Below are 65,803 nucleotides of genomic sequence, written 5' to 3' on the forward strand. Positions count from 1 at the left end.
GCCGACCCGACCCGAAGGGAGATTTGGTAGTGTAAACGGCGTCATTTGACACATTAGGCGGTTAATGGGTAATTGCCTGACTAGGTTTGTTTCAAACGGTTAGTAACTGGAATTACCCGATTCCGACCCATATTTGTTTTGGTCCGGTTAATTTGCATCGAATCGGGTCGAAATTTCCGGGTCGGGTCGGGTTGCGGCTTAATTGTTCACCTCTAGCCCCTTAGACCACGCTGACCCTAAACACTTAAAACAAACCTTAGCATCTTATGGTGCCATTAAAAGAGGGCGCGTAGGTCCTCAGACCACGCTGACCCTGAACACTTAAAACAAGCCTTAGCATATTGTGATGCCATTAAAAGAGGGCGCGTAGGTCCTCAGACCACGCTAATCCTAAAACACCAAAGGCAAGCCTCAGAAGCTTGTGGTGCCGTCAAAAGGACAAGAAGTAAAAGAACACAATAGCCAAAGCGTTCAACAGAGCAAACAAAAGTCCAATGTTACAAATGTATAAAATATACCAAGACACAATAGTATTATCCACAGTCAGATACAAAAAAATGGGCTTAACAAAAAAGGAGGGGGGCGTTCAAGGGGCATCTTCGAGCGGGAAGGTTCGAGGCACGTTTGCAAAAATATTGGGCATCTCTTTCCGCCCGAACTCGTCAACCACTCGAAGGAAAGCTTCCTCAGGATAGAATAAATTCTGATCGAGAATCCTGAGGTTGGTGGCAGGATCAGCTAGAAGATGGTCCTTTAGCCTCACAATGCCGTATCCATACCCATAAGCAAATGCATCAACCCTTGTAGAAGGGACATGGGCCAACCGATCGCGAAGCTATGTGACCTCCTCCTGGGCAGCAGTCAGCTCCCCTTCCTTCTCAGATAGACTCTACTGACTGGCTCTAAGGGCCAAGTTTGCCTCTCGAAGACTCTCCTCGAAGGACCTGTAGCTATTTTGAGAACGGACCAGGTCTCCACAAAGAGAGGACAGTGCGTCATTGCGGGCGGCAAGCTCAGAATTTATATGAGAACTCTCAGCCTTAAGACTCTCTTGAGCCTCTGAAAGTTGCCGCCTAGCAGAATCCCTCTCCGAAAGGAGAATTGACGAGGTGAAGTCAACCTTGGCCTTGGCCTTGTTTGCTAGGCGGACTGCTTCACGTAGCGCGAGGAGTTCAGCCTCGTGTATCTCCAGATCACCTTGCAAAGAATGGGAGTAGCCCTCAGATTACTCCAGTAGGATTTTCAGCTCCTCCCTATCCTCGGCCACAACAGCCAATTCAACCCTTTCAGCCCGCCATCTCTCCAAGGCACTTTTGGCTATGTAGCACAACTGGCGACGCTCCTTGACCTCCTCCTCTAGACGGAGACGGTCAGCAACAATCCATGCCGCCAAGTCATTGATCCCCTGCGAAAACCAGACAACCAACATAAAGAGAGGCAAAGATACAAAATAAGTGTATACAAAAAGGGACAAAAAGCATAGTACCTCAGAAAGCCAGTTTTTTAAACGGTTAGCCATCCAGGCAGTGGCCTCTGCCTGGGAGTGGACGACTGTTGAAGAACCGCCACCACTAGCATCCTCCCTCACAATCTCGCCAGGGGCTGGAAAGCTTTCTCCCTCAGGCCTCACAGGCGAAGCCATTGTCCTCCCTGATTGTAGAAGAAAAAATTGGCTAGGATTAGATGACTAAATGATAAGATTTATTTTATCATTATTTGATTATATTTGGATGAATGTAAAATAAGAGATGACTTTATCTTTAATAACATTGAGTTTATCTAGATGTTTATTAGGTTGTTTAGATAAGTCAATTACATGAATTTCGAATCCATAAAAGTCTGAAATTATCAAGACGTGAAACTGAACATAGATAAGAAACTACAGTGAAGAGTTATCGTGAACTGTCAGCAACCCGTTAGGAAGCGTTCTCACGACTGTCTCTACTCGTCAGCAGAATCCTACTGTTACTAGAACTCTTTCCAGACTTTCTATTTGAAGGGATTCGGTTCTGTATCTTTTGAGAGACTTTGAGCCACAAATTTCAGAGAATATATTCTAAGCATTTATGAGAGAAAATTCACTTGAGAATTTTCATTGAGTTTTTCATCTCTTCTTGAGTGTGATCATGCTTTGAGTGTGAAGGAACATCAATTAGATTTCAGCCTCTAGAGTTCTAGAAGGGAAGTCAACATTTGAAGATCATCAGATGTTCTGGCTGCTACTGCGGTAGAAAACAAACAGGTCATTTTTCTAAGCAAGTAAAAGAGTCGAATTGCAAAGGTTTTGTAATTGATTATTGCTTGTAATTGTTCTTCAAATAATAAGATTGACTTTCTTGGATTTGGATACCCCGTAAGGTTTTACCTTTAAAGAGTTCTTTAAAGGGTTTCCCTTCGTAACCAATCATTGTGTTTTACAAAGTTGATTATTTATTTTAAAGTATTTTATTCGTTTTATAATCTTGATAATTGAGATCTAACATTTTTGTTCAGGAAAATTGGTAGACAATTTTGTAGTCCACAGAGGTACGTTGGAAATTTCAATTGGCATCAGAGATAGGTTCATTCATTCGAGTGTGATCTGTGCCCTTATAGATCATTTCAACGTCATTATACGTCCCACCATACTTCAATGGGGAAAACTATGCTTATTGAAAAGTTCGTATTAGGGCTTTTCTAAAGTCTTTGGATGAACGTGTATGGCATTTGGTTGAACGAGGATGGACTAAATCCGAGACATCTATAGATGCTTGGACAAAAGATAAAATCAGCAAGTACAGTTTGAATAGCAAAGGAATTAACGCTATTTTCATGGTGGTATCCCTCGAAGAATTTAAAAGAATATCCATATGTGAGATTGCTAAAGAAGCTTGAGATATTTTGGAGGTTACACATGAAAGCACAAGATTAGTAAAAAATTCGAAATTGCAGACGTTAACCTCAAAATTTGAAGAGATTAAAATGTTGGAAGATGAAAATTTTAATGATTTTTATGCTGAACTAAATCATATTGTGAATTACAAGTTTAATCTCGGCAAGAAGGTGGAGGATTCAAGGATCATGAGGAAGATTCTAAGATATTTACCTGAAATATTTTGACCCAAAGTTACAGCTATTGAAGAAAGTAAAGATCTGGATGTAACAAGGGTAGAAGAACTGGTAGGTTCTTTACAAACGTATGAATCTTCACTTCCTCAAGTAAGAAAAGGTAAGTCCATTGCCTTAAAAACTATAGAAGAAAATCATGAGAATTTTTCTGATGAAGAAAGTCTAAATGATGAGGAGATTACTTTGCTTGCGAGAAAATTCAGAAAATTTATGTTTAATGAAAAGGAGAGTGGTAAACAAAAACGAGGAAAAAATATTTTTGTTAAGAAAAACGAATCTGAAAATTGGAAGAAAGAAAAAACTGAAAAAAGGATAAGGTACAGTGTCATGAATGTTCTGGATATTGTCATATAAGAATTGAGTGTCCAAATTTCAAGAAAATAAAGAAAAAACGTTGAATGTCACACTTAATGATAATTCAGAGTCTGAAAGTTCAAACTCATCTTTTGATGGCGAAAAATCTTTTATGACTTTCTCTACTATTGTGAATGATTTTCTTGAAATTACACTAATAAAATCTGAAAGTAGTTGTGATTATAGTGATTTGGACGTATCACTTGTTGATGCTGATCAAGAACTGAGTTTATAGGAAGCTTAAAATGATGTATGTGAAGAAGTGATCAAATTAAAGAAATTCAATAAGAAGCTGTACAAGAAATTCACTAAAATGGAGAGTGAGAAAAATAACATGTCTGAGGTATTAAAAATTTCTTATATTGAAATAGGAAGATTAAGGGATCAAAAAATTGCACTAGAAAAGGAATTGAAAAAGGTTCAAGAAAAAACAACAACACAGAAATTAGAAGAGATGTTGAGTTTTAAAAAATCTAGTTGTGATTGCACGGGTTTGGGGTATCTGACTTCCCAAGGTATGGAACTTAAAAACTCATCATCCACTGCCACCTCATCAAAAGATATCATTTTTGTTAAAGGAAGTCAAGATGAGAAAGCTCCAAAGAAGACCGCGTCTAAAACTCATGTTCCAAGACCTTCACATGATAGATCAATGACAAAGAAGCCCAATCAAGGTAAGTCCAAAGGTAAGTTTATTCCTCCTACTTGTCATTATTGTGGTGTTGTTGATCATATAAGACCAAATTGCTTTAACTTGAATAAAGTGAAGAAAAATGGAGGTGAAAGAAATCTAAAGAGGAAAAGAAGGAGTCTAGAGAATCAAGTTTGTGATATGAGTCAACAAATCAATTTTTTAAGTCTCAAACTTGGTGAACTAACAGATTTTTGCTTTCAAAATAAAGAAAAGATCATATAAAGTGATGTTGATAAAAAGAATAGGCCAAAATTTAAAGCAAAGTGGGTGGCAAAAGAAGATGCCATGTCACATTAATTAATATGACTACTTGCATATTCTTACATTCTTTATATTATTGCATTAGTCTAGGACATGCATTTTATTTTGCTTTTATGTTTATTTTTTTTCAGTTTTAAATAAGAAAAGTATAATATAATTTTTTTTTTTTTTTGGTTTGGTTCAAAACTTTTCTTTAAAGAAAGTGCATGCTTGATATGTCAAAATTTGAGCATTTGTGTTCTCACTTAATAAATTCCTGAACTTATGCATCTCTCTACTTTGTGCAATTCACTTTGTGCATACTAACCCTATGGATTATCTTGGCAAAAGTTCATTTTCAATGTACAGTGAGGAACTTATGTGTATGTATTTTATAATTAAAGTTCACATTATTTAATGATATGCTCATCAAAGAGGGAGTTCATGCCTTGAATTGACTAATACTAGTTGAACATAGTACATAAATAAAGAGATCTCCTCTTGCCAAACACAAAGAGTTTATCCATATAGAAAAAGTCGATGTTAATTCATTGCGAAAAAAGACAAACACCCTACACGGATCTACCACCTTAAGTTCTTACAGAAAAAAGCCTTGCTCTAATCATTATGGAAAAAGATGAGCAACAAACATGAACACAAAAAGGGGGTGTACAAACTAGTGTTTGGAGGAGATGCTCATATATCTAGGCCCTAGCATAAAGTTTGACTTTTAAGGTAAAACAACAAACTCTTGTGAGCATCTATAAGAAGCAATCATTCATAAGTAAAGGTATCAAAAATATATTGAATAAATGAGTTCATAAAAATGCTATGGTATAAGTATACTCACTCACACACTCACATGAACTTTGACATTGATGATGTTATGAGGAGTGAATATCCATAATGATTGTTGCAAATAAGAGGGTGTACTCTATTGAATTTGTTTTGTGAGTTACACTATGTTTGAACTAAGATGCATTTAGGCATATTACTTGCCCTACTGCTTTTTCATATATTTATATATAAAAAATAATTAAATTTTTTTTGTTATTTTTATTTTTTTCTAATATCTATTTATTTTGGTTTCTATAAAATAAATACAAAAATAAAAATATAAAGTTTTTTTTTGTCAGTTTAAGATATGTGCCTAAGTCTGAGTATTGGACTCTTACGCTATTCTTGTAGTAGTCCCAGTAGGACTCTCTAATTTCTAGCACGTGCATAGACTCACGGCACTTATGTGCCTTAAGTTTTTTTCCCTTGCCTTGTGTCGCATACATGCCCAGCCCTTTCACACCTTTTTTGCACGACATCCATCTCACTCACACATTTCCCCCTCTTTTGAGACCCAACCGAATCCTTCATTCACTTATATCACTAGTTAGACTTTTGAAATTCTATAGATCATCCAGTTCTACTCATCTTTGCATCCTAATCAAGGTAAGACCTTTGTGATTTTTGGACTTCTCAAGTTTCTAGGGTTGGTATATATTTCAGCCGATTTATGAGGGGCTATTCATTATCTGTGATTTATTTGGCTGGGTTGCGTTGAAATCACTATGGTTGCTCAGTTGAGTATTTTGTTTGCATGTATTGAGGATGATTTTTGAGTGGGTCCTTAGCCTTTGTCATTCGGTTTTCATAGAATGCCCACCAAGTGTTTGTTTTTTTGTCTCAACCAAGTTGTCTCAATCATTTGCTCATTATTTAACATCCATTCATACTCATACATCATGTGCATTTAATCCATGAAAACTTGATATACATGGGAGTTGTTCATCATGTCTTTTTTAGTATCTTCATCTTGGCACACATAAGTGATATTTATTCTATTTTGTGTCTTGTCAGATTAGTGACAAAAAGGGGGAGTATTGGAAGAGCAAATTGGAATATTTTGATATTGTGAAATTTAGGGGGAGTTTAATGAATTTGTTGAAAATAAAAAGGGGGAGTAGTAGAATATTGAGGGGGAGAACTAACCTTTAATTATTATTGAGACTAGTTTCAAGGAATGTTCTATGTCATTACTTTTCATTACTGTATTAAGATTTTTTTCACGAGATCTTGGTTTGCTAGTTGTTTTTGTCTTAGGTACACACTACATTCATCAAGTTGGTTTTATGACTGATCCGCCAAATGGAAGATCGTAGATGCAAGACATTCATCAAATTGGTTTTGTCACCAATCCGCCAAAGGAGGAGATTGTAAAAAAAAAAATTGGCTAGGATTAGATGACTAAATGATAAAGTTTATGTTATCATTATTTGATTAAATTTGGATGAATGTAAAATAAGAGATGATTTTATCTTTAACAACATTGAGTTTATCTAGATGTTTATTAGGCTGTTTAGATAAGTCAGTTACATGAATTTTGAATCCATAAGAGTCTGAAATTATCAAGACCCGAAACTGAACACAGATAAGAAACTACAATGAAGAGTTATCGCGAAATGTTAGAAACCTGTCAGGAAGCGTTCTTGCGACTGTCTCTACCCGTCAGCAGAATCCTACTGTGACTAGAACTCTTTCCAGACTTTCTATTTAAAGGGATTCGGTTATGTATTTTTTAAGGGACTTTGAGTCATGAATTTCAGAGAATATATTTTTGAGCATTTATAAGAGAAAATTCACTAGAGAATTTTCATTGAGTTTTTCATCTCTTCTTGAGTGTGATAATGCTTTGAGTGTGAAGGAACATCGATTGGATTTCAGCTTCTGGAGTTACAGAAGGGAAGTCAACATTTGAAGATCATCAGAGGTTTTGGTTGCTACTGCGGTAGAAGACAAACAGGTTGTTTGTCTAGGCAAGTAAAAGAGTTGAATTGCAAAGGTTTTGTAATTGGTTATTATTTGTAATTGTTCTTCAAATAATAAGATTGACTTTCTTGGGTTTGGCTGCCTCGTAGGGTTTTACCTTTAAAAAGTTCTTTAAAAGGTTTCCCTTTGTAACCAATCGTTGTGTCTTACAAAGTTGATTATTTATTTTAAAGTATTTTATTCGTTTTATAATCTTGATAATTGAGATCTAACCTATTTGTTTAAGGAAATTGGTAGACAATTTTATGGTCCACATGGGTACATTGGGAATTTCACCGATGAATCAACCAGTGCAAAGGGGGTAGAGGAGGTGATGGTTGAGCTAAATCAGCATCACGGAGGTGGGCATCCTCCTTCAAAAAATTTGCCCACTCCTCCTCAAGGAAGGATTCATTATCCTTGCCAAAATAGGAGGCGTGGGTAGGAGGAAAAGAGAGCCTAGGCTCGCTACCAACTGTCGAAAGGTACTTTTCCCCAGAGACGGTATCTGGTAAGCTCTCAGTGGAAGTTTGACGTAGATCAACCTCGCCGCCTGTTCCAATCGGGCGTGGAAGGACATCCCTTGTGGCACCTTCTATCCCATCCACAGGTAATGCGCCTGGCATTTCCCTGAGGCCACCTGTGGGCAAAACTATGGTCGCCTTGGTAGGGGCAGCAGTAGAAGAAGGGGGTGAACAAGCTCCCGCTGAAGTGATTGCATTAAGATTAAGGGCCGCAACCACTCTGGCGCTCAGCTTGAACTGACTCACCCGCCCCGCCAACACAGGAAACTCAAACGCAGGGGCAGGTGTTGGGGCAAGCTATTGCCTCTTAAACACGGCCTGGGGGAGGCGGTCAGGCCAAAAAGGGCCAGGTCAACTAAGCTCTCCATGTCCTTCAGTCTCCGAGAACTTGGCGGAGACGGGGACGACAGTGGCAAGGAGGGCTTGGTGGTACTAGGCGTGGTAGAACCCTGGCTATGGCTCTCCCCTGATGATACTATAAGGACCTCCGGTTGGGACAATAGAGACTCAGCGGCGGCCAGCTACGAAGACTCCTGAGAGGGAGTGCCCTCCTGTGGCATCAAGACCTAGGGGTGCTAGAATCTCCTGTAGAGCAAAAGAAGGCGGAGAGGAATTTCCAGAGTGAGCTTTCTTTTGGCGACCGCCTACTTCGTTCTTCTTCTTGGTTCTTTTCTCTCTCTTCTCGGCGGCCACCTCCTTTTCTCCATCATTTTTCTTTTTGCTTCTTTTTGGCGGCCTCTTCCTCCTCCCCCCTTCCGAAAGCTTCTTCCGCTTAGAGGATTTAGACCTCGCAGTTTTCTCAGTGGGTTTTGGCAGGGGAGGAGGAATGGTGTCTGTAATCATGAGTCGCGCCCTTGAACAAAAGACAGGTTGGGAGACTTCAAGAACAGATCAATGTGGTGGTCAGCAACTTGTCAGTCCAGAGCGCCTCTGGATTGGCTTTGGCCCAAGAATCAGCTGTCATGATTCGAGCCAATTCAGGACGCGACAGAGGCGGCATCTTAAGCCATAGATTCTTCTCGTCAGGCAGAGGGTGCCAAATCCTTTTAATTGGAAAATCACGGAAAACTTCTTCCATGCCAGGGTATTTCCAACCTTGGCCGGAGATATAAAAGAACCTAATGGTCCACGCCTTGGCATTGAAGTGGCAAGTCTCAAACCGGGCCAACGTTTACCCATCATCTTTTCTACAGAAGTTGAGAACGTTGCCTTTGAAAGCTTCCCTCAGGTTATAGAACGACAAAAATTCCCGAGCGATCAGATCAGGATACGGGTCCCCAAGAGGTTCCAAAGCCATACGAAACACAATGCAGTCGCAGAGATATGTCCTCAACGCGTAAGGGTGTAATTGAGAGGGAGCAATATTAAAAAGGTCCAAAAGGTCGCGAACAGGGCGGCAGAAGGGGAGCCTCAACCCGTTCTGCAAAAGAGAAATAGTGATAGCCACTCTAGGGGTGAAGCCCTCGCTATCACAAATTCTGTGTTCAGGGAGGCTTAAGACAATAGTCGCAGGAATACAAAAGTCTTCCCCAAATCTTGGGAAAATGTATCTCTCGGAGACCTGAACACCATTGGTGCCCAGCGAAAACTGTGCCCTCAGGGATCGCAAAGGGACTTTCGGAAACCTCGCCTTCAACTTAAGAAGTCATTGAAGTCATTGGGAAAAGGATAGCAAGGAAAGAGCAAGATGAGCAAAGAGCAAAGATAGGAATGAAGAAGCAGAGAGTGTAACAGGGGAAGCAATGAGAGACAGCGAAAAAATGAAGTTTTGAAGGGTAGTGATATGTAAACGTCCAAACGGAAAGAAAAAGTAACTCAACAAGAAGACTAACCGGCGCAAATAAACTGTCTGTCTTATCTGCCACAATAGCGGGAAATGATATCAAATCTGTGGTTCTTCGTAACAAAATCTATATGGGGGGAAGGAAAGAATGTAAAACGGCCAGAGGGCGTGAAGGTCGTGGGTTGTTTGGGCCCATGACCATGTCTACATATTTTCCAAGTACCCAAGCCCATGCAATCACACCCAGTACTTTCACAGCAATAAGATTGGTCGAAAATAAATTCCATCTACCAAAAGGCGAATAGAATTGGCAGGGTAGTTGGAGGGACCATTCCAACCAGAGGGCCCTAGAACATGTAAAAAAGGCCCATAATACATTAAAAATCAAGAAGCCCAGAGTATTGAATAAGAAAGGAATCGTCTATATACTCCGTTTTCTTCTTTCACGTCTTCTGCTATGCCATTTAACTAAGCCTACATTTTTTGAAAAGCCCAATAGGCTTAAATGGAGGTGATCAATGAGTAATGGCCCAAACAAAGAAAATTTAGAGAGAGAGAGCATATTAGGTGATAACACTGAAGGGATTAATAGGAGCTGAATAACCTTAGTATGGAAACATGCTTCATTTATTTATTATCATTAGTTTTTTGTGGGCATTATACACCACATTATGATATTATCTAATGGTCTAAATACATTGTAATAAGAGAGTAAAAGACTATAAAGAATATAACAAACTAGGATCATTGAGAAAAAGTTTCCCAGTTCAAACTTCCAGGATGTTACAACCTCACAACCAGTTTTTTCCCAAATGCTTTCTACCTAGGCTTGATGACTGGCATGACTTCACTAACAAGGTTGCTTCCAGATACATCTGATGACACATAAGGATACTTCACTCTAGAGGATGATGACGACGATGGTGGTGGAGTCACAACTTTTGCCACATTTGTGAACATGTGATCTGCTGTTATGGCATCAGCCTCCGGCATCCTACTGCATATGCTTTCAAGTTCTCGAACCACCTCGGCCATTGAAGGTCGTGCATCTGTCTCTTCTTGGCAACACTTGAGGGCCAAGGTAAAAAACTTCACTACACTTTCAAAAGGATAAGACCCCATCCGCCCATCAATGATCGAAAAGATCATACTAGATTGATATGCAACATTAACCTGAAAAGGATGAAAACTATTTCCATAAAAAATGTACATATAACAGACTATTATATTAGACACTGCAGGGCATCTAAAATGTTATGTTCCATAATAAAATACTGACCACATGCAAGATATTTGACTCTAGCATGCAAGATATTAAGAAGTATAGGGTTTGACAGAGGTCTCACTCAAGGCTGAAGGTAACTATTGTTTAAGAAATTCATGTCTGCTGACTTATTGAAGCTGAAACTGAAACTTGAAAAGGAGGATATCCCTCACAAGTAATTATAACTATATAAAATGAGAGAGAGAGAGAGAGGAGAGAGAGAGAGAGAGAGAGAGAGAGAGAGAGAGAGAGAGAGAGAGAGAGAGAGAGAGAGAGAGAGAGAGAGAGAGAGAGAGAGAGAGAGAGAGAGAGAGAGAGAGAGAGAGAGAGAGAGAGAGAGTAAAAGCTGCTTCATTATTTTTTATGCTGTAAGAATAACATAAATTACAGAACAACAATTTCACCTCTCTAACAATGTTTTTGCCATGTGAGATTGGCTGCATCCCAGTCAGGAGTTCTAGAAAAACAACACCAAGACTATAAACATCACTTTTGTCTGTCAGCTTATGAGTTAAGAAGTACTCTGGATCTAGGTAGCCCTGCAAAGTTATAACAAAGAATGAGAAGATAAAGAAATAGATACAAGTTACTTTCATCTCTTACGGCATACCATTAAGCCTTTCATCTAGTTTAGGCTCCACTTCTTTCATTTTAAAAATAGAGATATTGATGCAAATTGTTGTATAAAACTATAACTTCAACTTATGCAAAAGATCAAATTCTCTTTCCTGAATATCATCTATACAAGTCTTACTGGTGTTCCCCTCACAACTGTGGATACATAAGTAGGAACGGTCCCTTCAACATCTGCAACTGGGGCAAGTCGTGAAAGTCCAAAATCAGCAACTTTTGCTGTGTACTTAGAGTCCAATAAAATATTGCTAGCCTTTATATCTCGGTGAAATATCGGAGGATTAGCATCTGTATGCAGGTAGAGGATGCCCTTAGCTGAACCCAGGGCAATTCTCAATCTCATAGCAAAATTCAGAGGATGTTTAGCCTTGGCTGTGTTGTTTTACACACATAAACAATCAATTAGCCCATTTGTAAACAAAGACTGAGAAAAGAAAAGGCTGTTCTGTTTAGCTTTTAAAGAAAAAGACATAAAAGAGAGAGGTGGGGGGAAGTGTGCTGTTGCAAATCCTATATTGCAGTTTTCACTTGCATTCATATGCAATGAACAGCACTCAATGGTGAAAATCAAGAAAAGTAAAACTTAAGGATTATAAGGATTACCAGAAAGGTTATCCCGTAGAGTACCATTTGACATAAACTCATAGACCAACATCTGCATACACAACAATACTCAGATGAAGCCTTTCCCAAAGGTAGTTACGTAAAATTGAAATTATTTTTTGGTACGATTGCTTTGGTTAATTGTAAAATGAGTTGTAAAGGAGTTGTAGGTGTACCATTATCATTCTAATAAAACCAAATTCTATATTTCTTTAAGTTTCCTAAAAGATAAAAAGATTCTTATATTTTTGGATAGTTTAGGGTTGTCTGAAAATTTTAAATTTGGAAAATAATTTTTATAAACTTTTCAAAGGTATAAAAAAATGACTTTTTTGGGTCAGCGCACCCAGACCCGCCATTGGTTGGAAAGAATTATCTCCTCATTGATTCAGAACAAGATTAATAAATACTCTAAATTATTGATTTTCTTTCGATATCATTCGCAGTTGAGATAAAAAGATAAGAAAAGGCACCTGTTCGCATTCTTCGTCACAATATCCAACTAAAGACACAAGGTTTCGATGATGTAACCGTGACAACAATTCTATCTCTGTCAAGAACTCCTTCTCACCCTGCAAGGATCCCTCTTGTGCACGTTTTATGGCCACTACTGAACCATCAACCAGAATTCCTTTATAAACTTTTCCATACCCTCCTTGGCCAGTCACAGTGGAGCTGTTAAAATTGTTTGTAGCCGTAGCCAATTCTCCATAAGTGAAAGACTTCACACCATCAATTTTCATGGAGGCCTTAGATGCTGCATATTAAATAAAGGTCAAAAGTTGAAAATGAAAGCACGGTGATAGGCACTGCATATAAAGATGTTGTGCCCATTGTTTAAAAATGATCGATACAGTTATGAATCAAACTTTTCATTCATATTTCCAAGATTCAGATAGTTTGAGTACAAGTGCAAATACAGATGTGATAACAATGTACACAAGAAAACTTAAGAGCATGTTACAGGTCCTCAAAACAAGTGAATGTAATCCAATAACCAATTCTTAGGCAAAGTAAAAACCCCATTGATAAGATTACATACTATCCTGAGATATTTCTTACTAGAGCAGAACAGAATGCTGAATTTGAAGCTCATAAACATTGACTCTTTAAAACCCTTTTTAGGATTTGACAAGATTCAATGAGCATACATGTAAAAAATGAACTCATTCATACCAAAGGGCCTCGTTCAGATGGGTCTTTACTACAGTTTTTTTTTTTCCTTCATTTTGTGATTCGACTTCATTCACTGCTCTGATATATGAGGTGTAACCTAATTCCCATATTCAAAAATTCAATAAAATAGGAGGGGAAACACGTATCACATCCCTCTGATAATTCAATGAACAAATGATGACTGGAAAACCAAACAAATCCGCATCCCAAATCAACAAGGATGGGCCATACAATTTCACTCATCAACTTTTGCTAACGAAAGAAACAGTTGGTCAAGCTCTTAATTACTGTATGAATTAACATCAAGCATTAAGACAGCTTTTGTAACATATCAATAACTAACAAGAAAAACAGTAAAATAAATAGTGCTATCATGGGGTTGAGCAGCCTCGAGCCCATTTGGCCAAGCTTATTTTGAGCTGTGCACTGAGCTTGTCAGGGATTTTAGAATGGTTTTAAGTTTAGGCTGAAGTCAGGCCGCTCTGAAGTTAGCAGAATCAATTTATCCTTAGACCAAAATAGGTTTATCGTATATGTATGAATTATCGGAAATTTTATACACACATACACACTGCTAAAGGAAATGGACTCTGCCTTTGATCATATATTTTTCATGTATATAAGAAACTTTAAAGTGATGGCTACAATGAGAGAGGTTTTGTACAGAGAATATTCTAGCCTAGGTAAGGTTTGTTACAAGAGGGGTGACATGCACGCTGCTCATGCAGACAAGGTGAAACCGTCTTCAGTGGGAAAAAGACTGTTTTCATTATGGTGTATCATTCGGGCTTCATGTGCAAGCAGGTGGCTAAGAATTTCATTTGGAGAAATAGGAGTGACGCGGGAAGTAACAGTGGTAACAAGGCCGTCATATTCAGGTCCAAAACCAGCAAGAAGATAAGGAACAAAATCTTCAGGGGGTAAGGGATGTCCTGCGGCAGCCATGGTATCTGCTAAAATCTTATCATTACAAAAGTAAACTGAGATTGTATCGGTTCCTTTCTTGAGGGAGGCTAGTTTGAGTTGGGTCTAGAGAATTCGGGATTGAGAAGCAAAGGCATATGTGGACTCGAGAGAGAGCCATACTTCACGGGCAGAAGTACAGCCCACAACTTCAGCCATGATAGGTTCTGATAAGGAGGAGATGAGCACATGCATCACTAATTGATCCTGCTCAATCCAGTTATCATATTCGGGGTTGGGAGCAACATTGTCAAGTTGGGATTTAGGGGCAGAGCAGGAGCCATCTACGTATTTGTACAAACGTTGTCCACGAAGATAAGGCACAAGCTGTACTTTCTATAGGAGATAATTTTATAGGGTGAGTTCGACATAAATGGTGAGGGAAGGATTAGGATTCGGAGGCTTGGGAGGCGCCATAGACGTTAGTCCTTTAGGCTCTTGATACCATGCTAAAGGAAATGGACTCTGCCTTTGATCATATATTTTTCATGTATATAAGAAACTTTACAGTGATGCCTTTTTATAGGAACGGCTACAATGAGAGAGGTTTTGTACAGACAATATTCTAGCCTAGGTAAGGTTTGTTACAAGAGGGGTGACATGCACGCTGTGTTGTGCCTCCTACCTGTCCGAAAATCACACAAAACAATTTTAAAGTGGTTCAGCAAATTGCCTACGTCCACTGGAACCTCTTTTATAGAATTTGTACAAGATTTACAAAAATCTTCAAATTCTCAATTCTCTCCCTCACGTCCCTCTTTCTTTCTCTTCTCCCACTGCCCTTGATCTCTCACCGCAGTGAGGATGATTTAATCTTCACAAATCGTCTTCTTTTATAAGAGAAATCATGGGGGACAAATAGCCACCCTTCTTGACCAAGTGAGCCTCCAATGGTGAGTGGGTGGGTGAGTGGTTGGTGGCTGCAGTTGGTGCCTTATACAACAAAGAACAAAACGGTGCATGTGCAGCCCTTCATACTTGGGTTGATTCAACAATCACCCCCTTCATCCAAGTATGCCATACTAGGCTGCTTGCAAACTGATTTATTCTTCTAATAAATGCACCTCTTTCTTTGACATGAGAGATTTATGCTATCGAATACGCTCCAATGCATCTGCAGGTACGTCTTCAAATGGATGTCCAAATGCTTCTCCAAATGCATCTTCAAATGCATTAGCATTGTCTACATCCACGGAGCTTGCAAGGGTTTTTCTTCAGAGGAGATTTACAAGTGCTTCACTGCACAATCTCAACTCTCTAGGATTCTTCTTTCACTCGAGTCCATGAGTCCGCACTCATGTACACCTTGAGCAAACTGAGCTTCACTCGAGCCACAACCGAGCGAACAATCTACCTGGTGCCTTTACAGCTTTCAAACCAGGCTCCATAATCCTACAATCACACCAATCTCCAACTTGGAGACTGATTTTCAACATACTAGCCTCTATCTCCAGCATGATCCCTTATCATCTATACAATTTTACAGCTCATGTCTTCAAGTCAGAAGACTAACTAAAGTGATGCATAACTTTAGTTCATCACGTACAGTGCCCTTAATTAACACATACATACAGGGCAACACATCTCCCACTGCACTAGGAATCAATGGTCTCGCACGGACCTTGACACATATCAGAGAACCTATTGCTGAGGTCTTCATCTCCGACTTGACTGACTCATCATCCTGCTGCTGTCTTCAGTCGCATGTGCCCATCTTGTGTGCAGTTTCTGACTTGCATAATCTTCCTTCTTGCAAGATTTCTTCATACCGTAGTTCACTACCTTCATTCAGCAGGATATAGTTTAAGGTAGTAACCACCATGGAAGTCTGATCGTCTTGGCAGCCATGTGATCATCAATTTTAGGTGTAGACATCCATGGAACATCTGACGTTTTGCTCCCATCTCTCACACCTTTGCTTCATGTCGTGGTCTAGGGAGATTTCTTCATGTCCTTATCTAATTCACACGACTATTACCACAAGCCAAGACAAATGAATCATTCGTGACCTTCCATGTCTTTCTGAGAAAATACTACTGAATGACTATTGTCTTCAAGCTGTCTTTAACAGCATTGTGCACTGCAAGAAATGCAACACCATGTATTTCTTCAGTCACCATATTCACAGCATCATTCACAATTTTCTCCTGATTTTAGCAGTCTCTTGTGGCCTGTCTTGCCACAATTTCTAGCGAGTCATCTGTTGTCCAGATCTTGACTTGCCTCTATCCTTACTATCAACATTTAGGACCAACAACTCTAGATCTTGCCAGAATCTCTTCTGCGCACCTCCTCATCTAGGATAAGATCTCTTACATTAAGAAACTTCAACTTTGACTTCTTTTCAGAATTACTCATAGCCATTCTCATGAGCTCCCAACTTTTTGACCGCAACGCCAAATACTATTGGGCAACAATAGTACCTTCTGCCTTTTCTGAAGTTGAACAATTTCTTCATCAGCACTTTGTTATTTGCAACTGGCTTTTTAAAGAAAGCCACAATGAGATCCGATGCGGTTCTCCTCTTAATAACAATATGCTCCATGAGTTGTATGACTGCAAAAAACCTGCTGATATAACAAGTTAATCAGCATCGTCCAATGATCTGAAATTTGCTCCATCAAATTTCACGATCCCAACTGACTTAAATCAAACCCAAACGAACTGAGTCTATCTCGACTCCAACTGACTACGATTAACCCCAAAATAAATGAGTCCATCATGACTCCGACTGGCTACGATCAAGCCCAAAACAAATGAGTCCATCATGACTCCGGCTGGCTACGATCAAGCCCACAACTGATTTGCAACTATGAACTGTTCAAATCGAAAGTACCGATGGTGAATCTCAACATTCCCACCGTACGGATGAGTCCGGAATGATGCAAATAGTTTGACATCACCATTTGATCATTGCAATTGGACTCCAACTGGCGTAGATCTAGCCCAAAATGATCTGCAACACATCGACAGTTCAGATCGACAGTATCGATGGTGAATCTCAACATTCCCACCATACCGATGAGTCCAGAATGATCCAAATAGTTGGAAAGCACTATTTGATCGTTGAAATCGGATTCCAAATGACTTAGATCTAGCCCAACATGATCTACAACTGATGGACGGTTCAGATCAAAAAGTACCGATGATGAATCTCAATATTCTAACCGTACGGATGAGTCCGAAATGATCCAAATAGTTAGAAACTATTATTTGATCGTTGAAATCGGACTCCGAATGACTTAGATCTAGCCCAAAATCGATCTGCAACATTTGGACGGTTCAGATCAGCCTTCTGCTACAGTAGCGCGTGGGAGCGCGTGCCTGAGCGTGGGGGTGCGTGGGAGAGTCTATTCCACGCGTCTTCTTCCTCCAGATGCGAGTGGGGGCGCGTGGGCGCGTGTCTCCCACTCGTCTTCTTCCTCTGACGCGATTTAGGCGCGTTTGTGCACTCTCCAACTTCCAGGAGCGCGTACAGGCTCCTCCGGCATCCGTTTTTGATGCCGTTTGCGGCAACGGATTCGTCTTGATGCGAAGAACATCACTGTGTGGTCAAAAGTTGATTTCGATCAACTTTATTTTTCTAGACAGTACGAAACCAAAGCTCTGATACCATTTGTTGTGCCTCCTACCTGTCCGAAAATCACACAAAACAATTTTAAAGTGGTTCAGCAAATTTCCTACGTCCACTGGAGCCTCTTTTATAGAATTTGTACAAGATTTACAAAAATCTTCAAATTCTCAATTCTCTCCCTCACGTCCCTCTTTCTTTCTCTTCTCCTACTGCCCTTGATCTCTCACCGCAGTGAGGATAATTTAATCTTCACAAATCGTCTCCTTTTATAGAAGAAATCATGGGGGACAAATAGCCACCCTTCTTGACCAAGTGAGCCTCCAATGGTGAGTGGGTGGGTGAGTGGTTGGTGGCTGCAGTTGGTGCCTTATACAACAAAGAACAAAACGGTGCATGTGCAGCCCTTCATACTTGGGTTGATTCAACACGCTGCTCATGCAGACGAGGTGAAACCGTTACATGATTCTACTAAAATCCTTTGGCTGTGATCCTTTTGCTATGGTGACCGTCTGCTCCTTAACACACACACATATTGCAGCTTATAAGTCAACAACTTTGTCACCAAAATTGTTAACATGGTAATAACTAGTTGTTCTTGAACCTAGAGATGGTCTCAGCCAATATAAAACCCAAGTCTTACAGTATGTTTCAGTAGACCTGCTTAATATGTTTCTAATCACAGCCCAGTCCAAACTTGGCGGAAACTTGTACAACAGAATTAGCTGAGGAAAGGTAAGATATTGAGCATTTCAGGCCAGGCTGAGGCCTTCCCACCTCAGGATAAGCTTGGACAAGCATCTCTCTGGCCTGATTAACAGGCCTAATTTGGGTGCAAAATAGAGACAATTGCAGAAACAGTGAGAAATATTACAAATCTACCTAAAAATCTGAACATCAGCTTAAAAAGAAAAAAAAAGAAAAAAAAGAAAAAAAAAAGATACTCACCACGACGTTTTCTTGAAATTGCACTGGTTTTCCTCACATGCCTTCTAAGTATCAGAAGAAAAACAACTGTGGACAATGTTACTGCACCTGCAATGGCCCCCAATACTATGCCAGCCAATGCGCCTTTGCTTAAAGAAGATCTTTGAGGGGTGGGAATTGCTGTGGGATTAGTAAATACTATGAGCATAAATTGACTCCAAACTATCCATCAATATTCACCTCAAATATGATCACATCAAAGGTGATAAGATATGACTGTGGCATAGTTTGCCTTTGAGTGGGGCCCAGTCATTAGTGATATATGGTGTGAATTTGGAGATGCCTTTCTGTTTAATATCAGACCATGTCTTAATCGACCATGCAAACTAAAAATCATCTTAAACAAGATGAAGCATTGCAGCTTTTTGTTTATGTGCTGAATCACAGAAGTGCAACCATATAACTAAGATGAAAGCATTGAACTGGAAAGATGAAGCCCATGTAACTCAGAGTGACAAGAATAGGCAAGCATTCTATGCACACAAAGACCAGTAACAGAGAATAATGCCATATGCTAAAAATATTTTTTAAAGTATAAAGTAATTTGATGGAATTCAGTAAGTGTTCTGGAGAATACATTCTTCAACCTTTTTTTTTTTTAAAGTTAAATAAATTTTATTAAAACAAATTAAATACGCGTAACCCAAGCATACAAGAACATTCTTCAACTTCTAAAACAAGCATCAATTCTAAATTCAGCAAAGATGTCAAAAAGGACTTCGGATAAGGGTTTCGAGACAAACCATCTTTGTAAACGTCCAGCAGAATGAGGTTCAGAAGTTCATAAGGTCCAAAGATGGGTGGTTGAGCAGGTATTTTCCATGATTCAAACAAGGTCACGAGTCGCTGGACCTCACTGTGATTGAAATGATTATCTACTGGAAAAAGCTTCAAGTACATTTTCAGTCGTGGTCCTTCTTCCCATTCAAATGAATCGATGTACAGTTGATGACGGACTAATTCTAGACCAGATGTCAAGGAGTCCTCAAACTCAAATCTGTACGGAAGGAAATCTGAGAATCCAGGACTTTTTAACCGATATCCAACAAGGAGAGGGGCAGCACAGGCACAACCATCAGATATGGGGGAATCTTCATAAGAGGGTGGACAAGAGCAAAGCAAAGTGTTATTTGTTGGACTCTGACTTTTACTTTCACCCTCACTTTTAGATCCACAAAACTGGACTAGGTTTGCATTCGAGCATAAGGGATTCCCTTGAAGCCTGGAAGTCAAGAATCAAAACATATCACATGATCATTATATCAATTGACTATATCTATTCCACCTAACAATACTTATAAAAAGATATCTATTCCCCCTGAAAACACTAAAACAAAAAAGAGCACATCTACACTCTTTTACCAAGTAGTCACCCTAATATGAGCATGGCCTTTATTACACATGAAGATCTACGTGCCATGAATTGGGACATTTAAATTAGGTAGCAAGTCTAGAAGCAAACCAGACAGTGACATTTGGAGGTAGATCAGTACTGCCTGTAATATTTGAAAGCTCATTGTTCTGCAACTCCCTGGAATATGGATGAGGCAGCATAGAAAATCCAGTAGGTTACAACTTTGAATGTCACAAGGGAGCATGTGAAAATCAGAACAAAGAAGCAACTTTATTTAAGAACAAGGCACTTGAGAACATGAATATGCACTTCCAAACAAAGACACTCTCAACCAAGGTAATAGTAACACTGTCATTCAGCTCTTACACGGTAAGGTTTTCCATTTTGTTCAAAGTCCTATTTTGCCAAATGCTGGATGGAATAGAGCCACTTAATGAATTGTTTGCAATTAACCTGCCATGGGGAACAATTCCAGAATTAAAGTCATTTATTCTATTAACACCTTGAATTCATTGACATAAATGGACTAAGTATAACTTAAGGTAAGTGGAAACAAAAGGTTGTATAAATATGAAGTAAATTACAATAACATTGAACACAAAAGGATGAAACAGCAAGTACTACTCACAGCCTCTGGAGACGAGGAAGGCCCGAAAAGTTGATGGGGATTTCTCCAGTAAGATGGTTGTTTGATAAACCACTGAGTATATTGTTTAAATAATAGATTTCAGAAGTCAAGGGAAATCTTAGCGCAAATTATCTTTAAAAACTGAAAGAAAAATCTTTAAAACTATGTGACATCTGAAAAATAAATTTAAACAAACATAAAAAAGCATGCATATTACATCTTATTAGGAAGATGCAGAATCTTACATAGTTGTAATATTCTCAGAAAGCCTATCTGGAGGAATGGGTCCATTTAGCTTGTTTGAACTGAGGTCTCTGAAATTCAAATAAATATGGTATAAACAAAGTAGAAGTAGCTAGCAGAGTTGTCTTTGACAAGTAAAAAGAATTGAGCATGAAGCATTTAGTATTTTTGAGAAGCTCGTCCTTGACCATCTTATAATGATTAAAAATAAAAATAAAATACGGTGACTTACAGATAAAGAAGTTTTGGTACTCTGCTCATATCAGGCATTTCTCCTTGCAAGTTGCAGTTCCTAAGGCTCCTAGTAAACCCAACCAAGACGTAAATCAAAATTTCTCAACATGGACAGGTGAAAACGTGAAAATTTCATGATTCCCTCTTGCATATAAAGCTTCTAAGAACATGAAAGGTTTGTGACAGCTGATGAAAATAGTGTAGCTTCTTTACAACTCAGGTAGATTACGTACAGTCATGTTAGTTATCAAACAGCACAGGATTAGTCATAGGAAAATACTTTTTTTTTTTTAAGTTAGTCATAGGAAAATATTGACACGTTCAGTATACAAGTGAGTGATATTTCAAACGATGCAATGCCTTCTTGCCAACTTAGTTGGCTTAAACAACTCCACATCTTCATTAACATTTCCACTTACATCCCTTTTCAATCGACGTTTGACTAATTAATTTATCATACAAAATATCATTCTAGCTGTACTAAATTATTTATACATAGCCAGTATTTTCCTCTTTATTTTAGTTTTTTATGTTAGTGGAAAAAGAGCTTCTTCTATGATTGGGAAAATAAATAAATTTCCTCTTCGCTTCTGAAACCTAGTTACAAACAGAGGATAATGATATGCACTTACAACTTTAATAACTGAGACATATCGCCGTAAGAAGCTGGAATTGTAGTCCCATTGAAGTTGTTGTTATCAAGTTGACTGCAAAACAAAGACAATGAAACTTTACACCAGAGTACTTAAGTAATATCCAGAGTATTTAAGTAATCTTATCTTGTCGGAGAAGGAAAGCTTAGAAATCATAACCTTGTTCAAGTTGGGAAGCAAAAGAAAAGGACAAAAAATTCATATATTTTGGACATAATAACACTTGAGATTGAAATAAACATACTGACACTCAAGGATAATGGGAACCATAATCAGTAAACTTGCCATTTTGAAGCATATCTGACATAAATATATCGAGGGTAGTAGGAACCATACAGTATTTGTAATTGTGGCATTTTGGAAAGCTCTGGTGGTAGATACCCTGATAAATTGTTACTATCAAGAAGCCTGCATTAGCAGAGCTGAAGATGGTCACTGATCTCATGAATTCTACAGAAAGATGAATCATCATTAAATACGAAAATATGACCAATCACTGGCTTACAAGTGAACAAGACTTGGCAATTTGTATAGCTCTGGCGGGATTTGCCCACTAATTGAATTGTTGTTCAGGTGACTGCTCAGATGGGACAAAGAAAAACAGGACAGAATTTAGAAAAAAAAAAAAAAAAATTGTGAAGTAGGGCTAGTCTTTACAGTACTATTTTGAGACAATATGTGAAAACACTCACAAATGCCCTGTTTTGTTCAAATTTGCAAATGAGACGGGTATTGGTCCTGATATGTTGTTCTCGTCAATTTGTAATATGTTCAAGTTTGGAAGATAACCAAGCTCTTTAGGTAATGGACCCGTTAATTGGTTTCCACTCAGAAGCCTGGACACATGGAGTATTAAATATGGAGTAAGAGAAAAAGCCAATGTATTGCATATTAAAACTTCAGAATCGTGCCAACATATCAAGCAGTGGCGAACCTACCTTATGTCCATTTCCCTCCAAAAAAAAGTTTTAAAAAAATTCAAAATATACTTTATATTTTATTTATAATTTTATAAATATGGCAAATGGCCCCCCAAAAAAATTTACACTCCCCATATATTCTTTAAAATTTTCTAAAATCTCGATATATTTAGAAATGTCTCTATTCAATTTTTTATCTTAGTCTCAAAATTTTGTATAATTTCTATATATTATTTATTTTTAAGGATGTAGCTCACCAAAATTAAATTAAAATTAAGTGTAGAAAAAATAATAAACTTATTAGTATGGATCTCCAAGTTTTTTTTGTCATACAATATTAGACTTCTTAATATGAAATCCAAATTGAAAATATAAGAAACATCATTTAAGCTTGATAATTTATATGAAAAATAGTTGAGAGATTTTATCCTCTAGACTTAATTGAATAAAAAAAAATTATTTAAGGTCTCAATTATAACATTATATGCTTAACATAACACAAAAATATCTAAATTTTGTATAAAACTTGATAAACTAGCTTACAAACTAGAATTAAATATGACCTTTTAAAAGATCACTTGATAATACTTTCTATGAAAAAAATAAATTCTAAGTATTTCATTATAAAAATAATAATGGATTAATATTATTCCATGAAACATTATCGTCATAATATATTAAGTTGTGTTTTTTAGAATTTTATTTCTATGTATATGTAGCAAATTATCAAGATCTAATATTTTATGAATTTTTAGTTTTTTTTTAATTTTATATAAACATGTCACACAAAAGAAAAATTCCCCCCCCCCCCCCCCCCCCCCCAAAAAAAAAATTAAAGTTCCTGGTTCCGCCACTCATATCAAGTAAATTAGTTCACACATGGATTATCTCTAATACTATGTAGAAATCAAAATTTTGGAATACATTAACTAGTATCTTATCTGCTTTTTTTATTGGAATAAGCATGAAATCATGTGATAACGATATTGAGTATCTAACCTCTCACATAGAAAAAAACGATCAACTTACAAGAGTTCCAAAGACTCAAGATTGCCTATCTCAATGGGTATACTCCCACTTATGTTGTTCCACATAAAGTTCCTTTAACATAGCAGATAGAGAAAGTGAGATACATGACTCAAAAGCCACCACAGGGTAGAGAAATTTTTTTCCAGAATATCAACTGACAGACGTATCCATAAACGTTTATCAAGAAAAAGATGTGAAGCACCAAAAGTATATTTCAGAGATGCTTCGCCTTACAATATTGTCAGGTTTGATAAGCGGCCAAGCTTTGACGATAAATTTCCTAACAATTTCAATTTCATAAGTTGCCTGCAAAGAGAGTTTTTGATGATTGAGTCAATGGCCAATCATTATTCATGCTAGTCATGAGTAGTTTTTGAATAAATGAAAGAACACTAAAATTGTCGATATTATGGATGCATTTACCACATCTACACCATACTCCAACGAAGTAGTCGAATTTATAATTAAAGCTCCTTGGAATCGCCTATAAAAGCTAGTTCCATCTAGTGAATATCTTATACTGAATACGATGCTCATGCAATGCCTTTACAATTCTCACACCCAATGTGGCACTAAATGCAATATGGGATGTCACAATCACCCCCACTTCCTACTTAAATCTTTGGCATCCCCGTCAGGCCCCACATCTCATGCAGTGCTAAATTAACTCTACCATTTATCGCAATCAAGGGATTCGCCAACCATATCTGCGTTGTGGTCACCAGCAAAATTTTGAATACCGTACCGATCAAGGCATTTAAATGAAATATTTTAATATCATTATCATTTGGTATACCGTTTCGTGATAGTCGATATATGAATAAATTATACATAAATATATATATATATAAAAATTATAAATAATCTGATATAAATTATGAGTCAAAAAATGAGCTTACAGTTTGAATAAATAAATAAATAAATAAAGTAAAGGCCAAAAGACTGGCCAGTACGGGCTGGTACAGGCCGAAATATCCGACAATATTTGAGAAATACGAAACAGATATAATACTTATACCGGACTAGTATGTACAGGCCGATACGGTACGATATTTGAAACATTGGTCACAAGTCAAAATTATAGTTGAAACTCCCTACAATCCCTTGTAAAGCCCAATTTCACTTGGTAAACCTGTGTGGAATTCGGCTATAATGACGAGGATAAAGTACGGATTCATGAAGACATGTTGGGGATATTTTCTAGCAAAATTGAGAAACATGTGTCCAGTATTAAAATTAAGTAAAGTGAAATAAATATGAAAATTATTGGCGTCAATAGTCCTCCCTGATATAAATAAAAGATGGGAGAAAAGGCTAAAATCATACAATTTCAGAACATGTCGATATCCATCATTTGAAGTCCCATTGGAGCACACAATCCCTGTCCAATTTGACGTGCATGGATCTCCTCGATTCCAATTTCTCAGATTGTTATTTGGATCTATCAAGCTTCTCTTGATTTCCTTCAATGCCTTCACTGCAAATTAATACAAGTGTTAACCATCATTAGCTTGAATAATGCAAAGAAAGCAGACTTATTTAAAAAATATACATCAAAATTGTTAGCAGAGCCAAGTTTGAGCATACACACTTCAAAACTCAACTATATGTAGCACTCTTCGCCACTCACTAGAGGGAAGTGAGTATTTGATATGTGAAGTTACTACAAATCACTTGTTAAAGGATTTGCATAGCTAAGATCACTTGTACTTTATTTCTTTGGGCCATAGCCGTAGATTTTAATGGTCTTGGTTTTCATGACTTTCTTGTTTTCATTTCTTCTTCCTAGATAGGTGTTACCTCTTGGATGCCATCTTGTGTCTTTGGAATATGCCTATTCTTATCAATACAATCGTTTACTTATAAAAAAAACATAGCTAAAACGCCTCGATGTGCAGGGAGAGCCCTTTAAACAAGCACTCTCAAGAGTGTCATTGCCCAAAGAAGCAAAGGAAAATCACCTTCCTCCGGATGAGTGATGGAATTCTGTGCTCCGGTGAGAAGTGAAGACCAACACAACCATGAAGTTAAAAATATTCCATAAGTCCAGGCTGTTGATTGATACATCCCAATAAGACTGCCGGACTCTCAAATTTCTCCTAGTATCTAACTTTGGGAATTGTTCTAGTATGCGAGCAGTTCTCCACCTTATTATTGGAAAAAAGTACAAGAACTTGGTGGATTGAGTTCAAAGCAGCTGAATTTGTCAGAAGCAAAATAAATATTGGCTTTTATAACACTGGGAAACAATGAAATATAAAAAAGAAGGGCAATGATAAAAAAAAAAGGAAAATGATAGATTTACAATTACCGTACTATTTATTTATTATTATTTTTTTTTATATTTGATTTTTTTAATTTTTTATTTTATTTAATGATTAAGAAAGTGATTATTAATAAAATTATATTTTTTTAATATTTTCTTAATAATTAAGAATGTTAAAAAAATATTTAAAAGAAAATGATAAGAAAATAAAAAATTTTAAATATTTTGTAAGTAGTAAATGGGCTTATTTTTTCAACATTTTCAGTTGATGGAGAGCCCACAAACTTAAGTCAACATAATTTAGCGTCTTTCACACGTGCAAAAGGAAGGAAAAATGGAAAAATATTGCGTTTTCAAGACCTGGTCAGGGAGTATGATCCGATCATGGTCAAATACAGTTCCATTTTTGCAGAAGATTCCTTTCACATTACTGGCAAGAGGTTAATTGGCAAGCGGCAGTATATATTTTGTATGGATCATCTTAAGACAAGACTTAACTCGGATTTTTCTATTCTTCTTAAATTGTTGAATGTTCTAGTTTTCCCTGGTATCATCAAACAAAGAATAAGAATTGAGGATTTCGATCTCAATCGAGTTTAAGTTTTTTGGTACTTCTATTTTCCTGATATCAGGTGGAGACCGTGGAGTACACGCATAATGCAACAGTTCTCAGTGTTGAGTACTAATTTTCTGGCGTTCTGTGTCTTATTCATATGCATCAGACAGTAGCTTGAACTTATGAATAATCATCCAAATAATTCTATGAAATTGTCAATGAGATCCAAACATATCCACAACCATTTGATACCTTGTCAAGCACGGAATGCTCACCTTCACGAAATGGAGCAACTCTACATAAAAATCCACAGAAATATCTTTGTGGAGGAAGGATCAGAAACTTCAGTGTAAAGCTGCATATATAGAAAAACATGAAGTTGGAGACAGATACATGCATATGGGGTAGAGGTGATGGAGATGGTTTTGGCTTTACATGGAATGGCTTGGCTTCATTCAAGTCTGTGGTTCGAGCCTGAAAGTTGGTGCCAAACAAGAAAGATTGGCTGGTCCCCTCTGGTCATGATGAGCAGAAATGTTTGGTCCATTTTTTCCAATCCAAAGTTGTGAAATGTATAGGAAAGCATCACCTTTTTTTTATCTTCTTTGTTTTCTATCCAAAACTTATTCCAATCTTAAGCTCATTTTGAAGATGTGGGACGTAGGGTTGAACCATGATTTACATTTTGAAGATGTGGGTGTTGTATCATCAGGCTATAGGCCGTTGGCCATTATGACCGCTTTAATTTATACGTTGGCTCTCAATATTCTATTTCTTATTTCTTTTTCATAGTTCATTGAACTTTGTCTGTCTTTGCTCCTTGGCCAACGCTTTTTTCTTATTTCTGTTTCTATTTATCAAAAAGAATATAAGGTAGAAATATTTGAGGCTTCCTACCTGAAAGTAGTTATAAAAACACTCATATTTGCTTGAATTCCATCTTTTATATTGATTAATTGGCTCAAAATATATTTGCTTAGTCAATGGAAAGCAGAGACCTTATACAATATGGTTCAATCTCTTAAGTTGGTCCATTCATGATATATTTATTTTCATTTTTCCGGGCCAACTATCAAATCCTTCAGTAACCCAATGTTGAGGATTAGGTAAAATGTCATATCCTCTTCTGAATGACTAATAACTTCTAAATACAGATATGAGGGGGGCATGGCGCTGGTTGATTGGCCTATGCATTGGATCTAAAATGAGAAGTTGCTTTTGTCAAGTTTAATCTGCATAAGAAAGCCTGATTTAGGAATTCCGATAATTATTTTTTGAAAAAACAAAAAAACTAAGTCAACACTATCATTATGACCATATTAAAAAAAATTAAGAAAAAAATTAATAAAAGTTGCTATAGAGATATTGAAAACCATAGACAATTAAACACTGGTTTTGATTTCAAGCAACAAGTGGCGAAGGCTGAGGTAATCGAAGACCGATCAAATCTATCATATATGACTTTTATGGTTAATTTTGAAGTCTAATGGAATATATCTAAATTATAATTCATTATTTTTATATTTATTTTTTTTATTTTCATTGTTGTTTCCTTTTGTTTATTAAAAAAAAAAAAGATCATCTCTTGGACATTTGGTCCGTAAAAATTAAATCGGTGGGATATGAGTCTCTATTTTAAGTAGAGTACTGTCACTTAAATGGTTTGTGTGTAGAGAGCTACAGCAGTAGTTAATACCATTCCAGTCACAAAGGAATTTGTGTACTGGTAGAGTTCCAAATGTCGTAGTTGTCTTGTGATTTGGAAATTGTTCTGTATGTATCAGGTTATGGATATAACTTTTCTCTGATGAATGAATGAAGTTAATTTTCCATTAAAAAAAAAAAGAAAAGGAAAAAACAAGTGGGGAAGGGAGCCATTGCGAGTGATTACTTGATTCTGAAACCATATCTCATGTCCTTTATATAGAGAAAGGAGGATGTTCATTTTTATCTTATCTCCTTGTATGCATATGTTCACCATTATTGTTGGAATTTGTGCTAAAAAACCCAGAATCTTTAGAAACAGTATCAATGTGTAAGCTCTAAATTACTACTTTTTGTTCAACAATGACTACATATTACCTCAATCCATGTCTTTATTGGTTAAGATATGATTGGGGCATATTTTGTCCATGAGCGAGGACAAGTCATAAGTGACATATGGCAAAAGCAAGGAGTGGAGCGACAATATGTTGTTGGGAACTGTTCTGACACAGAGATGATTATAAATAAAGGAGAGACGAAATTTAATGTGGTTCGACAATTGCCTACGTCCACAGCTGCTGTAATTTCACTATGAAAATAATTTTTTTTTTTTGACAAAACCTCTCTCTGCTCATCCACTCTCTTTCTCTCTTCTTTCTCTCCCACACTCTGTTTGCACACACATGCAGCACACTCTCTGTTTACTCTCTGCTGCACACTGTCCGCACACACACCCTCATCTCATCACAACACTTCTATTTATAATACTGATGGGGAGTTGTTGATGAGAAAGTGCAATTGAGAGAAGGTGCAGCCGCACCTTTTGAATTCGGTGCATTCGGTGCCTTATGGTGCATTAAACAAGCACATGCCACCCACCACTTTTGTCTCCATCCGCAACAATCTCCCACTTGGAGACAAATGAGTCTACATATCTTTATAGCAACCATCACAGCAACTTCAAGTCATGCCTTTAAGTACGAAGTCCAACTGAAGCTATACACAGCTTCAGTTTGTCAGTAGTAACTACTTTTGTGAACATGTTTGCTGGGTTCTCTGTTCCTCGAATTTTCTCAAGTATCAGTTGTCCACTATTAAGAAGAGATCGGATAAAATGGTATCGCAACTGTATGTGTTTTGTTTTGGAATGAAAGGCTGAATTCTTTGCAAGAAAAATAGCACTCTGACTATCACTGTGCAGAATACCTTTTTCATTCTTCTTTCCCAATTCTTCCAAGAATGACTGCAACCAAACCATTTCCTTCTCTGCTTCAGTTATAGCAACGTATTCCGCTTCTGTAGTTGAGAGAGCAACAATCTTCTGTAACTTAGAAGCCCACGATACAGTTGTACCACCCAGCGCATATACAAATCCAGTAGTACTTTTTCTGCTGTCAACGTCACCTGCTAAATCAGCATCTACATATCCCTGTAGTTTTAAACCTGCTTTTGTAAAGCATAGTAACGTATTTGAAGAGCCTTGTAGATATCTTAAAATCCACTTGACTGCTTCCCAATGCTGCTTTCCTGGATTACTCATGTACCTACTCACAGCTCCCACTGCTTGTACAATATCTGGCCTTGTACAAACCATGGCGTACATAAGACTACCAATAGCAGATGCATAGGGTATTCTGTTCATGCATTCTTGCTCTTCCTCCGTCTTTGGCCACTGATCCTTAGTTAGTCGAAACTGACTAGCTAAGGGTGTGCTCACTGGTTTCGCCTTGTCCATGTTAAACCTTCTGAGCACCTTCTTCACATACTCCTCCTGCGAGAGTTTGAGAGTATCATTAGACCTGTCTCTAATAATTCTCATACCAAGGATTTGTTTTGCAGTACCCAAATCCTTAATCTCAAACCGCTTTGGCAACTGCTTCTTCAGTTCATTGATCTCCTCGATGCTTGACCCTGCAACGAGCATATCATCCACATACAACAGTAGGATAATATAAGACTTGTCAAAGTTTTTCATATAGCAACAATGGTCAGCCTGCAGTCTTGTAAATCCATTACTGCACATGAAATTGTCAAACTTCCGGTACCATTGTCGTGGAGCTTGTTTTAGGCCATACAAGCTCTTATTCAGTTTGCAAACTAGATTCTCTTTTCCCTTCACTGAGAATCCTTGTGGCTGGTGCATATAGATGTCTTCCTCCAAATCACCATGAAGGAATGCAGTCTTCACATCTAACTGCTCAATATGTAGACTCTCTGCAACCACAATTGCCAACACTAGCCTGATCGTTGTCAATTTTACAACTGGAGAGAAAATGTCTGTGTAGTCGACATCTTCCTTTTGTTGAAACCCCTTCACGACCATTCTGGCTTTGTAGCACTTGCTACCATTGTGCTCTTCCTTAATTCTGTACACCCATTTATTGTGCAAAGCTTTCTTGTCTTTTGGAAGCTTAGTTAGCTCCCATGTTTGATTTGACATCAGTGACTCCATCTCATCTTGCATAGCTTTTTCCCACTTGATCGAATCTTCTATTCGTAGAGCTTCATCATAACTTTCTGGTTCACCACTATCTGTTAGCAAGATGTAGTGTAGAGATGGTGAGAACCGCTGTGGTGGCCTGATTGTCCTTGAAGATCTTCGAATAACAGTGAGTGGTGTACGTTGTTCGATCTGTGTATCATCATTCTCTTGATCCCCGTTCTGATCAGTGTTGACTCGAGTAACATCAAAGTCAACGACCTTAGGTTTCTTTGGCTGCTCTTCAGATTCAGCTTGTGACTTAGCTTTGTACAGAATCTGCTCATTAAATATCACATTTTTACTTATGATGATTTTGCAATTTTTATCATTCCAAAATCGATAGCCAAATTCTTCATCACCATAACCGATGAAAAAATATTTTCTAGATTTGGCTTCTAACTTGTTACGATCAGTAGAATTTATGTGAACATATGATAAACAGCCAAAAACTTTCAAATGGGAAAGATTTACCTTCTTTTCGCTCCAGACTTCCTCTGGTAGATCGAAGTTTAAGGGAACTGAAGGTCCCCGATTAATCAAATAGGCTGCAGTGTTAACTGCATCAGCCCAAAAACATTCAGGCAATCCTGAATTCAGCCTCATGCTTCTGGCACGTTCGTTGAGAGTTCTGTTCATGCGTTCAGCTACACCATTCTGCTGCGGTGTCCCGAGAATAGTCTTCTGAAATCTAATCTCATTTGCAGCACAGAATTCTTTGAACCCTCCGTCGATGTACTCTCCTTCATTGTCTGACCTCAGACATTTTAACTTCAAGCATGTTTCATTTTCAACCATGGCTCTCCACTTCTTGAAAGTATCAAATGTGTCAGATTTATTTTTCAAAAAATAAACCCATACTTTCCTGCTTGAGTCATCAATAAATGAAACATAGTACCGCAATCCTCCAAGAGAAGCGACTGGGGATGGCCCCCACAAATCTGTGTGCACCAACTCCAACTTTGTAGATTTTGGAGTTCTACCATTTTTCAGGAAACTAACCTTTTTCTGCTTCCTAAAAATGCAACATTCACACATTTCCAACTTTGGTAACTTCCCATTGGATAATAGTACCTTCATTCCTTTCTCACTCATGTGACCAAGCCTTTGATGCCATAGGTTGGCATTTGCGTCAGCAATTGGAACAGTATCTCTAATGCTTGAAGTCATGTATAGAGTACCTGTTTTTGTGCCTCGAGCTACTACCATAGTTCCTCTTGTTATCTTCCACGTGCTACCGGTAAATAGTACCGAATGCCCATCAGTATCAAGTTGTCCTACAGAAATTAGGTTTCTCATGAGCTTAGGAACATGTCGCACCTTCTGTAGCAACCATGCACTTCCATTGGGTAGATTGATTGGTACATCTCTCATGCCTTCGATTTCCAACGCTTCACCATCTGCTAAGTACACCTTTCCGAAATCACCAGTGACATAATTTTGTATGATTTCTCGGTGTGCTGTAGTGTGGAACGAGATTCCTGAATCTAACACCCAAGATTCAATTTGGTTGTCGACTGAAAGGAGTAAGACATCTTGGAGATCTTCTGTTATGGCATTAGCAGAGTCATGCTCATTCTTCTTCTTTGCTTCCTTGCAATTATTTTTGAAGTGGCCAATCTTGCCACAATTCTAGCACTGTACTTGTTTTCCGGATCTAGATTTACTTCTGCCTCTTCGGGACTTTGACCTGTCCCGATTTGAACTTCTACTAGCTCATCTACCTCTCGTCTCGAGGTTTAAGGCAGAATTGGAAGTTGATGTTTCTCCTGTATCTCTTCTGCGAACTTCCTCGCTAAGAATATGGTCCCAGATATCTTGATACTTCATCTTTGTTTTGCCATAAGAATTGCTAACATCTGTTCTCATGGCCTCACAGCTTTTTGGCAATTGAGCTAGAGCAATCAGTGCACGTACTTTATCATCAAATTCAATCCCCACTGAAGCTAATTGATTGATGATAGTGTTGAACTCATTCAGATGCTGAATAACTGGAGTTCCTTCTGCCATTCTCAAGTAAAATAGCTTGTACATCAAATGCACTTTGTTATTGGCTGATGGCTGCTCGTACATGTCTGATAGAGCTTTCATCAAATCCGCGTGGTCTTTTCCTTTCCCACATTGTGTGCAACTGATCTTGACAGTGTTAGTCGAATGACTCCCAACACTTGTCTATCAAGGAAACTCCAATCTTCATTGCTCATGTCATCTGGCTTTCTTCCTAGGAGTGGAAGATGCAGTTTCTTCCTATAGAGATAATCCTCTATCTGCATTCTCTAGTAGGCAAAGTCTGTACCGTCAAATTTCTCGATACCAACACCTTTAGCTTCTTCTCCAGCCATAACTTTACAAATGAGTTCAAATTCAAACAAACAAAGATCACCGTTGCGTCTGAAACACTCGAATTAGCTGGAAACGAGTCCAGAATGATCCAAATAGTTTCTCAGCACTATTTGATCGTCGCGATGGAACTCCAACTGGCGTGATCTATCCCAAAATGATCTGCAACACGTGGATGGTTCAGATCTAATGTATTGATGCTGAATCTCAAAATTTCGACCGTACGGATGAGTCCGGAATGATCCAAATAGTTGGAAAGCACTATTTGATCGTTGAAATCGGACTTCGAATGGCTTAGATCTAGCCGAAAACAGATCTAAAAAATGGACGGTTCTGATCTGTCTGGTGCGTGGGATACACGCACTGCACAGTGCGCGTGGGCGGGTGTATTACACGCGCTACAGCACTATATGCGCGTGGGAGAGAGTGAGGCGCGTGTGACACACGAGCCGAACCTCTGTAGGGCTCGTGGGGGCGCGTTGGCGCGTGTCCTTCACGCGTCTTCAACCTCTAGAGCGTGTGAGGGAGCGTGGGTGCGTGTGGAGCACGCGTCTTCAACCTCCAGAGCGCGTGGATTGCAGTAGATGCACGGGCCGATTATCTAGGGGCGCATGTAGGCTCGTCCGACCTCCGTTTTTTATTCCGTTTGCGGCAACGGATTCATCTCGACGCGAGGAACACCGTGGAGTTGTCAAAAATTGATTTTGAACAACTTGAATTTTCAGACAGCTCGAACCAGTGCTCTGATACCAGTTGTTGGGAGCTGTTCTGACACAGAGATGATTATAAATAAAGGAGAGACGAAATTTAACGTGGTTCGGCAATTGCCTACGTCCACAGCTGCTGTAATTTCACTATGAAAATAATTTTTTTTTTTTACAAAAACTCTCTCTGCTCACCCACTCTCTTTCTCTTTTCTTTCTCTCCCACACTCTGTCTGCACACACATGCAGCACACTCTCTGTTTACTCTCTACTGCACACTGCCCGCACACACACCCTCACCTCATCACAACACTTCTATTTATAATACTGATGGGGAGTCGTTGATGAGAAAGTGCAATTGAGAGAAGGTGCAGCCGCACCTTTTGCATTCGGTGCATTCGGTGCATTAAACAAGCACATGCCACCCACCACTTTTGTCTCCATCCGCAACATATGTAACATCGCCAGTGAATTTGTGGCTGCCTTTCTGGTCAATATAGAACATTTCATAATTTTCCAGCAAATTAAAATCATCTTGAACTAGATTAAGTAGAGTTTTAAAAACCGTCCCGTTTCGGCCAGAACGGCTTGAATTTGTCGTTCCGGAACAGTGTCTAGCATGGTGTGTCTCGCTATTTCTTACCGGGTATAATCCCGATCATTTTCTTATTTCCTTTGATTTCTTTTCTAATTTCTACCCCTCCCCTTTCAAACCCAAGACTCAGAAAGTAGAAAGCCCTAGGTTTTATGATTTACCCCCCTTCACCTATCTCCAGTGACCAACGACACCACAACGTCTCAGCTCCTCGTGTTGCTCGTTACACGGTTGTGAATCGTGAGTCACAGGCTTGCAGTTGCGTTGAAATATTAAAAACTTTATAGATCAACGTCTTGATAATATTATATATATATATATATATATATATGTATTATATCCATACTAACTAATGAATTAACAGCATGAGCTGTCATAAAAAAAAAAAAAAAAAAAACAGCATGAGCTTAAAATGTATGTTCCACCTCTTTAGAGTCATCTCTGGCAGTTCTTTATCTACAAAAGCACATTCTAAAGACAAAAGAGATTATTTCTTTTAACAATTGGATCGAGAACTTGTAATATTTTATTAAGTTTTATAAATATGTATTTCTAAGACATGTATTGATTTTATTTTAGAATATAATTATATATATAATTTACCTATATAATGTCTATTCCAAAATAGTATATCAAAATGTACAGTATCGAAATATTGCGTTTCATAGCTTCAATTGAAATGGTCACAGAGACGGAATTCAAAATTTTATTATTTATTCATTGAAGCATTGCAGCTTTTCACTTATGTACTGGTTCACAAAAGTGCAACTGTAATTGTTATACTACTTAAGGGAGCATATGATGGAAGCCCTGAACTGTGAAGATCAAGCCCATCTTCAACAAGATTTGGCAGCAAAAGGAAAGGCCATCTCCACTTAAATATGAAACTTACATGCACACACCACATGTCATTCAGAGTGACAAGAATACACAAGCATCAAACACCAGTAAAAGAGAATAATTCCACATGCCAAAAATATATTTTTTTAGGTATAAAGGAATTGTTCCAGAGAATACATTCTTCAACTTCTAAAACAAGTATCAGTTCTAACTTCTATAAAGATGTCACAAACTACTTCAGATAAGGGTTTCGAGACAAAACATCTCTATAAACGTCCAATAAAGTGAAGTTCAGAAGTTCATAAGGTCCAAAGATGTGTTTATTATGGATTTCCCATGATCCAAACATGTTCATGATTCGCAGATACTCAGTGTCATTGAAAAGATTATCTACTGGAAATAGCTTCAAGTACAGTTTCAGTCGTGGTCCTTCTTCCCATTCAAACGAATCGATGTGCAGTCGATGACGGACTAACAAACTCAAATCTGTTCGGAAGGAAATCTGAGAATCCATGACTTTTTAACCGATATCCAACACGCAGAGGGGCAGCACAAGCACAATCATAAGATGCAGGGGGAATCTTCATAAGAGGGTGGACAAGAGCAAAGCAAATTGTTATTTGTTGGACCCTGACTTTTACTTTCGTCCTCACTTTCAGATCCACAAAACTGGATTGGGTTTGGGTTCGAGCATAACGGATTCCCTTGAAACCTGGAAGTCAAGAATCAAAATGCATCACGTAATCATTATATCAATGTGTCTTTTCCACATTACAATACTAACAAAAAATATCTATTCCACCTCAAAACACTACAACAAAAAAGAGCACACTCTTTTACCAGGTAGAGACCCCAGTATGAAGATGGGTTTTATCACACATGAAGATCTACATGAAATAAATTGGGACATTGACATTAGGAAGCAAGTATAGAAGCAAACCAGACAGTGACATTTGAAGGTAGATTGGTAATGCCTGTAATATCTGAAAGCTTGTTGTTCTGCAACTCCCTGGAATATGGAAGAGCCGTGAGCAATAGCATAGAAAATCTAGTACGAGATCCTTTGAAACTTATCGAAGTCAGCCCAGGAGGTTACAACTTTGAATGTGATAAAATAGCATGCAAAAATCAGGACAAAGAAGCAACTTTATCTTCTATCAATAAAAGCTCAAGGTACTTGAAAGCGTGAATGCCCATAGACTGCCGTATAAATACACTTTCAACCAAGGGAAACAGTAACATTGCCGTTAAGCTCTTACAGTACTATAAGGCTTGCCATTTTTTCCAAAGTCCTATTTTGCCAAATGATGGATGGAATAGAGCCACTCAATGAATTGTTCACAATCAGTGACGCTAATTAAACTATCTCATTGTGCACGTTGTGGCACTCATCGAATCCAAGTTGCACCGGTTATGATTTATCTAACCCAAATTGTATCTGTAATGGTAATATTAATTTAAGATTGTGATATAGATATTACTAAATAAATATGTAATTATTTAAGAACTCTTGCACTTTCTTGACTCCTGGTCATTATTTCTTGGAGCTGAGTTCCACTAATGTCAAATGTTGGATTGTCTGGAATAGGCTGGTGATAAATTTAATCTCGTTAGAAAATAACTAAATATTGTGATTCAAGTATAAATGTTAATATACTTGCATGCCACTAATATTGGTCATATCTATCTCTGAAGTGGCAAATAAATTCCTAGAAGTATTCACAACTGGTTTATCTCCTCCATCTCGCTAATAATTAAATAACAAATAACAAAACACATTTGTCAATCCCGGTAAAACTAAATTATAAATAAACACATAAAGTAAAAAAAAAAAGTGAACCTATTTGCATTTCCCCTTCACTGGTACTTTCTTCGTCTTCGCTTTAACTTTTTGCATGCTTTTCTCCATCCCCGATGCTCTCCTCAGCAATGGGGTCTGCCTTTCCCTCTCACAATTAGTGGACTAAGTACTTTATTTGAACTACCATAAGCATTTGTGCCCTTTGTCACACAACTAACATTGAAACCTGTGAGGGTCATCGATGGGGGTTCTTGGTCGTCACCATATAAGTCCATCATTGCAAATAACTTTTTTGTTGCATCCTCAGTATGCTTTTCTGAACTTGTAGCAAGAGTAATCATCTTATAACAGATATTCAATAAACTTGAATATCGGTTATCATCTACCCGCTGATCCCCTGCGATATAGCTGCTGTGAATTAACGTATATCTCCTCTTGATGTCCTTGTTCCATCGATTTAAAATATACTTCTTTGGCAAAAATTTTATATTGTTACATTTGAATACTACGAAAATATGCCTGCACAATATACTCATCATCTGAAATAACCCACATGAATACTTTGCAGGAGCATCATCCTCACTAAAGTCCACTGAATGTGTAACCAACTTAGTGAAGTCTTCCACACAAACTTCATCCTTTACCATATAGGTCTTTACAGCACCATCTCTCTTAAGTAACTCTGGATCCAGATCGATAATACAGGTAAGTTGCTATTGAACTTCCCTCAATTTTACATTCGTGTACAAATCTTGAAACCTCTTTTCAATCGGAGATCTAGATATGTAAGGAATAGTGACGCTAAATGAGTGGAAGTCTGCACTGTTTTCATTCTCAATTTTCTTTTTTAATGCATTGTCAAATTGGTCGATGAACTCTTTCAAGTTTGTCTTTGCATGAACATAACCATAAAAAAAAGCATTCATACTCTCGCTCCATTGCGTTATAATCATTCTTGCCCAAAAAAACTATTTCAAGAACGCTAGTACCCAATGCTCACGCTCAATTTATAAACTTTGCAGCCATGCATTCTCTTGCAAGTTGTAAGTGGTGATTAACTGATCCCAACATTTTTCAAACTCTTCAACATTTTGGGTGTTATACACACATTTTATCAATGCATTTTTCATCCCACTTTTGTAGGAAGAATAAGAGGTAAGATTTTCAGAGACTTTCTTCAATATATGCCACAAACAAAATCGATGTCGACTTTCTAGAAAGGCAATAGCTATACCATTCTTCATTGCTCTATCTTGATATGTGATAATAGCTTTTGAAGCTATACCATCCATACACTGCAACCAGATCTAGAATAACCAGAAAAACGTCTCCGTATCCTTACTGGATATCAATCCTGCACCCAGTATAATTGACTGGCCATTGTGGTTTACACCAACAAATGGTGCAAACGGCATTCCATATCTATTCGTCAGATATGTGGTGTCGAATGTGACCACATCACCGAAATACTGATATGCTGCCCTGCCATGGGGGTCTACCCAAAAGATATTTTTTAACCTCCCGTCATCATCTAAATCCATCAATGAAAAGAACCCAGGACTTTTGTACTACATCCTTAAAAAATACTCTCAAAGCTCTCCAACGCCACATTTCCCATGTCGCAGATGTCTTGCCTTATCAATATAATTTCGACAATTTTTTTTCAAAAATGGGGAGGTTCTTGAATCCACCCACGCCAATAACACGAGATCTAAAGCTCTTATTCATTCGGATGCCAGCCAAATTGTTTGTATCTATGACTCTTTTTATAGACTCACTCACTTCTTTATTATATCGGAAGAAGCGAGATTTAGTTGGACTGAGGCTGTGGTTATGAATATTATGAACTATTGTCAACCTAAACTTTCCATCAACTTTTAAGGCATTGATCTTTGCCTTACATTCTGTCTTTCCTATCGGTCGCGGTCTGGTGACATTCGACGTCCTATTACGGGCCTTCCCATCACAGACACAACCAAGGGTGGCATATCTAACATTGTCATCCTCTCCCTTCTCAGTCCTTCTTGTCATCACTTCAAACCTGCATTTCTTAGCATACTGCTTATAATAACTCATTACTTCTTCAAAAGAATTAAACTCCATCCCAACTTTGGCTCCTCAATCATACTACCAGCAACTTCGTCCTCTAACTGAGGTGTCCCGATAGTGCCATCCTCGGTTTCTCGTGATTTTGGTCTATATTTGTTGCTTTCTTCAACTCTAGAGGAGGTACGTGGAATATTAGTTTCCCTACACTTGAGTGTTTCCTCTACATCAACTCTTTTGCTCGTAGTGGAGCTTGTAGTATGAGAGGAGTTGGGTAACCAACATTCTGCAAAAAGAACAAAAAATCTATGTAATAAGCTTTTTTTTTAAAAAAGGCCAACTTATAAAAATTTAAAAAACAATACAAAAACACAGTTGCATCATCACTTGAATGTTGCTTGGATATTGGTAGCCATCTGAATATGGCAAAAAAGCCAGTGACCACGCAGGAATTGGTCCATAATAACTGTGCATGTAGTTTGGACTTGTTGATGGTATGTCCTAACATGTTATTTGACAAGTTATTCATGTGTTTTGAAAATAAATATAAACTCAACACAGTCCTAAAAGTTTATAAAAAATATAACACACCGCGGTTGGGGATTTGAGCTAAATGGTGTTAGCGGAGATGAGTGTTCTCCCTCTTTTTCCATGCTAAGAGGAGATGAACTACATATGCAATAATGCGTCAAAAAAAAAAAATTGTAAAAGTACAACCAATAACTAGAAAACGTCATTTTGAGATAAGAAAAGCAAAAATGCATTGACAATTACCGTGGTAGAATATGTTGCTTCTTCTCTCATCTTCTAAAGAAAAATTATATATAAATATCAAAACCAATAAATAAGCATGAGCAAAGATTTTGTTGAAAAACTGGGAATACATATCTTAAAACACCAATGATTAATGTTAAATGAAAACAATCCATAACATTCGCCACCATCTATTCTTTATCCTCAAAGCTCCCAGCGTCCCTCTCTCCAAATGAACAAGTAACTCGCAATCATCATATACAAAGCTTCAGCTTCTCCCTGAGAACAGCCAAACATTTCTAACAAGCCAACATTTAAAACTATTCTGGGAGGAATGTCCCAATATAGGCCGTACAAGCCAGATATGGCATTCTGAAGACATAAATGTGCAAGCATGGAGTTGAAAGTTAGATCTAAATTATCTTTTTGTCCTGTTATGTTTACAATCTGTTCTGTAAGTTGTTTTTCATTTGACTTGGTCGTTTGAATGGAATGGACGATCGGTTGAGAAGGGATATAATAAGAAAAAGAAAAATTATTTTGTGTGCTCAATCGATCATTATCAAACAATTTATTCACTACAGAATTAAAGAAATTAGAGATTACAATCAATTTAGACTACACTTGCAAAACCATTTTTAAAATATAAGTTTGACTTGGGATCATCCCCAAGAGTAGCATATCTGCAAGTTGATTTCTACTCTACATTAACTCTAGAACTCCACATTACCTCATGAACAAACTTATCTGGATGAGTTCTAAATTTGATGTACTGTTTTTTTCTCACAATGGCATTTTATTACATTCATGATCTGGACGAGCTTGTTCCCACTACCCTATTCACTTTTAAGAAAAGAAAATAGACCCAGATTATTAATAACTTTCTAAGACCTCACAAAACTAATATAGTATTTTGGGATAATTCTCATGTTTTTCTTTATTTTGTTTTATTTTTTTATTTTTTTTTCAGTTCTCTACTTTATTACTGAAATAAGCTTAAAAAGCTATCCCTTTTCCTTTATAAATGGAATTCGATGGACATTGCAAGAGGGAGAGGTAGTGGAGACTAAGTTCCATAAATTATCAATTGCTCGAGGTGTCGCACAAGGCTTGGAATATCTGCACCTCAACAACAGGCCCCAAAGCATTGTTCCCCAAGAGTCGTCCAAAAAAGTAGCAAAGAGAGAAAATAATGCAAAGAAATGTGAAAATCTAAACAACTTAAACACGACGACAACCACACAAGCGCAGCTTTGGCTACCCACAACGACGACCATCGGCTTAGATTTAGTGGCTTTCTTTGGCTGGGTTTGAATCTTGTTCCGAGCGACTAAGGAAATCCTCTACTTTCGTAGTTTCATTTCCCACTTTCCCTCCCATTCTGTGCTTTTCATTCGCATTTTTTTAACAAATTTATCGACTGACGTTGCAGCTGATTTTCCCCCGTGTACCTGTAGAATAACTCATTATTAAAAAATGAGATTTTTTTATATGAATTTTAAATTTATTTATTTTTAAAGCAAATATACGAAACTTACCTATTTTAAAATTATATAAATAAAAAATAATAATAGATTTTTTAATTTACGAGTGAGACTTTCAAATCATGATGTTGTTATATCTAAAAAAACTTATACACAGATTTATTGGAAAACAGAATTGGGTTAGTATGATGGGTTGTACCATTGTTATTTAGGCCTAACTGAAGGAAAGCCCAACGAATTGGATTTAGGATGCTAGGCCTCATTTAATGATGCAGGACGTAGATGCAACCAACGTGGCAACTACCCGCTATGATTATGGAAGATCCAATTAAGCGGTGGGAAAAAGCAGAGTTCCAGCCATGCACCATGACAACATCAGTGCCTGAAGTTGCGACGTCAACTTGCCTTTTCACATATTTTTGTTTTCACCGATGATCTACTTTGATTTGCCTCTTAATTTATTGTTTCCTTTCCCAAGTATTTCCTTTATCAATTGTCTACTTTCCTATGTGATCTCCTTATATATTTGGTTATCATTGTAAGAGAGGGATTATTATGAAAAGATTGAATAAGACAGGAAGTGTTTTATCTTCTTTTTTTATCTTTTTTTTATCTTTTTTTTTTTTTCCCCACTTGTGATATTTTCGGAAGACACAGTTCTTCAATATACTCGTTTTTCTTCTTTCATGTCTTCCACTACACCAACTTTGGCATTTGAGCAAGGTTTTATCTGGTTTAATGGCAAGAGATAATTCCCAAGATGAAGATTGTGGCATACAGGCCATTTGGGCAGTCGTTAATTCTCAAGAAGCAATGTTTTGAAGGGATTGAACGCATGTTACTAGAGATTCAAATAGCCATCACAGGCATTCATGTTGGTGGTGACAAGAATCAAGATAATGAGGGTGCAAACCATCCAAGGGGAGGTCGTAGTTTTATGCATCGGCAGAGGGATCAAGCAGACAATTCTTCTAGCAATGAAGAACTGGAAGGTTTTGTCCGTGGGAACCAAGATGGCAAGAGAGCTTCATGCAACAACCACAATTTTAGAATTAAATTTGACTTACCATGCTTCAATGGCCACCTTCATGGTGAGATCTTTCTTGATTGGATGCTTGAGGTGGAGAAGTTTTTTTACTACATGCAAATTCCTCAAGCACAACAAGTAAAATTGGTTGCTTATAAATTGAGTGGTGGTGCCTCGGTCTGGTGGGAACAAATGCAAAACAATAGGAGGAGACAAGGCAAACAACCAGTGTGCATATGGCCAAAGATGAAAAGACTGATGAGGTAAGAATTTGGTGATCATTCATCTGCGTAAGAGACTTTTTCCCACAGGTACTTGCAGCAAATTACAGCACAAGAAGTATGGTCCTTGCTGCATTCTAAAGAAAATTAATGATAACGCCTACGTGGTTGAGCTCCCAAGGGACGTGTGCATTTCCCCCACTTTTAATGTAGCTGATTTGTCGAATATCATTGCCCTAATGTTGCCTCTGACCCAAGCTCTAAGGCCATTTTTTTTCTAAGTAGAGGGGAATTGATGCAGGGCGTAGATGCAACCAACGTGTCAGCTACATGCTATGATTCTAGAAGATCCAATTAAGCGGTGGGGAAAGCAGAGTTCCAGCCATGCACCATGACAACATCAGTGCCTGAAGTTGCAGCATCAACTTGCCTTTTTAGATATTCCTGTTCTCACTGATGATCTACTTTGATTTGCCCCTTAATTTATTGTTTCCTTTCCTAAGTATTTCCTTTATCAATTGTCTACTTTCCTTTTGTAATCTCCTTATATATTTGGTTATCATTGTAAGAGAGGGATTATTATGAAAAGATGGAATAAGAAAGGAAGTGTTTTATCTTTTTGTTTTTTTTTTTCCTGCCACTTGTGATATTTTCGGAAGACACAATTCATCTATATACTCTGTTTTCTTCTTTCACGTCTTCTGCTATGCCATTTAACTAAGCCTACAATTTTTGAAAAGCCCAATAGGCTTAAATGGAGGTGATTAATGAGTAATGGCCCAAACAAAGAAAATTGAGAGAGAGAGAGAAAGAGCGAGAGCATATTAGGTGATAACACTGAAGGGATTAACAGGAGAGAGCATATTATGTCTAGGAAAAGAAAAAGTAGAATGAGGTTGGCCTAGCAACAACTAGAGTCAGGAACACACCAAAAATGAAATTCTAATGGAACAAATATGTGGAAAAACCAACTGTAAGATTGTGAATCAAGACACCCATGCACATTCTCAAACTAACCTGAGAAAATAGGTTGCTTTATAGATTGTAGTGTATCTCAAGAGAGATCTTTAGGCATGTTTAAAGCTGTAGTGTTGCCTTTAAAATCTGGTTGGTGAGGCGACTTTTCATGACTTCCCTTCCAATTGGGGGTCTTAGGCATGGACGGGTTCGTACATTATTCGTACGTGTAGATTTATCCTATTTCCGCATATTATGTTTCATGAGTTGAATCTGTTCATCTTCACTTAATTGGGGCTTTGATTGCATGGAAAGAACCTGTGCAAAGGTATAGAAAAAACTGTAAGAAATGATGGTAGGCTTTATCGAGTTTTCTTTAATAAATCATATGCGTTTGTAGATCAAGAGGAGTGGTTTGAATATTTTTTAACCTTGGCTTCAATTATCCACACCACAAGTCCTTTGGCATCTGGAGGCAGTGCATCGAGCCTGTAATCAACTTCCGGTGGGAAATACCACCTCGCAATGGGCTGTTTCCCTAAATGTGCCTGCATTTCAACAGAGCAAAAGTTGAACTAAGGATCAAGCAGATATGCAGAACCATGGTGCTGAGAGTATAGGGGCACGTAGTTAACAACTCAAAGGGCAAACAGGGGTGAATCTTGGTGATTGGGGTGGTCTGAGGGTCTACTCCAAGGCCTCTAGCAGTGAGGTCGAGGAAATAGTATCCCTGGTATCGGAGTCATGTAAAGTATCTACCCTCGTAGCCTCCCTCATGCGGGGTGTAAATGGCGAGGGCTTTGTGCTCTTCCACATCCGACAGCCATTGACCCAGATCAAAATTCACCAAATCCCCCCCTATGAAGTCCTCTATTCCTATCCCACTGCACCTCACCGTCCCTACCCTTTTGTTCGCCTTACAATGTCCCCCTCTCAGCCCCATCATCATCAGGCTTCTTTTTCCCACCATCGTTATGTCAAACATGCAGTTGTTTCCTGTTTTGAGCTGCTTCTGATGTAGCTTTGAGTGAGGTTGGTGTACCATAATTCAAGCAGGCTGCAGCTGCCATTTTTCGTGCTTCTGAGGTCGATTTCAAATCCACAGAAGAATACTGAGAATAGGACACAGAAGGTCGGCCTGAAACGAAATGGGAATGCTATAAAGGCGGCCGTTTGCATGGCTATGCATTCCGAATTGTATGGTGGATAGAAGAGATAAGAAAACACCCATTCTTTCATATAATTTGTGGCGTCCAACTTCTGGTCTGTGTTGGTATTTTTTTTTTTAAATAATATTTATTAATAACGTTTTCTTTTAAGAGTCATTACTATCTGGTAACCTTTTTCTTTGACATTCAAGTAGGTAACATTTACAGTTTATGGTTAACGTTGGCTGCAGTTATTTTCTTTAGCCGATCGGTTGTTAAAAGAAAAAAAAAACATTATTATGTTTTTTTATTTTCATCCTTTCTTTCAATAGCCCAGTTTTTTTTAATAAAAACAAATCGTTATCTGTGAAAGTAAATTTCTTTGCTGCCGTTATCTTCTTATCCGAACGTTGGTGTTAATACCTTATAGCTGGACTTTTTAGTACCCTTAGGGATAACTGCAGGTAAAACTGAGTTTATGGCTTTGTACGTTTCTTTCATTATTTTCAACTTTATTGAGGAGCTATTTATTTGGCCTATTTTACTTATCGTTGGTACGTGTTAATGGGGGTAATAACTATGGTTAATTGGCCAACATTCCTTTTACGGATCTTTGATAATGGCCAACATTTTTATTGTTTTTTTATTGCCCAGATGTCGTATGTACAAACAGCTACCTTTTTTTACATGCTAACTGCTTTCTATATATTGGGGGCGTCCATTTAGTCTAAATAGAGGCTTTTGAAAGTAGTATTATCTTGATATATAATAAAATAAAATAGAGGGTTGTACGTAAATATTTGTTGAGAGTATTTCCAGATAAAAGAAAAGTGTTCTTCTGGTGGAGCTTTGAGCTCAACCACTTGTGCAGAGTTGGTTCGGGTTATACGACGATCAGTTGGGCTGTTGTATCCTGGAGGAGTCAAGTCAAGAAAAGTTCTGCTGCACCGGTTAATTTGAGACTTTGTACACCGCAGAGGGCTTGAATCTCCTTAAAGAAAGCGAGATTTCTGTGCCTCAGTCCAAACTGGCTTCATTTATATTTTAACTTTATTGTAATTTTTATTACATTATTGTGTAATTTTACCAATAATTTTAAGGAGATTCAATCATGGAGCTTACAACTGAAAAATCCACGGAAAGTATTGGAGATCTTAACAAGCCCTTCCGCTTCAAAGGAGTCAATTTCAAGAGATGGAAGTGCAAAGTGCTCTTCTATCTAAGCCTTCTGAATGTCTCTTATGTTCTCACTGCAAAGAATCCTAGAAAGATCACCACCGAGAACATGACTGAAGTACAAGTAAAAGCTCACGAAGAAAAGATTGAAAAATATACCAAAGATGAGTATAACTGTCGATGCTATCTTTTAAATTGTCTTGCTGATCAATTTTATGATTACTACAATACTACTTACACTTCTGCAAAGAAAATTTGGAAAGCTTTACAGAGTAAATATGATAAGGAAGAAGCCGGAGCGAAGAAATATGCGGCAAGTTGTGACGCCCCCAAATTCCGTTTGGGATTGGACGGACATTTGAAGCGTCGAGACATGCAACACAAGGTTACCTGCCCCCGTTCATGACATATAAGATGCAATAATCCTAACATGCATCTAACATTATGCAATATTCGCAGCGGATAATTTTTTTTCTTTAGCAATACTATGCACCAAATTAAAATATCCCAAATACTTAAAACATACTTCATATATAAAGATACATTGAATAACTAAGATCACAGAACTATTCCAAAATAGTTATGATCTAAAAGTACTGGAGATGCAACTCCATCGTACAAGTAGTAATTTAACTACTATATTAACCTTAACGACGCACCGTCGTTCAGTCGACTGTACCTAGTTGGTCAGCTCCTGATCTTCCTTCAGGTCCTGTAACAAGATCTACCATTCGGGGGGAATGGTAGTTGGGACTACCACAGTGAGATTTGATTACAAATCTCAGCAAGTTAACAAAAAACTTCCATACAGACTAATGATGCATGGATGACAGTAAAAGCATAAATGCATAATCAAATTCATAAGTAATTAAAGCATAACTTAGTGTACAACATAGCATAATTGACATAGCTTAAATTGAATCATGAAGTGAACTTGACTTAGCATGAACTTGCTCTGAAACTTGAATTAACATGAAAAATACATACTCCACAGTTGTTGTGGCCCCATATATTCTACGTGTAAATACATACTCCACTGTTGTTGTGGCCCCATGTATTCTTCACAAACTTGACTTAACATTAAAAATACATACTCCACAGTTGTTGTGGCCCCATGTATTCTACACAAACTTGACTTAACATGAAAAATACATACTCCACAGTTGTTGTGGCCCCATGTATTTTACGCATCACATTTGTAGTTAAATACATACTCCACAGTTGTTGTGGCCCCATGTATTCTACACAACTTGACTTAACATTTAAAAATACATACTCCACAATTGTTGTGGCCCCATGTATTCTACACAAACTTGACTTAACATGAAAAATACATACTCCACAGTTGTTGTAGCCCCATGTATTTTACGCATCACATTTGTAGTTAAATACATACTCCACAGTTGTTGTGGCCCTATGTATTCTACACAACTTGACTTAACATTTAAAAATACATACTCCACAATTGTTGTGGCCCCATGTATTCTACACAAACTTGACTTAACATGAAAAATACATACTCCACAGTTGTTGTGGCCCCATGTATTTTACGCATCACATTTGTAGTTAAATACATACTCCACAGTTGTTGTGGCCCCATGTATTCTACACATCATAATGTACTCAAGATGAAATGTGACTGGAATACGAAAGGACTGAAGTCCTGACGTAACATAACGTGACTTGAACATAACTTAGAATACATGACCAACTTGAGATAGAAACATTTCGTAACATGGCATAACATATAATAGACAACATATTTAACATGACATACTTGCAACAGAGAATATTACATGACTTAACTTACATGTAATAGATGACATACTTAGCATGACGTACTTGTAATGTACAGTAATACATAACAGAATACATTATGTAACAGATAAAAATTGATGACAGAATAAATTTTGTATAATAGACAATTACATGATAACTTGACATGGCATGACACATATGATAACATACATACATACACTGTAGTTCTTTTACTTAGCACACATACACAGTAGACTGCTAGTAAGTTAAAAGCTAACTTACCTCGATCTTCGCGTTTCTTATAAAACTTCAAGTGCGATCACGAGGAACTGTAATTAGTGATTCTAAAAGTTAGAACTAAATCACTAATAATTTGAAATATGGAAAATACTAACTTAAAGAGTAAAATTTTCATTTTACTCTCTACATGTGGGAAAATGACCGTTTTACCCATAACTTAAGGATTTTGCATACTAACTCCAAAAGTTTCCAAAATTTACATTCCTCATATAAATTTTGTCCTAAACTTAAATATCAACTCAGAAAAATTTAAAACAAAACACAACTATGAAGAACACATTATGGTTGAAACATCCATAGGCCATTTCCCTTTATTTTTTGTTGCAATTCCTTCCAACTTCAAAACTCATGCTTAAACCAAAATTTTGCAACAAACATCTTCCAATCCTAAGTTCAAAACCATATTTAAAACATCCATTTAGAAAAAGTTAATAATCAACACCAAACTTTTTTGTAAAAAAAATTCAAGCACTTGAATCACAAGTTTTGACCTTAAATCAAAACATCTCCAAGAATTTCAAAAATCAAATCTTACTTCTAACATATTCATAATATCATTCTAACATATTCATAATATCATCCTAACATCAACCATGCTTTAAATTATCAAACTAAAGTCACCAAAATCACAAAATAACATTTGGAGTTTTTGGTTTTACACTTAGTCCGAAAACAGAAATTTTTTCCTCAACTAGTTTTGATAAATCTCTTGATCTATGACTTATAAATATATGATCTTCAAACCAAACCATCACATGGTTTAAAAAGATGTCCTAAAACATATATAAGTTTCTAATTCAAGATCACATGGTTAGAAATTAATCAAAACATAAATTTAGCCAAGAATATCCACACTTTGGCTTATCTGAATATCTCTTTGCATAAAATTTCATATCTTTGAAACTAACATCAAATATCTTCAAAATAATAATATAACATGTATATAAGATGTTTAGGATCCTCCAATAAAATTATCAAAGTCATTAGAATAGGTTTAGACCACCAAAGAGTTAAACTTTCTCAAAACAGAAACTGTTTTTCCTCTTCTAGTTTCTAAGTTTCTAAATCTAAGAAAATCTTTCATCAAAACCTTTAATCATGCAAAAATCCTCAACCAATAGTCATATATACATGTTAACAATACTCCATAAAAATTTCGGACCAATATCTATCCATTAGCTTGGTCAAAAACTCCAAACTATAACATACTCTCCAGATTCACGCCCAGAATGACCTTTCTATGGTTAAAAATACTTTTGACCGACCAAATGACCATGGAATGATACGAAAAATACATCTACGAAAACTAGACTCAAAGAGGAACAACTTATATCAAGGAGACTTTATGATAAAACACTTACAAAAGCTTCGAAATGGGTGTGCAAAAGAACTCCTAAAAGCTGTCCGAGAGAGAGTGTTTGGTATTCTTTCAATAGAAAGCATAAATGAAGATAATTTCGTGGGGAGGGATGGCTGGAGATATTTGTGGATAAGATATGGAAGAGATGAGGCTGGAGTGAGAGTTAAGTGTAGGACTCTCTTACCCGAAGTGAGAGTTAAGTGTAGGACTCTCTTACCGGAGTGAGAGTGGAGTGTAGGACTCTCTTACCTAATAATATCTACAAAAATCAACTCAAGATATTTTTACCCAATAATATTCATGAAAATTACCTCAAGATATTTCTTTTTATCCAATAATATCTACAGTTTAAAACAGACGTTTTGACCGAAAATATGAAAAAATGTTATTGCGCCATAAGACTTTAAATAACCCTCCGAGTCTAATGGCACAAACCATAATACATTTTGACACTTCTAACTATCTCCAATAATCAAAAACACACTTCTGATACCATAGTAAATAATAACACTAACTATGTAATTAGACAAAAACCTATATGATTAATGGATTCGTGAAAACTTATGGGGTTTTCACGAGGTTCTTAAAGTTAATAGAAATTTCACAATTAAATTTCTAGCGGGCTGTTACACAAGTCGCTTCTTTCGATATCAAATGATTGATGGAAAGTCCGTCGTAGAGCAAGCTCAGGATTTTCAAATGGTTGTAGCAGAAGTTAGATCTGAAGGCATCAAGATTGGAGACAATCTAATTGTTTGTGGCATCATCGACAAGCTACCACCTTCATGGAGAGAGTTTCAAAAGTCGATGCGCCATAAACAAAAGGAGACTTCCTTAGAAACATTAATCACGCATATTCACGCAGAAGAGGAAGCTAGAGGCCAAGATGCATTGGTGTTTCAAAATGGTAATGAGGATTTCATGACAAAGGTAAATTTAATTTCTGAAAATGATAGCTTGCCCAAGAGTCAAAATATGAAAGATAATTTTTTGAAGCCGCAAAGAAAAGATTTCAAAAAATTTGGTAGACCTCACAAAAAGGGCTTTCAAAGCCAATATGATAAGAACCAAGGACCCCCTTCACAAAATCAAGCTTGTTTTGTCTGTGGCAAAGTGGGCATTTTGCTCGAATTTGCAAGTATCGGAAGCGAGAAAATAATCCTCAAGTTAACGTAACTGAGGAGCTGTTTGTAGCAATGATTACAGACATTAACGTGGTTGAATTTGTTGAAGGGTGGTGGGCAGATTCTGGTGCCAATAGGCATGTCTGCTATGATAAAGATTGGTTCAAAAATTTTACTCCCTTTGAAGAAGAGAAGACTATCATGCTTGGTGATTCAAGTAAAACCAAGGTCATTGGGAGTGGTGAGGTCGAGCTGAAATTCACCTCGGGATGTATATTGATGCTCAAAGATGTACTCTATACACCGTCCATGAGGAAGAATTTGATGTCGAGTTTTTTACTCAACAAAGCGGGCTTCAAACAAACTATGGAATCTGATCAATATGTGATTACAAAAAATGGAGTTTTTGTGGGCAAAGGCTACGCTTGTGATGGAATGTTTAAATTGAGTATTGAGAATAAAGTATAGAACGTTTCTCTTTATATTTTTTTTATATGAAAAAAATCTGTTTTTAAATCCAAAAATTAGTGGGGGCCTGTCAAGTTTTTAGAATTTTTTTCTAAAGGATTTTGGCTTGTACGTCGTTCTTCAGTTTATTTTAAGCTTTTTTGAATAAAGCCGATTGTTATTAATTTTTTTTTGGTGTTATACGTTTTTGTGCATTTAGATTCAACTTATTCAAACGGTTTAATATTTGTGTGGGTACATCTATTATCCTTATTGGATTTGTTTAAAACGTATATGGTGTTTATGGTCGAACTGTTTTGGCTATTTTGTTTTTGTTTAAGCCGTTTTATAATTTAAGAGATTCATTGCATGTTTTAGCTGCCGTATTTTTTTTCCCATGTCAACTATGGAGTTTAACTATTTTGGCTTCAATAAAGAAGCAAATTGGTTGAGAGATTTATTCTTTTATGGGAAAAATCAGATTTAACCATATCAATTTGTTGCGATAGTACTACTACAGTTGGTAGAGTACAAAACCGTTATTATAACTATAAATCCAGATCTTTTGAGAAAAAACACAGTACTGTAAGATTTTTTTTTATTGATGGTGTTATTAAAGTGGATCCACTATAGAAAGCTTTGACAAGAAAAATTGATCTGAAATACATCGAGGGGAATGAGATTAAAACCCATAATTCAAGAGCCATGTATGAGGATACCCAACCTGGGGACCAAATATCCTAAGAACTGGGTTCAATGGGAAAAACGAATCATATGATGGTCGTAAAAAAAAATGCACTATTTATTTTATTTCTCATTCCTATGATGTGAGTGCATTTATCCTGTAATGTTGTGGAGGATGAGTTTTTAAATAAACTCTTAATGAAATTCTGTAGCTCTTATGAGTAGGGTGTAAGAATTACATGAGCACCCTTGACAGATTTCACCTATGTGAGTGTGAGAGTGGGGCCGCTCTCTATGAGAATCGGGTTTATTCTCAAATACACTCATGAAACCGGGATTAGCACAGGGCCGTAATGTGCTGGCTAATAAAGCTCATGTCAACACTGGATTGCTATGTGTGAGTAATAATTCTTTATTTCCCTTAAGTAGTTATAGTTCAAGTTTGAGACCACTACTGACTCTGGAGTAAAGATTGTTATTTCACTAAGTAAAGGTTCAATGCAGAGCACACCTTCATGATGCATAATAATCCTTCTTCGTCTGGAAATATCTCTCTTATTTATATATATATATATATATTTTTAAAAAAAAATAGTGGGGGAATGTTGGTATTTTTTTTTAAATAATATTTATTAATAACGTCTTCTTAAGAGTCATTACTGTCTGGTAACCTTTTTCTTTGACATTCAAGTGGGTAACATTTACAATTTATGGTTAACGTTGGCTGCAGTTATTTTCTTTATCTAATCGGTTGTTAAAAGAAAAAAAAAACAGTTTTTTATCCTTTCTTTCAATAGCCCAGTTTTTTTTAATAAAAACAAATCGTTATCTGTGAAAGTAAATTTCTTTGCTGCCGTTATCTTCTTATCCAAACGTTGGTATTAATACCTCATAGCTGGACTTTTTAGTACACTTAGGGATAACTGCAGGTAAAACTGAGTTTATGGTTTTGTACGTTTCTTTCATTATTTTCAGCTTTATTGAGGAGCTATTTATTTGGCCTATTTTACTTACCGTTGGTATGTGTTAATGGGGTAATAACTATAGTTAATTGGCCAACGTTTCTTTTACGGATCTTTGATAATGGCCAACATTTTTATTGTTTTTTATTGCCCAGATGTCGTATGTACAAACGGCTACCTTTTTTACATGCTAACTGCTTTCTATATATTAGGGGCATCCATTTAATCTAAATAGAGGCTTTTGAAAGTAGTATTATCTTGATATACAATAAAATAAAATAGAGGGTTGTACGTAAATATTTGTTGAGAGTATTTCTAAACAAAAGAAAAGTGTTCTTCTGGTGGAGCTTTGAGCTCAACCACTTGTGTAGAGTTTGTTCGAGCTATACGACGATCAGTTGGGCTGTTGTATCCTGGAGGAGTCAAGTCAAGAAAAGTTCTGCTGCACCGATTAATTTGAGACTTTGTACACCACAGAGGGCTTGAATCTTCTTAAAGAAAGCGAGATTTCCGTGCCTCAGTCCAAACTGGCTTCGTTTATATTTTAACTTTATTGTAATTTTTATTACATTATTGTGTAATTTCACCAACATGTCAGACCCAACCGACTTCAGTTTTTTACCGTGTCCTATCGGGACGGCTCATTTACATGATAATCAACTCTCGTACTGTTTGGAATTTAGATTCAACTTAGATCAATTTAATTTAATCTAATTTTAAATTTATTTTAACATCTAAATATTTAATTCTCAAATTATTAAATTCATCTCAACTCAAAACCTCTTTACACGTGAGATCTATAACATTTTTTAACTCAACACCTTTTTACATAGAGGATCCATAATATTTTTTAACTTCTCAAAAATATATCTAAATTCATCTTAACATCCAAATACATCTAAACTCATTTTAAGTGAGCTCCACAAAATTTATTCTATCATCTCAACTCATAATTATTTATAAAAAACTCAATTCATTTCAATTCAATTCAATATCTAAACGAGACTGAAGTCATGCCAAGGTCATTTGGACGAGATGACTTAAGACCTTGTCTTCAAATAGTAGAATCAAATTCCAACTCCCAACCCTTTACATATTTAAAAAAAATGTCAAAATCATAACCTACATTTAACAAAATAATATTTAGTCCCAACGCTAAGTTTTACCATTGGAGTTCTTGAACAATCCACTAATATTTAGTATCCAATACAATCATTCTGGAATTTAATCATCTAATATGACTTGATACAGCGTGGAGATATCATACATGAGACGGGAATTTTTAAGAATTATTTGGGTTATAAAAAAGAAAAAGAAAAATACTAATTATCTGAAAATAAATGTCCAGGAGAGTGAAGTTCAGAAGTTCATAAGGTCCAAAGATGTCACTACCAGGAATCGTCCATGATCTGAACATGTTCATAATTCGCCGAACCTCACTCGCATCGAAGATAAAACCATTGTCGTTTCGATTTTTATTTACTGGAAAAAGCTTCAAGTACATTTTCAGTCGAGGGCCTTCTTCCCATTTAAAACTATCAATGTACAGCTGATTAAGGAGTAGAGCAAGACCAGATGTCAGGTAATCCTCAAACATTGATCTGTAAGGACGAAAATCTGAGAATCCAGGACTTTTCAACCGATATCCAACAAGTAGAGGGGCAGCACAGAAACAAAGTCCAGGAGATACAGGGGAATGTTCATAAGGGGGTGGACATAGTCGACAATATAAAGTGTTATTCGTTGGACCCTGATTTGTATTTTCAGCATCACTTTCAGATCCACAGAAACTGGCTAGGTTGGTGTTCGAGCAAATTGGATTCCCTTGAAGCCTGGAAGTCAACAACCAAAACGTGTGACACATCATTATATCAATGTGCTATGTTTGTTCCACCTCACAACACTAAAACTAAAAAGATCTCACCCACACTCTTTTTCCAAGTAGTCACATGAATATGAAAATATATTTTATTACGCATGAAGACAGTCATCTGAATGTGAAAATATATTTTATTACATACGAAGGTCTACATGAAACAAGTTGCGACATGTAAATTAAGAAGCAAGTAAAGAAGCAAACCAGACAGTGACATGTGGAGGTAGATTAGTATCGCCTGTAATATTTGTAAGCTTATTATTCTGCAACTCCCTGCAATATTAAAGAGTCACGCGAAAAAGCTTAGAAAATTCAGGATGAGATCCTTTCATACTTATTTAAAAGTCAACCCAGAGGGTAGCAACTATGAATTTCACAAAAGAGTGCAGAAATCAGAACAAGGAAGCAACTGTATCTTGTATCAACATAAGAACAACATGCTTGGAGCGTGAATGTGCATCCACACACCCACGCCACCATACAATGACACTTTCAACCAAGGGAAATAGAGATATTGTCATTCAGGTCTTACACTGTAAGGCTTTCGTTTCCATTCAAAGTCCTATTTTGCCAAATGGTGGATGGAACAGAGCCGTTCAATGAATTGTTCGCAATTGACCTGTCAAGAGCAATAATTTACCAACTAAAGCCATTTGTTTTATTAAAATTTATAATTTATTAAATGATAATAACTAGTACCTCAAAATCTAATGGTTGAGAAAAGTGGAAACTAAAATTTACATAAATGTGAAGCAAGTTACAAAAGGATAAAGTGAGAGACTACTCACAGTATCTGGAGACGAGGAAGATACGAAAAGCTGTCAGGAATTGTTCCAGTAAGACTGTTGTTGGATAAATAGCTGAGCACATTACTCAAAACAATATATGTCAAAAAAGGGAATTGTTGGCACAAATTGTTTTTGAAAGCTAGGAGACACATTTGTTAGAGTTTTGTAATATCCGAAAATTAAATTTAACTGAAAAAAAAAAGAAAGATGGAGAATCTTACATGGACGTGATAGTCTTAGAAATGCTCTCGGTAGGTATGGTTCCATTTAGCAGATTTAAACTGAGATCTCTGAAATTATAAGATATAAACAAAGTAAAGGTAGCAAGTAGAGTTGTCTTAGACGAAGTGAAGATAACTTTCTTCGGCCAGGTACATTTATTTTTTTTAGAAGCTCATACTTGATCATCATAGAATAACTTCAAATGTAAATAAAATACAGCAACTTACAGATAACCAAGGTACGGTATTTGGCTCAAATCAGGAATCTCCCCTTGCAAGTTGCAATTCCTAAGGCTCCTAGAAAAGCCAACACACAAATCATAACACCTTGAAATGTACATAGGCGTGAGTATGCTTCTCGGTTGCCATCTAGAGAGCATATAAAGCTAGAACATGAAAATTGAAAGGTTTGTGATAGCTTCTTTACAACTCAAGCAGAATACATAAAGTGATATGTAATATCAAACAGCAAAGGATTAATCACAGAAAATCCGAACTTGTTCAGTGTACCAGTTATTTGACGTTTGAAAAGATAAAAAATTTCAGCTTCAGACCTCAAGGCTAGCACCTGGCTCTGCCTTTGCTTCTGAAACCTAGTTACAAACAAAGGATAATAATATGCACTTACAACTTCAGCAATTTGGACATTCTGCTATACGAAGCTGGAATTGTAGTCCCATCAAAGTGATTGTTATCAAGTTGACTGCAAAACAAAGAAATGCACTCTTAAGCGAGTTTGAACTATAATATAAGGGAAAGGAGAGTACTTCAGTAATATTACCTCGTAGGAAAAGGAAAATTTAGAAAATTATAACCTTGTTCAAGATGAGAAGCACAAGAAAATGATACCAAATTCAAAAGTTCCAATTGTAAAACCATTTATGCTATGCGCGCGCGCGCGCGCACGTATTTATGTTCCAGGAAAGTAGAAACCATACAGTATCAGTAACTGTGGCAGTTCGGAGAACTCTGGTGGAAGATACCCTGATAAGTTATTATTATCCAGAAGGCTGCAGGTGCAGAGTTGAAGATGATCACTGATCTCATAGATTGTACAGACAGATGACTCATCATAAAATATGAGTATATGACCAATTACAGACTTACAAGTGAACAAGGCTTGGTAATCTGGATAGCTCCGGGGTAACTTGCCCACTAATTGAATTGTTGTTCATGTGACTGCTCACAAGGTGAAGTAGAAGGGTTAATCATTGTAGAACTGTTTTAGATGATATAGCACCTGAAAAACACTTACAAATTCTTCGTTTTGTTCAAATTTGCAAATGATACTGGTACTGGTCCTGATATGTTGTTCTGATCAATTTGTATTCTGTCCAAGTTTGGAAGATAACCAAGCTCTTCAGGTAATGGACCTGTTAATTTGTTTCCATTCAGAAGCCTGGGAACATGGAATATTACAGATGGAATTAGAGATAAAGCAAATTATATATGCCAACATCAGGCATTCAGAATGATGCCAACATCAGGCATTCAGAATGATGCCAACATAGCAAGAAAATTAGATCACTCACAGATTATATATCTACATTTTCTAATGGCATGAGTATATCATCATGTGAAAAAAATAGTATCTAACGTATCCCATAGAAAAAAGGTGATCTACTTACAAGAGTTCCAAGGTGGTGATATTGCCTATCTCCTTGGGTATACTCCCACTTATGCTGTTCCACATAAAATCCCTTTAACAGAGTAGAAAGAGAAAAATATATCAGTAGGTTACGTAAATCAAAAGCCGAAAAATGTCAGTAGGTTACATAAATCAGAATCCAACATGCTACTGAGAACACATTTTTAGAACATTGAGTGAAAAAGGTATCCAAAAATCTGACTCAGATAAGGTTGTCTGAAGCACAAAAAGTAGCTTTAAGAAAAGCTTCGCCTTACAGTATTTGTAGGTACAATAATTTGTCGAGTTTTACTATATACAAGCACAGTTGTATACTAATCTGTGTACCAATACTGATTTATTCATACTTAAAAATTTAAATTAACACTGTTTTCAATCAAATCTACTTTTTGACCAATCACATCACATTGGTGCACAGATTAGTGCACAATTGTACTTGTAACTATACTTTTCCTAATTTGCCAAGCTCTGGTGATAGACTTCCTGACAATCCCATTTTCAGAAGTTGCCTGCAAAGAGAGGTCCAAATGAAAATTGCTAAAGCAACAATGCAAATTCTTCGATGGAACTGCTCATAAAATTAATAACACCAAGTTTTATCAAAGCTTTGTAATCTTATGTCTGAACTTTAGGGAAAGTATACTTTTCATCCACAGATTATATCTATTTTTCACTTTTTACTTTACATTAAAAAATAGGTTTCAATTTGTACCCTTGGCTAAGATCTTACTGTTAATATGAACAAAAAACTGGTCACATGGCACAATCTTAAAGTTCATATTTAAATGGAGGGTGCAAAGTGAAATCTATGGTTTTTTTTATATAATAAAAACTGAAAATCTTTGTAGTTTAGGGTGCAAATCCAAAATAAGTGAGTTTGTTGATGAAAAGTGTAATTTCCCCGTGAACTTTTGACTCATATGAATCTTATCTTATGCTAGGAATGAGATAATAAGAAAACGTTAGGCAATAAATTATATAACAATGGAGTAGTTATTAACTTTTTGGACCAATGAATAAGATAATAAAAACTGTCACACTTAATAGTGAAAGTTACAATTAGAATTCATTGGAATTAATTATAAAACTCAGTTCCATCTTGTAAACACTTAATATCTATGCACCCTTTTTACAATGATACTCACCCAATGTGAGATTAAAAAAACCTGAGGCATTATAATCTCCCCCACTCCCCACTCAAATCCCCATTTTCCTTGTCAGGGCTTGCATCACAATGTACTGCCCCAATTCGAAATGGATTACCAACCCAACTCCGATACCGTGTGTAGCAACCCATGAATGTGCAAAGACTAGTCAAAGTTATTTTCGGAGCTCTCTCCAATCACTTGCACAGCTCGGGGATTTGGCACCAATAAAATGCCCTCACGATTCATATATCACTGTGTGATTTAGATCAATTTAATGCATTACAAATTTTTTTTATGGGTAAAAAGGAAGGAATAAATATGCATTACAAATTTAAAAAGATAGATTTTCATATTCATTTAAGACATGTTGGTATTTTTTCTAGCAACATATATTTGCATCGATTATCCTCCCTGATAGAGATCAAAAATACAGGGGATGTTAAAATCATTATGTTGCTGAACATGTAAATATCCATCTTCTAATCTTCTATTGTAGCACACAACCCCTGTCCAATTTGATGTACACGGATCTCCTCGATTCCAATCACTCAGATTCTTATTGGGATCTACCAAACTTCTCTTGATGATTCGCAATGCCGCCACTGAAAATTGTTAGGCGCTTGTGGTATGGGGCATACAATTACAACTGAAGTAGAAATAAGAAAGAATAAAAAAAATAATAAGGAATTCCAATTATAGAAGAATTTCACTTATAGCAAAGGGATTACAAGAATTTCTCTCTTGAATAAGGAGAGTACAATTGACAATACTCTCTCTTATAAAAGGAGAAAACTCAATCTTTCTTATAAAAGGAGAGACAATATATAGGAAAAACCTCACTATTATTCTCTCTAAAACTCTCTCTCTTTCTTTAAATTTTTCTTTCAAAATGGGATAGGTTTCTAAAAGTAAAAACATGTATTTATAGGAGTTAAAGGAGGTGGAAGATGGCGGAAGCAAGTAGAAGATGGCGGAAGTAAATGTGAACGCAAGCTTGATGTAGGTTGTCAACTAGCCACCATTTTTTACCCATAAAAAAGATAGCGGAAGCAAGTGGAAGATGGCGGAAGCAAGTGGAAGATGGCGGAAGCAAATGTGAATGCAAGCTCAACTAGCCACCATTTTTGACCCATAAAAATCCATAAAAGTGACTTTACCGCTATAAAAATAAACACAAGCATTCCCCGAAGAGTGTAATTGCCAAAAGAAGCTTAATAAAAAAAAGAAAACAACAAAGCACCAAAATCACCTTCCACTGGGCTGGTAATGGCGCCCTGAGCTCCGAAAGATAGAGAAGCCCAACACAACCATGCAACAACAAATATTCCATACTTCCAAGCTGTTGACTTAGACATCCCAGTAACGAATAGAACGTCAGAACTCGCAAACTTCTTCTACTACCCAACACTGGGAATTGTAGTAGTTTGTGTGTACCTGATAAAATTCAATATCAGAACCTAGAGAGAATGAGTTCCAGAGCAGCTGAATTTATCTCAAGAAAAAGAAATACTAATTCTTCTAACTCTGGAAAATAAATCAATAATCAGACAATTATTAAACACAAGTACAGCAATAAAAAAAGCTCCAATAACTGAAAAACCAAGGAATTATAAAATAAAATTAAAAAAAAAAAAAGTACGCCAACGAAGAAGCTCCCCTGTTAGGCAACCAAACAAAGAAAAACACTCAAAATTCTCGTCCCATACAGCTTGAGAAGAAATAAAACAACCAAACTTCCAAAAAAAAAAAATGAAGAAGAAGAAGAAACCCTCACAACAAGAAGATTGAATACACAGTTGAAAAATATACTAGAATGATGGAAACACATAAGTGTCACGCAGTTGAACTATTTATCTGGGGCCAGCTTGAGCAATGTAAAGGAAAATATTGGCTACAATTATATAAATAAATGATAAGGTTTATCTTATCATTATATTTGAAATTGTCAGATGAATGTAAAATAATTATTAATTTATCTCTAAATAATATTGAGTCTATCTAAAAATCTTGAATGTTGTTTAGATAAGTCATTGAGGTAAAAATTGAGTTTAGGATGATCTATATTTATCTAGAATAAAAGCTTAATAGAGATCAATCAATGTAAAAAAGAGTTATCGCGAAATGTCAGCAATCTGTCAAGACACATCTTCGCGACTGTTGCTAACCGTCAGCAAAATCCTACTTTGACTGGAATTCTTTCCAGACTTTCTATTTAGAGTGATTCGGTTTTGTAACTCACAAAGGAGTTGGAGTCACGAATTCTAGAGAGTATATTTTGAGCATTTGTGAGAGAAAATTTACTTGAGAATTTTCACTTGGTTTTTCATCTCTCATTAAGTGTGATTGTGTTTCAAATGTGAAGGAATATTGATTGGATTTCAACCACTGGAGTTTCAGGAAGGAAGTCAATATTTGAAGATCGCCAGAGGTTCAGGCAGCTACTGCGGTAGAAGACAAACAAGTCGTTTGTCTAGACAAGTAAGAGAGTCATATTACAAAGATTTTGTAATTAATGAATGCTTGAAATTGATTTTCAAATAATAAGATTGACTTTTCTAGATTTAGCTGTCTTGTAAGGTTTTACCTTTAAAAAATTCTTTAAATTGTTTTTTTTTTTATAATTAATCATTGTGTCTTAGAAGTTTGATTATTTAGTTTAAGTATTTGATTCGTTATATAATTTTGATAATTAAAATTTAATCAATTTATTAAAAAAATTAATAGATAATTTTGTGATCTCACAAAAGTACTTAGAAAATTTTAAACAAGAGAGAGTTTGAAGTTGATTACCTGGGGAAAGGAAGTATCTTTCTGAGCAGGTCCCCATTACGAATGGTTAAGCATTTGTTGCTGATGCAGATCGTAGCCATCTTTTTCAGACAGCGAATAGAAATAATGCACGTAAAGTATATGGAAAAGAGTTTTACTACATATAAGTACTGTCGCATACTAATCGGTGTATCAATATTGATTTATTCATATTTAAAATTTAAATTAATATTGTTTTTAATAAAATTTATTTTTTGATCAATCACATCATATTGATATACAGATTAATATATAATTATACTTACAATTATATTTTTCCTATAGAAAGAGTTTCCATATACCTGATGGTGGGGTAGAAGATGTTGACTTTTCTGGACGCATGGTTGACGGGATAACTTACCAATTTAATACTCCACAATGCAATGGCAAAAGGAAAGAAACCAAGTTTTGGACCATTTCTCTTTTTGGGTTTTGCTAGACGCAGTGGGTAAATACAGTCGGCTGTACGGAATAAATAAAAAAAATTATAAAAATATTTTTTTTTATGGTTGTACAGAATGAATAAAAAAAAATTATAATTTTTTTTTTCATATAGATCCCATATTAATTTATTTTTTTTAAAGTAACTGCATGCCGATTGTATTTACCGATTGCACAAATTATTTCTCTTTTTATTGTTCAAGGTTCAAACTACCCAATGAATAAAAATAAAAAAAACCTTTCATTAATAAAAATAAAAAACTAAATGGAGACTGTACGAATCTACGATGATAATTTAAGCCCGAGAGATCCAACCGTAACATGGACAACATAAACGTCAGAGGGTGTTTCGTGTCCAACATGCTCCTCGATCCGAGACGCAGTCAATAAATATAAGTTTTGAATCAATACAAAACCGTGTTTGCCGCATATCAAAGATTCCATTTCCGGCTCTTGTGAAAGAACAATACAATTAATAGAATGAAGTTGGCTTCGCAACAACGAGGAACAACAATTTGGTACGCACCAAAATGGTCCTTCTCATGGTCGTACCATGTACAATCGCCAGTCGAATACAGAAGTTGGAGATGTATTTTTCGCTTTCACACTCAGCTGGTTGTCGTGTGTACAGGTTCTATCCTCGTGCTTTGAAAAAATAAATCCGAACTCCAAAATGGAAGTCAGTGACTACTCTCAACAGACATATTCCTATAAAATAAAGGTGTCACAGTCCCTCAGCTCTCTTCCAAGAACATGTGGGGTACATCGTCTAGCCACAGTTTTGACAATTGGGGTGAGGTAATGTCTCAATCATCTTATTATTATAATATTTTTAAATTTTTATATAAAATATAATAAATAATTTAAATTTTTTAAATTTTAAAATAATAATAAGAATATTAAAAATTAATATTTTAAACTTTTATCTAAAATTAAAAATTCTCATTGCAGTGTCTAAATCTATCCTAAATTATTTTATTATTGGTAATCAGTAATTACTTTTTAAAAACCGGTATTAATATTTACACCATAAAGAAACCCTTTAGGATTTTATAGTCAATATGAAGTTTATATCAGGTGGCCAAAACCTGGCAAGGTAGAACACAATTGATTAACCTGAGCTCAGCTTAATTACTTGTTTATTTTTCCAACATTTTTCAGTTGATGGAGAGACCACAAACTCAAGTCAACATAATTTAGCAGTCTTTCACACGTGCAAAAGGAAGGAAAAATGGAAAAATACTGCATTTTCGAGACCTGGTCTGGGAGTATGATCCGATCATGATCAAATACAGTTCCATTTTTGCATAAGATTCCTTTCACATTACAGGCGAGAGGTTAATTGGCAAGCAGCAGTATATATTTTGTATGGATCATCTTAAGACAAGACTTAACTCGGGTTTTTCTATTCTTCTTAAATTGTTGAATGTTCTAGTTTTCCCTGGTGTCATCAAACAAAGAATAGGAATTGAGGATTTGGATCTCAATCGAGTTTAAGTTTTTGGGTACTTTTATTTTCTTGTGGAGTACGCGCATAATGTAAGAGTTCCCAGTGTTGGGTACTTATTTTCTGGCGTTCTCTGTCTTATATATTCATATGCAACAGACAATAGCTTGAACTTATGAATATTCATTCAAATGAAATTGTTAATGAGATCATGTTAGATATTTTTTTTATTGTCCCACACGACACGTGTTTGGCTTTTAGTCTCTTCTTAAAATGAAGTTATCTAATCTAATCTCTAGAATATTGGTTGATACCATTAGATAAATAGTTTCCTAATTTTACTCCTTACGTAGATGGGAAGTGGAGTGGCGGTTACTAAACCGTCAACAGTTACCAAAATGAAGTAGTTCATCTCTCTACCCATTTAAGAAGTATTGTACGATTTCCATCATCATATATGTGAATGTAACTTTTCATTTAAGAGAAAGGATTAAGAAAAAGAAACCTATCTCCGTAATTCTACATTTTCAGATCAAGAATTAATTGAAGAAATCGCTATAGATTCCGGTATGTTATTTACGTTTGTGAAAATCATGATAATCAAGATCTTGGAATTTATAAACATTAAGTTTTACGTTTAATTTTCATTTACAATCCAAACATATCCACAACCATTTGATACCTTGTCAAGCACAGAATTCTCACCTTCACAAAATGGAGCAACTCTAAATTAAAAACCACAGAAATAACTTTGTGGAGGAAGGATCAGAAACTTCAATGAAAAGCTGTATAGATAAAAGAACATGAAGTTGGATACAGATGCATGCATATGAGGTAGAGGTGATGGAGATGGTTTTGGCTTTACATGGGAGAGTTGGCTTCATTCAAGTCTGTGGTTCGAGCCCGAAAGTAGGTGCCTAACAAGAAAGATTGGCTGGTTCCCTCTGGTCATGATTATCAAGAGCAGAAATGCATTTTTGGTCTCGTCTCTTTTCATTCTTTCCTATCCAAAGTTGTGAAATATATAGGAAAGCATCACCTTTTGTTTCTTCTTTGTTTTCTATCCAAAGATTATATGATGGGCACCAAGGTGGATCAAGTATTAAAGATCATTTGCAAGTTCTAAATAAACCAATTACAAGGTCAAGACTTAAGAAATCAAGAAAGCAATACAAGGATGGGTGCAATCTACTTGGGTCGAAACTAACAAGACTCCAATATTCAAGATAGCCTTGAAAGAAGGAAAACCAGTTTTGATCAATTCAATATAAGCTATGGAAGAGTGCAACATGATTTAGGAATTATTGTTTGGGTTTATTATTATGTTTATGATATTGAGATTTTGTACTTATTTAATTCATTTAAATGGCTTATTTTATTAGTCATATGAATTAGTTTAGAATAATTGGATTTAAGGATACTTTACGCACATATGTCTTATATTTTATTAGCTAAGGTTTTAAGGAAAAGTTTTTAATGTAAACAATAGAGGGGGCGTCCATCCAATGGCAGTTTGGGAAAGTATGTAATTTCAGCTAGAATTTGGTTTAGGAAAGGTATGTAATTTCAACTAGAATTTGGTTTAGGAAAGCCTTTAATTTTGGCCAGGGGTATTTTGGAAAAGGCTTGTATTTTTGGCCTAGGATTTATTTTGGGATTGCTTATTTAAATTACTGTAGCTGCACCTTTGGCAAAGTTTTATGAAATTTGATGAATATTTTTCATTATGAGTTGAGTTTATCTCCTCTTATTCTTGAATGAACTTCTGAACTTATCAAATGCAAATCGCAACCTTTATGACATTCTTTCCTGTAATCTAGGTTTTTGATATAGGTTCTTCAACGGTTTTAGATTTCTTATAATTTAGGTTCGTGAAACGAGTTCTTCAACTGGCACTACAAAAAAAAATAGATTGTGCTATTTTTATTTTTGGCGACATTAATGCCGCCGGAAATAACTCATTTTTGTTTCAGCCGAAATCTTATGGCTATCTGAAAATGTAACCATAATTAAATACTTTTTCCCACGAGTTTTGGTTGCTGAAGATAGGCTTGCCAAAAATACCTCTGTTTCCTATTTCTAGGTTATTTTAATAAATTATTACAGCAACAAAATTTTGCAACAATTTCGCTCACCGCTTGAACTTGACTTATTACAGCAACTTCTAGTTGCTGTAATAAATCTTTTAAGAGAAAACCTTAGGACCGGTCGGGCTGTAAATGTGATAAAAATAGTCAGCCAATAAAATCCCAACACGTAAGCCTTCCACTGAGACCTCCGTAGACCTGCATTACATGTGAAAATTATTTGGGGCATTTGAAATCAGAAACACAAAACGGGGGCATTCATCTCCAAGCTCTCCTCAAGCCCTAACATTTTCTCCAGATCACGTCGGTCGTGGGTCGATTCCTCCACCAAGCTCGATTTTCTCATCCGTGGGTCGTGTTCCTCCACCAAGCTCGATTTTCTCATCCGTGGGTCGTGTTTCTCATTGACTGAACCACTTCATTTCCCCCCAACACCACCCTCACTTCGTCTCCCCTCAAACCGGCCCCTCACCTCCGATCGGCAGATTTCTGGCGCTGTCAAGCTTCCCACAAACCCCCACACTTCGTAGACCATAAAGAACAGCACTTGGTGCCATAATCAGGATGAAGTTAATGGCAAAAAACCCCCAAAAATCATAGAACTCTTATGAGAAAGTCATAACCAAAAATCATGCAGTGTGAGGGCGAACGACGAGGAGGGCCGGCTCGCAAAATCAATTTGTTGTTCAAGACACTGGGTTTGGGATGGGTGATTGGGGGTCGCAAAATCAGTCCATCGCAGCTTGATGGGTCAATCTCCATCCGTCGTGGCTCGGCAAGAAACAGAAAAATGGCTACATAATGAGACAATCGAGCACTGCATGGCACCGCAAGGAAAGCGCACCGC

At 36.6% G+C, this 65,803-nt stretch overlaps 4 protein-coding genes across 7 annotated transcripts; 1 reads left to right on the forward strand and 3 right to left on the reverse strand.

The window, feature by feature from the left end:
- Positions 1-10,091: 10,091 nt before the first annotated feature.
- LOC122291909 (probable LRR receptor-like serine/threonine-protein kinase At1g06840) lies at positions 10,092-25,973 on the reverse strand. 2 transcript variants are annotated; one of them, XM_043099955.1, is made up of 20 exons: positions 25,722-25,973; positions 25,087-25,237; positions 23,995-24,066; positions 23,761-23,832; positions 22,504-22,647; positions 22,317-22,388; positions 22,148-22,219; positions 21,791-21,865; positions 21,157-21,225; positions 20,927-20,995; positions 20,682-20,753; positions 20,420-20,506; positions 20,162-20,230; positions 19,443-19,921; positions 18,661-18,819; positions 12,476-12,759; positions 12,003-12,054; positions 11,521-11,771; positions 11,171-11,305; positions 10,092-10,675 (listed from the first exon to the last, which is right to left on the reverse strand). In XM_043099955.1, the coding sequence occupies exons 1-20, from the start codon at positions 25,825-25,827 to the stop codon at positions 10,322-10,324; spliced, it is 2,844 nt and encodes a 947-aa protein (XP_042955889.1). In that variant the 5' UTR covers positions 25,828-25,973; the 3' UTR covers positions 10,092-10,321. The 2 variants fall into 2 exon arrangements, with proteins under 2 accessions (XP_042955889.1, XP_042955890.1); XM_043099956.1 differs by lacking the exon at positions 23,761-23,832.
- A 14,867-nt stretch (positions 25,974-40,840) lies between these two features.
- LOC122291914 (NAD(P)H-quinone oxidoreductase subunit N, chloroplastic-like) lies at positions 40,841-44,753 on the reverse strand. Of its 3 annotated transcripts, none has more exons than XR_006236801.1 (3): positions 43,965-44,752; positions 43,594-43,851; positions 40,841-41,295 (listed from the first exon to the last, which is right to left on the reverse strand). XR_006236801.1 is itself a non-coding variant. In XM_043099962.1 (3 exons), the coding sequence occupies exons 1-3, from the start codon at positions 44,576-44,578 to the stop codon at positions 43,774-43,776; spliced, it is 336 nt and encodes a 111-aa protein (XP_042955896.1). In that variant the 5' UTR covers positions 44,579-44,753; the 3' UTR covers positions 43,186-43,773. The 3 variants fall into 3 exon arrangements, 2 of the variants coding, with proteins under 2 accessions (XP_042955896.1, XP_042955897.1); XM_043099962.1 differs by lacking the exon at positions 40,841-41,295 and having other exon boundaries at positions 43,186-43,851; positions 43,965-44,081; positions 44,438-44,753; XM_043099963.1 differs by lacking the exon at positions 40,841-41,295 and having other exon boundaries at positions 43,186-43,851; positions 43,965-44,081; positions 44,293-44,753.
- LOC122291913 lies at positions 41,741-43,118 on the forward strand. The gene is made up of 2 exons (XM_043099961.1): positions 41,741-42,618; positions 42,878-43,118. The coding sequence occupies exons 1-2, from the start codon at positions 42,089-42,091 to the stop codon at positions 42,882-42,884; spliced, it is 537 nt and encodes a 178-aa protein (XP_042955895.1). The 5' UTR covers positions 41,741-42,088; the 3' UTR covers positions 42,885-43,118.
- Positions 44,754-53,615: 8,862 nt separating the features above from the next.
- Positions 53,616-59,849, reverse strand: LOC122291911 (probable LRR receptor-like serine/threonine-protein kinase At1g06840). Its single transcript, XM_043099960.1, has 14 exons — positions 59,423-59,849; positions 57,484-57,534; positions 57,283-57,303; positions 57,006-57,077; positions 56,633-56,776; positions 56,485-56,556; positions 56,316-56,387; positions 56,006-56,080; positions 55,606-55,674; positions 55,378-55,446; positions 55,157-55,228; positions 54,901-54,987; positions 54,573-54,641; positions 53,616-54,324 (listed from the first exon to the last, which is right to left on the reverse strand). Exons 1-14 carry the CDS (start codon positions 59,482-59,484, stop codon positions 53,775-53,777), a joined length of 1,485 nt encoding a protein of 494 aa, XP_042955894.1. The 5' UTR covers positions 59,485-59,849; the 3' UTR covers positions 53,616-53,774.
- Between the last annotated feature and the right edge of the window lie 5,954 nt (positions 59,850-65,803).

The sequence above is a fragment of the Carya illinoinensis genome, chromosome 13 (genome assembly GCF_018687715.1).
Source record: "Carya illinoinensis cultivar Pawnee chromosome 13, C.illinoinensisPawnee_v1, whole genome shotgun sequence".
Classification (NCBI taxonomy): domain Eukaryota; kingdom Viridiplantae; phylum Streptophyta; class Magnoliopsida; order Fagales; family Juglandaceae; genus Carya; species Carya illinoinensis.

Excerpts from the sequence above, each read along its gene's own strand:
- LOC122291909 (XM_043099955.1), bottom strand. The coding sequence starts at position 25,827 with ATGTATCAATCAACAGCCTGGACTTATGGAATATTTTTAACTTCATGG. Across the intron at positions 21,866-22,147 it reads ATGCCACAATTACAAATACT|TCAACTTGATAACAACAACT; the intron begins GTATGGTTCCTA and ends TTTGTTTTGCAG. Across the intron at positions 20,996-21,156 it reads GTACCAAAACTTCTTTATCT|AGACCTCAGTTCAAACAAGC; the intron begins GTAAGTCACCGT and ends TTTGAATTTCAG.
- LOC122291913 (XM_043099961.1), top strand. The coding sequence starts at position 42,089 with ATGAAGATTGTGGCATACAGGCCATTTGGGCAGTCGTTAATTCTCAAG.
- LOC122291914 (XM_043099962.1), bottom strand. The coding sequence starts at position 44,578 with ATGGTACACCAACCTCACTCAAAGCTACATCAGAAGCAGCTCAAAACA. Across the intron at positions 44,082-44,437 it reads ATTGTAAGGCGAACAAAAGG|GCACATTTAGGGAAACAGCC; the intron begins GTAGGGACGGTG and ends GTTGAAATGCAG. Across the intron at positions 43,852-43,964 it reads TGTGGATAATTGAAGCCAAG|GTTCTTTCCATGCAATCAAA; the intron begins GTTAAAAAATAT and ends ACCTTTGCACAG.
- LOC122291911 (XM_043099960.1), bottom strand. The coding sequence starts at position 59,484 with ATGGTTGTGTTGGGCTTCTCTATCTTTCGGAGCTCAGGGCGCCATTAC. Across the intron at positions 56,081-56,315 it reads CTGCCACAGTTACTGATACT|TCAACTTGATAACAATCACT; the intron begins GTATGGTTTCTA and ends TTTGTTTTGCAG. Across the intron at positions 55,447-55,605 it reads ATACCGTACCTTGGTTATCT|AGATCTCAGTTTAAATCTGC; the intron begins GTAAGTTGCTGT and ends TTATAATTTCAG.